The sequence below is a fragment of the Carex rostrata genome, chromosome 25 (genome assembly GCF_964058835.1).
Source record: "Carex rostrata chromosome 25, lpCarRost1.2, whole genome shotgun sequence".
NCBI lineage: Eukaryota > Viridiplantae > Streptophyta > Magnoliopsida > Poales > Cyperaceae > Carex > Carex rostrata.
The window spans coordinates 1,194,494-1,266,582 of NC_135942.1; the positions used below are offsets into that span (position 1 = coordinate 1,194,494).

A 72,089-nucleotide genomic window follows, 5' to 3' on the forward strand; every position below is an offset into this window, starting at 1 on the left:
TCAAGTTGATTTCGGAATTTTATTTTTTTATGAAAGTTTCTCAAAAAAAAAAAAAAAAAAAAAATCAAGAACTATATATCCATCTAACTACCCCTAACCAAATAATTGATGTCTCCAAAAAACATTCCCAAAAAATATCTCCAGACGTACCACTAGTTTAGTTTTAACTAATTAAAGTATGAAACTAACACTTCACATTGATTAAAGCAGCACACCTCACATTGACCAAGTAAGCTAGTAATTAAACTTCCCGGAAATTGTCAAAACTGAACCATCAAGAATCAAACCTCACTAAAACTAATGCTCCAGTTCTTAAGCTTGTATCCCTTGCAATAATGCAGGGATAGAGTCTCAGCCGAACTAGAAGAAATTCAGACCTATTTAAAATATAAATGGTTCACTTTAAAATTCGTGCAAACTTATAATGAACAATTCAGATCTAAATCTAACATAATCAAGTATACATGAATTAATCTGAATTAATTCCCAGTCTTACTGCTCTAAATCGACCCATTGCCTAGAATCAAGATTCAAGAATCTACCACTATCCGTGAGAATAAAAAATGACTATTACAGATAGTAAATCAATATAAATTATTATTCTCGATAGTATCACTATTATTGACAAAAATATCCACAAAAATACTAACAGTACAAAATCACTTTTGATTTTGATGGATAATTAAACATATTTTGAATTTTGTCGTATTGAATGCACAATAACTAAATGATAAAGAAGATATTAATAAATTATTTTTTCTTAGTTTATATTACTTATTATGGTGGTTTTTATTGATATTAAATGCATGCACAACTTACAATTGGATATATATATATATTTTTTTTTTTAAAAGGCAAAATGCATGCACAACTTACAATTGGATATATTGATTTTTCCTTTAGTAAAAAAAATATATAATGAACAATTAATATTTATATTTCAGAATTAAGACTAGGCACACGCCTACTTCATAATTTAGTTAGAACAAGAATTACAGTAATTGAAAAGAAAAATAACATGTTTGAAATATTGTTAGTGAAGGTAGCAATTTTGTTCAAAGAAAATATTGAATTACTGTGGTTTTGAGTCGGTTTGACATAGCATCAAGACACATGTTAAAAAAAAACAATGTGTCAACTGATGCCTTTACCTTGAGAATATAATAACAATGAAACAAAGATGACTTCTTTTTGTTTTCTCTTTTTTCTAACAAATAGTAAACAGTTGCCCTTGAATGTTCATCAATTTAACTAAATCACATACTTATTAGTATATTAACTAGCATAGCATTCATGTATTTGCAATTCTGTTTCCTATTTGAATCCAAATTAAAGACTGACATATATATGTAACTCCAATAGTAAGTTTCATGATTAAAAAGACCTGTTATATCATTTTCTTACTATGCAAGCAACTCCTAAGTAGGTGTGGCAACGAGCTGGGTTCAGCTTGAACTCGTGTAAGTCACGAGCGAGTTAACTTTAGAGGTCTGAGTTTAAATCTCAACTTGAAATAAACTGGACCGAGCTGGCTAGCTGGGTTTGGCTGGATCTTGTTTTTAAAAAGAAAATAAGTTCTAAAAACTTTTTGGACCTAGTTAAATCGAGCTGGACAATATAAAATGCACACAAATTCACAAATTGATGTCTAGCCGAGCTAACTCACGAGCTAGCGAGCAAGCTAGGTCTCAGATTGAACTCGTTAATTCTGGACCAAACTAGTGACGAGCTAGCTCGTTAGCAACTCAGTCCAGTAAAAAATGAACTATTAGCGAGCGAGTCAGGTGCGAGTTACGATCGAATTATGAGTTACGAGCTTTTTTTTTGCCACCCCTACTCCTAAGGGATGCGAGCTTTCCGACAATTTTATAATTATTTACTTAATTAATTGCTTTGAAACTTCAATTTTAGAAAATGTTCATTGAGTGAGGCTATATACGGTGATATGCATATTACAAATAAGTCCGAGCTATGGACTTGTATATCTATTTTTAGAGGACAAATAATTTATTTGAATTGTTCAACATGATATAAAAAATATATTTGCATGCAAAAAAAGTCTATACGATGGTGAGAGAATATAAATGAGACTATATATAGTGATATACATATTACAAATTAAGAAGTCTGTATGATGGTCTCATATGAAAATATACAATTCAATAGTACAAACAGTTAATCCGAACTGCTTAATATAATATTTATATGAAAATGTACTTCTATATTAAATTTTACATTTTTTTTATAATTTGTTTACCGTTTGTATTTCCATTGACTGTTTAAACTTTTAAAAATAAAAATATATATTCATATACATGAGTCAATATGAAATATATATTATCATATGCATGTATAGCGTCATGTTTATTTTATATTCTAGTATCATTTATTTATTTATTCTAAAATAGCAAGCCGTTGAATTTTATATTACCACCTCATAGGATGAATTTATTTAGCAACTGGATTCTGATGTCAGATTCCTAATTACTTGATGCCGCTAAAACCAAAAGGAAACTCAATTGGGTAGTCAATCTGCTAAATTATGACTAAACGATAATAATTAATACACACCTAGTGGGTTTGATATTGGACTTCTTCAGGGTATATATAGTGGATCAACAATTAACTGCTGCGTATTAGAGAGAGGTAGGTTAGTTCATTGTTTATATGAAATTAAGTCTTTCAAATTACCTAATAGTTCAGGTCCATGATCATACCCCATATTTGGTTGTGGCCTAAAGCTAAGGAGGCCTAAATTGGTTATTCCAACTTAGACCGGTCTAAATTATTCATGTTTGATTGAGGCCTAAAGTTAAATCATAGCTTAAACTATTTCTTGTTTGATTAGAACTTAGAATTGGTGGAGGACTAAAGTTTTGAAAGCCTAAATTAGTTAATTATTTACAATAAGATACTAATTATATAATATTAATATATTAATAATAACTGTAATATATTATATATTATTATACAATTTATTTAATATATTAATAATATAAAATACTAATTATATAATTATAAATTAATAATAATTATTAATAAAAAGATACTAATTATATAATTTTATTTAAATAATTATTTAATGTATTAACAATAGAAAATATTAATTATATAATTATATATTAATAATAAGATACTAATTATATAATATTAATACATTAATAACAACTATAATATATTGTAATATTATTTTAATAATTATTTAATATATTAACAATATAACATATTAATTACATAATTACATATTAATAATAATTATGAATAAGAAAATATTAATTATATAATTATATATTAATAATAAGATACTAATTATATAATATTAATATATTATTATAATAATTATTTAATATATTACTAATATAACATATTAATTATATAGTTATATATCGTTAATAAGATACTAATTACACAATATTAATATATTAATAATAACTATAATATATTACAATATTATATAATAATTATTTAATATATTACGAATATAACATAATAATTATATAATTATTTATTAATAATAATTATTATTAATAATAATTATTATTAATAATAATTATTAATAAAAGAATATTAATTATATAATATTATTATAGTAATTATTTAATATATTAACAATATAAGATATTAATTATACAATTTTATACTAATAATAATTATTAATAATAATATATTAATTATATACAAATAAAATATTATTATAATCATTCAAGTTAGGCCACGAGATGGAATAAAAATTAAACCACCATGTGAGGTGGTTTAATTTAGGCCGGCCTAAAGATCGGCTTATGTCATCTTAGTCCGGCTCAATTAAGGCACGTTTGGTGGAATAACGAGACCTAAACTCCTTATTCCACCCTTTAGGCCACCAAACTTTGATGGCACGATCCAAAAAAAAATAAATATAAAAAGAGTGAGTCTATGGTACTATGCATATTACGATTTGGCACCGTGCTACGGCTCTATATTTGAGTTTTCAAATCCTAACGGTCGATCCGAACCGTTCATCTTGTTCTCCATATTAATATGTGTTTGGAGACCAAATTTTACATTTTTTGAAATTTTTTTTACTATTTTTTAAAAATTTATTGAAAATCACTGTTTCTGGATGGTCCAGAATTTTCAGATCAAGTGATTTTCTAAATATCTAAAAAAATAGTAAAAAAATTTCAAAAAATGTAAAATTTGGTCTCCAAACACATATTAATATGGAGAACAAGATGAACGGTTCGGATCGACCGTTAGGATTTGAAAACTCGAATATAGAGCTGTAGCACGGTGTCAAATCGTAATATGCATAGTACCATAGACTCACTCATATAAAAATATTACAACCCTCTTAAATTATTTACATCTTCATTCATTTTCCTCTTAGCATATACCCCATTTAACATTCCAAAACTTTCAAAAGGGAAAAAAAAAAAGAGAGGAAATATTCAGGGGAGATGTTAATGCTCCGTTATTATTCAAAAAAATTCACTTGCGCCCCTATGAAATATCAAAATTGATGAGAAACTATCTTTTATAACCGTATAGGACGTTGATTGTCGTAATTATCCATGTTGCACGCTTAGTTTTCTAATTATTTACCAGGATTAGTTTGAGTTTATTTGAGTTTGATCTGGATTGGTTTTGGTTTAATTTTTATTTGTTTAAACTTGGGTTCAATTTGATTTAATTTGATTGAATTTAATTTAGTTTTGATCTAATTTGATTTGGGTTTAATTTAATTTAATTTAATTAGATTTGATTAGATTTAATTTGGGTTTGAATTTTTTATTTAATTTGATTTGGGTTTAATGTAATTTGATTTGATTTGGATATCTTTGGTTAGGTTTGAACCTTTCATGGGTTTTGGTATTTCTTGAGATATCCCATATATTCAAATAATTTAATTCTCACAAATAAAATTCCCGAGATTCGCTGAAGAAGGCCCAACTAGTAACCTTAGAAAATGGGCCGGCTCCCTCCATCAGGCCCATTAAGGAGTCGCCAATCCGAATCGTTATTTGGTTGCCTTTCTTTCGTTTCGTACTGAACCTTCTTGCCTCGACCCAATTCCCAAGTCTCCAACTGACCCAAACGAAAGAGGGAAAAAGAGAGAGGGGATGGTGGATGACATATTCGCGGGCTTGCCTCCGCCATCGGCGCCGGAGCGCCGGAGGTCAGATTCCCCTGCTCCGGTGTCAGGTCCAGCACCTCCTCCAGCTCCGCCACTGAAGAGCGCTCTCAAGCGGAGCAAACCCTCCTCTCAGCCCCCTCCCCCCGACTCGATCAAAGAAGGTCCAGAACCTCCCCCTGCTCCGGCTCCTAAGAGTGCTCTCAAGCGAAGCAAACCCTCTTTTGCGGATCCACCTTCGGATGCGAATGAAGAAGGTTTTGTTACCTCCCTTTTCTTTTATTCACAATTGGTTGTGCAAATATGCTACTAAGGTCCAGTAACACACCTTGCGGTATCCTCGGTTTTTATAGTTATTATGATTTTGACCAAAGAATGAACATAATAATCTTCTAAAACAATAGTTCAAATGGAAGTTGAATCAGTAGTTATGTTGTGTCATCTGAACTGTCCAATTTCACACTGTTACTGGACCTAACCACTTATTACTTTAGTGACATACTCTCTACTGATTACCTCAAGTAGAGGTACTTGGCCATATTCAATAAGCTATCTACTGATTACCTCAAGTAAATTAAAGCACCTTGTATGCAAATAGAGCTTCATGGGAGCCGTATTTCTCATTTAATCCAGTATTAGTTGTTAATTATGCAATTACACCTGTAAAATAAATTAAACAAGGTTAAACTTGATTACTGACAATAGTTGACTTCATATCAAAGTTAACCCCAAGACTAACATCTGATTTAGCAATAACCTAACGGCAATCCCACATGACAAATCTACAATTTTGATTTTTATGTCCTTTGATGGTTATTTTCTTCGTTCACCTTTAAAAATCTATATTCTTTATTGTTTCTATCTCTGCACCATAACACTTTTTTAAAAAATTTATAAGATTCAAACTCATTCGTGTTGGTTGAACATTTTTATTCTGTCAATCAGCATCTGGTAAGCGACTCAGATTCAGAACAAGTGTTGATGCTTCTCAGACTCAAGTTATAGAGGCAATGCAGAAAATTGCTTCTCACATAAAGAACCCATCAAAGTTCAGTAAAGCATCCAAGCTGGCATTGCAACTGATCCAAGCGGGTAGCGTCAAGGAAGGGACGAGTGATCAATTTTATACTTTGTTAGAGGCAGCCATGCATTCTCTTTCAATCTGTAACGAGCCCTCAGTTCGTGCTGATTATCATGAACTTTTCACTGCAGCTCAGGAAGGTGCTGAGGTACGTTTTCAAGTGTTTTTTACTTCATTTTTTATTTTTTGTACTATCATCTGAATATTTTTTATTTGAGCATTCAACTGGGCACATCTAGGGGCAAAATTTCTATCTTGGTGCAACAATTTTTACAGTTGATTGCAATTGTCCAATTTCAAATATATGATATACATGAAACAAAATAGGAAAGCTTAAATAATCTGGCCCCAGTATAAAAAGTCTATGTTTACTATAAAATGTATCTGTTAGGACCAATAATGATATTTGTCTTGTGTCAAACCATAGGTTTGGTGTTTGTTGGACTGTTCATTTTCATTCTTTTCTTCTTTTAATTTTTGTTTAGACTGTTCGGATTATTGGTGAATCAGTCTGGTTACTGGTGTGACACCCCTCAGGCCAGATAATTATATTAGGTTAGTATGTAATGGGGACAGAGAGCATCCACATATTTATATTTGCAAAACTTAGGATCAGTAACTTGGAAGGATGCCTAATTTTATCTAATGAAACAAGCTGTGAATCTCCTTGACTACCAACAAACCAAGCTTTTGCTGTATTAATACTGGTACACATAATAATTATCTTGCAGAAAATTATTTGTAAATTGCTATATCCTTCTCCTGGCATCCATTGAGTTAACCACTTTCTTGCTTCCTTTTGTATTTCAGCATTTTAACAAGAAACAAAAGAATCAATTGGTCATTTGGACGTTGCATGCTGTTGTAGCAAATGATCTCCATACTGATGACAGCTTTGTGGTAGGTGCAAATTTATTTGAGACTTTTCTTTTCTTATGATTTCATATTGAAGTTGCTGTTGTTGGAATTAATATATTTGTAAAAGATTTAAAATGAATGATATGCAAAAGTCAATCGGTGGTTGTCAGTACCGACTGTGGAATGAGTCAATTGGTGGTTGTTGGTATGAATCGAAATTGGATTCTCAACTTTCAATCAAAGTAAAAGTAACATACAGGTAAGTGGAATACAAAAATAAGTTTTACCGTTAAATTTGTAGAGATTCTTAATTGGTTCCTTTCACAGGCCTGATCATTGACACTGTGCAAAGGCTAAAGCTACTTTGAGGTACTAAAAACAATTTCTGTGGTCATAAACTCCATATAACATTGCCAAAAAATTGATGATGGTCAATACTCACGAAAATAATGTCAAAACTAACTTAAGGACCTCTTGTGTATTTGTACATGTTTGTGTTTGTTTTGGTTATTTCACATCTACATTTCAACATAAAAGGATGTTATGCACCAGCATGCCAAGTCTTGTGCCGAAAGATCAATTTGATGTTTTGTTTTCTATGGTTTCTGTTCATACCTATATGGAACCAAAAAATATATGAACCCATTTAACGGTGATTTACTTCTCACAGTTCTCAAAGACGGTAACCAAGATTAAAGAAGCTATATCAAACCTCCCTCTAGCAACGGCAGATGATGACAAGGAAGAAGCCGAATTACTCACAGCAGCTGAAAGCCCTGCAAGTGGGACCGGGACAGAGACTAAAGAAGAAGATAATGCTTTAGCTGATCCATTTGGATTGGACGATTTGTTTGCTAATGAATCAAAGAAACACGAGAAATCACGAGCGAAAGAGATTTCCTATCTGAATAAAAAGGAAGAAGAAGATGAGTCGAAGCGGTTTTTGATATTACAAAGAGAAGCATTACTGAAATGCCTCGAAATTGCTGCCAAGCGATACAGGATACCGTGGTTAGTTTTTCATGATTTCTTTTTACAAAGTTGCCATACTTTTATATACTGTTATGATCCGTATCAAATTTAGGTTTCATTAAATTCGCAAGCTGTGCTACGTATGTTAGTTTTGCTTGCTTGAACATTGGAACTAGGGGTGTTCATCGGTTCAGTTCGGTTTAAAACCAAAATTTTATTCGGTTTTCAAATACAACCGGTTCAACCAAAATAAACTCATCCCGAATTAAAATCGAACCAAACAAACTGAACTAAATTTCAGTTGAACCGAAATAAGAAGATCAATAAAAATCATAATTAATTTTTAATAGTCTCAAAAGAATTACACTCCTTTTTTTCAGTCAGTTCGGTCTAAACTGGTTTTTAAAGAATTCTAAACCGAACCAAACCAAACAATTAAACCGGTTTTAGAAAAATGAGCCAAACCGATCCATTTAACTGGAAAAATCAAACCGTTTAATCCGAACTCTCTTGGTTCAGTTTAAAACCAATTAAACTGGACCTGATGAACACCTATAATTGGAATTAGGCAGAACAACTATTTAGTAACGCTCGGTAAAACTTGTTCATGTCAGGACACAAACTTCAATCGACATACTAGTGAAGCATGCATTTGACAACGTGCAGAGGTTCACAAGGCTGCAAAGGGAGGCGATAGGAAAGCTGTGGGGGTCAATAAAGGAGCAGCAGATAAGGAGGCGGCAGGGTAAATCAGTGACTGGGAAGCTGGATGTGAATGCCTTTGAGGATCTCCAGGAGAAGTATGCCCACCAGAAGATCAGCATCCGCCGTGCTGTCGGTGGAGGTGGGGACCGCCGCTGCCAAACGTGGCTCGGTTGAGATTTTGTCGCCTTTTTTTTTTATCTTCGTTTAATTAGTTAATATCATTTTGGGGGCTGCTGTATGGATAAATCTAAATCTCAACTGACTATTTGCTACAATGCTTGTAAAATGAAAACATTTTGGGAATGTTTGATTGGAGTAAGAATAGGCTATTTTTAGAACAAGGTTATTCGGAATAGCTTGTGTTTTGTTTGAATGGGGTTAAATAGTTAGAATAATGAATTTAACTCCTTTGTCTTATTAGAAAAGCATGTTCTTACAAAAAGTTGATTTTAGCTATTCTAATAAGACAAATGGCAAAAGAGCTAGTCTAGCTATTTTTGTTTATGTATCAATTGTTAATCCTATTTTAGGATTTATTACTTGTATTAATCACATCTCTCTTGATGGATCTCGCAGATGAACACAGTAATTTCATGTTTGCAAATACTTTTGACGAGAGTCAAGAGGGGAAAATTCACAGTTCTAGTGTTCTAAACTGTTGCTTCACCACATGTTAATTTAAAAGAGCAAAAAAAAAAAAAAAAATCAAAGGTTAATTCAAGTATCTTGAAAATAGTCCGAGCAATCATTGGCGCATTTGTGAGTAAATTCAATTGACTTCACTAAATTTTCAAAAATACCTTTAAATTATACAAGCTCTCAACTTCATTCGAAAAGTTATTAAAAAGTTTCTCTTAGTCGACACTACTTAAAAATCCAAACCCATTTGAATCGTCCAATTTGATAAGAACAGTCTAGAATTGAAATATTTTAAATATTTTGTGTTCAAAGGATGGAGGAGCCACACCCGGATTTGTGGGGAATTGGGGACACGAGATTTCGGGATTATTTGTATACATGTACTCAGTAGTAAGTGTGCTACTACTCTCTAAACAGATTAGGTTAAATAACTTTTTAAAAAAAGTTGTTGCCAATGTGGCATACCCTGGCAGGCGAGAAAATAAATAAAGAAATCGGAAGCCCATGAATAATGCATGGCTACATGATATATACAGCCATACACTAAGATGGCGTTGATGTCAATTAAACTTAACAGATTAGGTTTGAGTATTAAATTATCTGAAGCAAGAGAGTTATGTACTAAAAGACAAAAGATGTTGCACGAATTGGCCGAAACTACTACTTTAAAATAATGGAATTTAGAGACTATAGAGGAAGACTTAAAGTAGTTGGTGTTCATTGGGATCCAGCTTTTTAACATGAAACTTCTAAATTTTATATACGTGTCATTTTAATAAATAAATAATATCCACCTATAAACTTTCATTTTTTTAATTTAAATATTTTTTTCAAAATATTAAATAAATATATTAAAAGTTGGGTGTACACACAGTACACTGAACAATTATGTATACTGTATACATATAATGCAACAGTTTCAACAATGCAATAATTTTCGTTCCATTTTTTTCAAAAAAAGTTGCAACAACAATGAAGTCCAATTTAAAATATAAAAAAATTGCATGATTTTTGTAATTGCTTGTTCTTATGTGCTATATATATAATATAATAAGAGAAAAATCACCGTCGCTTGTACACTGTACACTGAACAATTATGTATACATATCATGCAACAGTTTCAACAATGCAATAATTAATTTTCGTTCCAATTTTTTCAAAAACAGTTGCAACAACAATGAAGTCCAATTTAAAATATAAAAAAAATTGCATTATTTTCGTAATGGCTTATTCTTATGTGCTATATATATATATAATATAATAAGAGAAAAATCACCGTCAACAATTAAGCGACGGGAACCTAAACTATACCCAACAAATAAATAATTAAAGCAGCAGCATAACAAAACGAGCTACCTCTTAGTGCGGCGTTCGGCGCATAATTCATACTTTATAGTTTATACATTGTCATAACTCATAACTCACTCATTCAATCTATCTCCATATATTTTATAGCTATCTGTTGAAGCGCCTTATTATTCAAATCACATACCATCAAAATATATTTCAACCATGGCTCCCAATTATTCAACTCTCCATCAATACCCTTGTTCCCTTCAAACCATACACTCTCCCTTCATTGTCCCCTCATTTCAAATATATATATACAATATACCTATTCTCTTTTGACACGACCAGTTCAAACCTGTATGAGCAAAACCATGGCAACCGGGACAGGTTCACCATGCGGTGCATGCAAATTCCTGCGTAGGCGGTGCGTATCAGACTGTGTTTTTGCACCGTACTTCAGTTGTGATCAAGGTGCGGCACGGTTCGCGGCAATCCATAAGGTGTTTGGTGCGAGTAACGTGTCGAAGCTTTTGATGCACCTGCCGGTGGCCGACAGGTGCGAGGCTGTGGTCACAATTGCATATGAGGCTCAGGCCAGGATCAAGGACCCGGTATACGGGTGCGTCGCCCAGATCTTCGCTCTGCAACAGCAGGTGTGCGTGTGTGTGCGTGTGTGTGTTGTTAGATTTAATTTTCTCTAATTGTGCCAGTTTAGGATATGAACTGCAATCCACCGGGCATGGATACATACAAAATATTAGTAGAAATTATCATGCTAGTATTTAGAATTTCAGGTATAAGCCATTCATATTACAAATTAAAACAAAATGATATTAACTAATACTTCAAATTGTTCAATACATCACATTTATACATTTGATGTAAATGTAATATGTCATGTAATTATGCACACATGCAATCTACTATAATGTTAAATAATATTAGAAACAATCAATCGTTGTTGCTTTTTTTATTAAAGACAATGATATTAGAAAATGAATCTTAAATAAGTGAACCTTTTTAAATAAGTGAACCTTGGTCTACTTGTCTAAAACATTCCATAATCATAGTAATATCAAAGTAATATGCTGAGCTTTAATTTATTCGTTTGTTTGTACTAGGTGGCAATCCTCCAAGCACAAGTCATGCAAACGAAGGCACAAATAGCATATGGCCTTTTGGAAGTGCAATCGTCTCAAAGAAATCAGAATATCAGTGAAAAGACAGTACCAGTAGGTTGCACCAAGAGACCTCATTATTCTACGGATTATTACACGAATGAAGGAGCTCTGGTGCAAGAAACTGGATTGAAAGATGAAATTCTATCAAATCAATTAGTACAATGTAACAAGAGATTTGCTGGTCACAATGAGATTGGAGATCTTCAGTCCTTGGCATTTACCATGATGAACAGCTCTTAATCTTAGAAATTAAGTACTTGCTAAGTGTAGTTCAATATTTGATTTAGGTGGTGGGGCTCTATATATATATATAGTAGAGATGTTAAGGGATTGAAAAATCGGATGATTATAAGTTAATTGTAGTTCAAGCCTATATCCAACTTTTATGAGGTGGGTTTATTAGATATCTTATCAAAAAATTTAAGATTTTTTTATTAATTAATTAGATAGGACGTATATTAAATTTGGAATAATTAGAAAACTGCTTAATTTTTAATCAAATAATTTAACATTTTAAATGTGGTTAATTAATAACTTCTTTGATGAATGATCAAATAAATTTAGTTTATATTTATTTGAGAACCGGCTTTGATCTTGTGATAAAGAGCGATGCTATTTGTGTGGGAGACTCGAGTTTTAAACTCAAATGGAGGGAGTCATTTGTGTACGAAAAGAGAATTTGAAATACTAGATCTCCATCTTTCTTTATAAAAAGAAAAATTTATATTGATTTAAATTTCATGCATTCCTCTTTTGTTGCAATTACATAGCACATTTATTTATACTACTTCTAAAAATATTCTAAATCTATATAAGAATCTACTTTTTTTTTTCTTTGAGAAAAGAAGAGTCCTCCTTTTAAAAAAAAAAAAGGAAAAAAAGAGAAGTAGAGAGAGAAAGAGAGGAGGATCCACCTGGGCAGTCTCAGGTTTTCAAAAAAAAAAAGAGAGAGAGAGGAGGGTCCTTATTTTCTTCAAGAGAAATGGATTTCGTTCCTATACACCTCATACAAAATATCTTAATACTTCTTACTTTCATTTTTTTTCATTTTTTAGATATTTCTTAAGAACACTCTAGACTACTTTCTCTAGATATTTTTAGACTCCAAGATATTTTCCTATAACACTCTAAAACATAGATATTTTATAAAATTCTAAACTAAGTTTATGCTTTTAACATCTTTAAATAATGAATACTATAGTATAAATTTTTAGTTTAGACAATATTTATAAAAATATCAAATAAATGTATTATAAAAAATTGTATGCCCGCTAGAGTTATCATAAGTAAATTAATTCCTCAACGGTAAATTAGTTTAATGTCTGACTCAGGTGCTAACTGATAATTAAGTACATGATAAGGTTGTAAACAGAAGAAAAATAAATAAATCAAATTTTACAGGTGCATGCTGTGCTAAAAAAACCTTGATTTTATTTTATTTTTTACACAAAATTTTGTAGATGACTACACTATTGAACTCGCCGCGTCACAAAATAATGCAATGGAAAAATAATTAATCATCCCCATTCCCCCAATATGATATTTTTTTTTCTCTTTTTAGCAAAAGAAAATTGTCTTTAAAGAGCTTTACATGTGTATTAATTAGATCAGCTTAAATAAATAAACAATCACTCTTAATTAGTCTTAGTAGCGGATTTTGAAGGAACTCCGCGGACTAACATTGGGATGTGGCCTATGCAACGCTACCAAATTAGATCATACGCGGTTTCGTTGTAGGTTATGACTTTATCATACATAGCTTATTAATTAATTAATTTGTAGGTTAGATATCTTTAATTACAATACATGCGATAAATTATAAATTATTAACTGTAGTCCCCCCCTGATCAACTAATTAGGCCATTTTCTTAAGTTTTGTAACATTATTAATTCCTTCTAAATCCCACTATTTATTTTTAATTTCTCTAGCGTGACTGTGATTCCAATCCGACCGGAATTCATGTCTCCTGAGATATCTCAAAATTTGAGTTGATTTTGGAAAATTCCGGACTTCATCAAAGCAACAAATTTGGCGCATATTTTGAGATATATTGAGAAGTTCAGTTATCACTCTTCACAAAAATTATTAAATTTCTTGTATCAATTGCTTCAGCAATATAACTGGATAAATATATTGACAAAGTAGTTCTTACTTCATGCAGTGCAAAAGTCATATGCAATATTGATTTGACTATATTATTGCTATGCATGAAACAAAAACTGTTCTGTTAATATCTTTACTCGTACAACTTTGCTTTTTTACTGGGTCCCCTGCTAAATGAAAAGAGAAAGTACTGGGTGTTAAAAAAAAATATAGCAATTTAATCATTAATTTTAAACTCAAAAGCTTAATTAATGTGGCCCCGCAAAAATGAACCTTTCTTAATAATAACATAACTGATCATAGAACAAACAAAAATTTAATGAAAAACACAATTTAAGAAAGAAAAAGGATATAAAAGCATAGTTAAAGAAATCAAAAGTTCAAAACCAATTACTACAACTTTTTCTATCACCCCAAGAAAGAAATGGAGAAATCCAGTGACAAAGCTCAAGTCATGGATTGATAAGATCAAGTTCACATCAAATTAAGATTGTACAGATACATTTAAAAATGAGATTTTTTTATAAACCATAAATAGAAAAACAATTTTTAGGGAACCGGCATGATTGTTTTTTTTTTTTGAAAAACCACAAAGACCGAGTGGAGCATTCGGTCTCCACTTTTTTTTTTTCTCCAGACCGAATGCTCCACTCGGTCTCACTCTTTTTTCAACTTTTTTCAACTTTTCCGTGCGGCAAACGGCGTGGCATATGTTTTATGTATATGTATAGAGAGTGACTTGAAATTTCAAAATTCAAAAAGTCGATCCGAACCGTTCATCTTGTTTTCCATATTAATATGTGCTTGGAGATCAAATTTTACATTTTTCTGAATTTTTTTACTATTTATTAAGCCACTTTGAAAATTGTTGATCCAATGGTGGCTGCTAATTTTACTGTTTTGTTAAGCCACCGTTGGATCAACAATTTTCGAAGTGACTTAATAAATAGTAAAAAAATTCAGAAAAATGTAAAATTTGGTCTCCAAGCACATATTAATATGGAAAACAAGATGAACGGTTCGGATCGACTTTTTGGATTTTAAAATTTCAAGTCACTCTCTATACATATACATAAAAGGATTATTCGGATCTTATGTGGCCGAATCTGTGAAAAATTGAAAAAAATGGTGAGGAGAAAAAAAAAGAGTGGAGACCGAATGCTCCACTCGGTCTTTGTGGTTTTTCAAAAAAAAAAAAAAATCATACTGGTTCCCTAAAAATTGTTTTTCTATTTATGGTTTATAAAAAAATTCCTTTAAAAATTACACAAACATCAACAACAAAATTATATAATTTAAGTGCGGTTGATTGACCCGCCGCTTTCATCTAAATTAATTGAGTTTTGAGAAGGATTATGTGCTCTAATTAATTACATTTCTAAAACAACATTTTGAATTCCTTTTACATACAAGATCAAAAGGATAAACAAGTGAGTATGCTAAATTATAGCAATTATGGTAGTATTTCAAATTTTCAATTAATTTTGTGTTGACTGTTGGTCATGGATATTCAATAACAACAACAAAAAGAATCAACACACAAGTCATGTCATAATATTAAATCTAATATTTTCTCTACTAAAATGAGAATTTAAGATGTTAAATCAACATTAATTATCAAATGGTTACTACGATAAATTGAGCATCACCCCTCAAAATTAACCAAAACAATTAAGTGCAAATATATTAACTAAAAACGTTTGTAAAATAGTCATAGCCACAATTAAATATGAGCTCAGTTATAAAACTTCAAACCGAGAGGAATTTTTTTTTTTTCTTGTGCTAAATTAGAGCAAAATTCTGCTATGTTAGCAGCATGACGTCTATCAATTTTGTATACAAACTGGTGCTAAATTTCTATAACACTATTTAAATCATCCCTAAAATTCACATATTTTAAATTTAGTCTATTTAGGATGCTCAGTTTTCAACACCTTGGTTTTGTCAAAGGGAATGAACGTTAGGGATGAAGATCAACAAACAAATTATATTAGCTAATATAATTTTGAAACATGATATAGTTTAATAGCTAATAATATAATTTCAAAAACCCAGTTCCTTCCAAATTATATTAGCTATTTATTTCTTTAGGATTGCTATTTAGTTAGGATTTTAATTATATTAGCTAATTATTATATGAATCATGATATATTTTTCCTCAACAAAATCATTTGCTCCTTCACAAACCCTGCACATATGCGCGTGGACTCAATCCTTAATAAAGAGATGCGCCAATAAAGCTCCTGTAAAGTATCATGTTCGTCATAAGTAGAGAAATAAATTATTTACTTTTGAAAATCAACTAGTTAGAAGATTGAACATTTTTCTTATATTAATTACTTACTTTTGTTTTTTTAATGAAGAGTAAAATAAGAACTTTATAAATTTAAAATAAATTTTAATAAAAAAATTATAAATTAAACTAATTTGTTCATTTTTGAAATTTAGAAGGGATAAATACGATATTATAAATTTCAGAGGAAGGAATACTTAATTTCAAGATTTTTAAAAATTATACCTGAAATTCCCCCTTTTTTTCTCCTGGTCTTAGTGTCCAAACCAAACAAAGCAAGTGGTTTGCTAGCTACTAAATTCAAGGCAGCAATGGATAAGGTTCACCTGTTTAGTTGGGTCAACCATTTTTAATTTAAAACTAAACTCGTGTTTGCTTGATCCAACCAACTGGACCAATGATAATAAAATAGGTTAGGATGGGTTGTACGGTGGAATTCATGGATCACATTGCTCAAGTGCCAAAATTAGTTGGAGCTCAGTGGGAGGGATAATGATTTTGATCTACTTGTATATAATACAAAAGGCGTTTTCATTATGTTATATAATACAAAAGGCGTTTTCATTATGTTTCATTATTAAGACTGTGCTTCAAAAACAGTCGTGTGATGAAAAGAGAGGCAATAGTTCACATCTTCCACCTTTCAAATTGAAGTGAATAAATTCACTAAGTTTATATACACAACTTTTCTCCGCAAACCTTTCAAAAAAATTGGTTTCAAAGCAAGTAATCAACATCGATCAGATACAATCATGCTCTCGCTCCCTCCTTCCTCTCTTCATTTTCTTTAGTGAATACATGTAATTATGTAAAAGGTGGCAGTTTCGAAACTTAGAGACAAAAATATCTTCAATCTTTACTTAAATTTGATCTTCAATCTTTACTTAAATTTTCTTTAATGAAGATATTGTGGAACAAAGTCTGAAGTTGGTTTTTGTTTACTAAATTTATTAAATTAATTACAATTTATCAACGAAAAGGAAAAATAATAATCCATTAAAAAATACAAACACACTTTGCATTAGGGGTGTCAACGAGCTGGCTCGGTCCGAGCTAGGCTCTAGCTCAACTTGTTAATTATGGACCAAGCTACAGTTGAGTGAGCTGGACCTAGGGCATTCGAGCTAAAACCTCAGCTTGAACTCGTGACAAACCAGCCTGAGCTAACTTGCGAGCTGACGAGCTGGCTGGCTAGGTCTGGCTAGATCTTAAAATTCTGGTCAAACCGGTCCAAATCTGTAATACTCGAAGCTCCTTTAAAATTCGTATTGTTTGTAACGAACTGACCGGATTCAAACTAAAAAATGAGGTAGTAATCGTCTGATTTGATACTGTAATTTAAGATAAAGAAAAAATTGTGGAAGGAATGACATTTTTATAGCCTTGTAGCAATACAAAATGATGCCTACGGGCTGTAGTAAAGCAAAAAAGAAAAATACAAGTTGTATTGAATTCAAGGGACAAGTGTTTATTTGCAGCCGATGTGAAGTCGTCATATATTTTGGAATTTGGTGACATGAGCAATTTTATCCAATTGGGCCAAAATCCACACTTAGCCCAAATATATCTAAAGCAGCCTAATTGGGGCTTTTCTATAATTTAAATAGTTCGTCTTCTGTAAATAGGCCCAAAAGGTTTCTTCTTTTTGTAGCGACCTCAGTTTGAAAACAACTAACATAGAACTGCTAATTCATGGTTTATTTTTTTTTTTTTTTTTTAGGAAAAGAATAAACAAACCATGAATTTAATTTCCATATTTTGCTAATCTTGAATTTAAGAAAAAAATGAAATATTCCTCAAATTAACCATCAAATTCATAAGGAAATTAACAAACTTGCATGTGTACAACATGCATTAAAATATACCTCCAAATAATTAGCATAAAGCCATCTAACCCTTCCACTTAACCTAATTAAAAAAGAAAATGAAAAAGCAAAATCATTATGCTCACCAAACCAACCCCACCATTAACGGCTTTCTATTCTCTTCTCCTACCCCCATCCCAATCCAATCATAACTAATATCCAAAGTCCAACCAAACCCTACTACATAAAAATACATTATAACATGCAATTATTCAACCCTCTCCTCCTTTCTTAGATCTATTTCCATTTCTTAATCACAGTTCCAAGATCCATTCCTCCCTCAATTAAGACATGGCATCAAATTCATCAACCAAAACCAAAATCATTGATGAATTTCAAGTATCCCCGCCAACCGGCTCTGTACCGGACTCGTCGTCTATACCGCTCTCCTTCTTCGACGTGGCATGGCTCTTCACGGGACCGGTCGAACGGCTTTTCTTCTTCTCTCTCCCGATCTCGACCGTCGATTTCAAGTTGACTCACATTCCTGCCTTACAATCATCTCTTTCTGAAACCCTCCGACAATTCTACCCGTTAGCAGGCCGGGTCCGTCCCTGCCCCGAAATGACACCCGACAACCAATTTGAATTCTACTTCTGTGCAAATGATACTATTCCGTTCTCTCTGGCCGAGAGTTCATCAGACTTTGACGAGCTTACAGGAAATGAAATGAAAGATTTCACCGGACTGTACTCGCTGGTGCCGCAACTTCCCCGTGCAAATGATGGAACAATCCCACTTACCGCAATTCAAGTAACCGTTTTTCCAGGAAAAGGAATTTGCATTGGAGTTGCTATGCACCATGTTGCCTGTGATGATTCTAGCTTCATGCATTTTGTCAAGTCATGGGCCTCCTCTTGCCGGGTTGAACCCGTTAAAGCGAGCGGATTACCTCCTCCGTTATTTGACCGGGCAATAATATCCGACCCGAATCAGCTCTACTCGAAGACACTATCTGAAATGAAGGAAATACTGTCAAAAGGGCCGCCTCCAGCATCAGAGTCTCCTTCTCCTCTCAACCAATCTCGACCGTTGATTTCTACATTTGTGTTAACACGTGAGCAGATTGATGCACTGAAAGAAGGTCTAATTGCCAAATCAGATGGCCCACCATTGCATTGTTCATCTTTTACAGTTGCATGTGCATACGCATGGGTTTGCCTCATAAAATCCCAGGAAACCATTACTGACAATAGTATCACAGAGAAAAGTGCACATTTGTTATTCTCTGTGGACTGTAGGTCCCGTCTACAACCACTGATCCCAACAGGGTATTTTGGTAATTGTCTGCGGCCATGCTTTGTGGAGGCCAACTTGCAGGAACTGCATTTGCAGGGAGGTGTGTTTACAGCAGCTATGGCAATTGGAAAAGCAATAAAAGGGCTAGATGAAGGTGTGCTACAAGGGGCTGAAGGATGGTTTAGAAAAATTTTGTCACTTGTACCAAACCGACCAATGTCGGTTGGTGGTTCGCCTCGATATAGGGTTTATGATGTGGATTTCGGGTGGGGCCGGCCCATGAAAGTGGAGTTACCGTCAATCGGGCATACGCCGGGCACAGTTTCACTTGCTGAGAGCCGGGATGGAAAGGGCGGAATCGAGATTGGTGTAGTTTTACCGGAAAATGAGATGCAGCAATTTGAATTATGCTTCTCTAACGGTATATTATATGTATAAAAAGATTTTTGTATGTAGGTTGAAGGCTATAAGTCCTAAGTGATTATTAATTCTTTATTCTGAAGAACTTTGGTATAGGCGATTTAATTGGGAACGGTGTAAGTTTCATAAATGAAACAAGTCAATAATAGCAAAAATCTTCAATTTTATATGATTGAATATTATAGTTATTGGTTTGCAATTATAAATTGCATACTTTGTAACAAAAGTGCAGAACAATAAAAGTAAATTTAGGTTTTCTATTTTAGCAAATTGCATGAACAACTTACTGAAAAATCAATCTGATCACATTTTGAAGTTAGTTGGAAAGAGATTTCCCCAAATTACGCATTACTTGGTGGAAGGTAGCTTTCAACTTTTATCAATCCCTGTTTCTCTATATTGGAGAAATGGCTGTCATGATGTAATACAATGATAAAGCCATGCTGCTGTTACAAAAGGCATCAATTGAAGTATACCTAACTTAGTCATTAGTGAGGTTGAAGTTTTACTTACTTTGAAGTAAATGAAAAACATATAAAAGGCAAGTATTTATTCATTTAATAAAAAAAATTACAACATCAGAGAAAAAAAATAAAGGCAAAAGGAATACAATCCAAAGACCTTTCAAAATACAGAGAGAAGCCCCAAAAGGAAGAGCTAATGAAGACATCCCCTGTACAGAACAATCAAAATTTCTAATCTGAATAATGGAGAAGAAGTCGGAACATGAACAAAGACTTTAGTTGTGGATAAATGTTTGTTATCAATCAATTAAAAAAATTTCCAAAAGAGTGAGACTATGGTAATTTGTATATTATGGATGGACCTGTTATGGATTCATATTTTATTTATAAAGTTCTTTGATCCAAATTATTAAATATGATATTCATATAAAAATATATTTAGATATCAAATTTTATATTTAGAAAAAAAAATTGTTATTTTTTAGATAATTAGAAAATCACTTGATCTAAATATACTGAACCATCCAAAAGCAAAAACACTGATTTTCTACCTATCTAAAAAAAAATACAAAAATCAGAAAATATTTAAATTTTGATCTCCAAATACATTTTATATATAGATCACATTTAACAGCTTGCATCCACTATTTAAACTTTTCAATAAAAATTTGAATGTGTAGTAACGATCAAATCCTTAATATCAATGTTTTAAATAGCAATTATCACGTTATAGTGAAAAGGCTAAAAAAAAAAAGCTATTACGAATAGCATAGCTATAGCGAAAACTATCATACACAGTGTTTTTTGTTTAAAATTTATATTTTATATTTCTACTAATTATCAATATTATATTAAGTCTCATAGATCAATAAGTAACACAAAATTAATTAAAAAATTAGAATATTCATATTGAACCAGTACAAAATTCAAATTATTATTCATAATATTTCTAATAATATAATAAACTATCTATCTTTTTCCATTCAAAATAGCCTAAGCATCATGCTATAAGTTGTATATTCTTTTCTATTAAAAAAATATAGACATCATGGAATAACCTATCTATCTTTTTTTTTTTTTTATTTAAAGGTCAAATTAATCTGGACCTTGAAAAAAATTGATTTTTAAAATTAATTTTCAGTTTGGGCCTTTAAATAAAAGCCTATGTAGCATAGTGTACGCTATAATGCATAATGTGTAGCACATATAACAGACCTCTATTAACGCTATAGCGGTTTTAGCTAAAATAGCGCACTTTTATCTCATAACATAGCTCGAAAACGGTATAGCGTTCTATTTAGAATAATGCTTAATATGCATATAACCACGACCTCACTCTTTTACAAAATATTTGATTTTTTAAAAAATGGAATTGATGCGGTTTTGGCGATTAAGTAGGAGCATAAAGCATTATGCAGATATTTAATTTAAAATGTGATGGATACAATTTCTGGAAGGAAAAAAAGTCAAAAGTTTACTTCTTTCAATCATTCCTACGATATAAAACAAAAAGTGAACTGAATTAGTATCTCAAATAGTAGTTATACAATGTAAAGAAAAACTAATGAACATATCATCTCTCTCTCAAAATAAAAATAAAAAGGAAAACTGAATTAGTGATCTCAAAGCAGTTGATTGAACATATAATATTTTAATCGTGAACGAGAATGCCATATAATGAAGTCAATCAATGGAAATTGGCATCTCCGTTTATTGTGATTTGTGAGTTCCTTTTTGTTAAATAAAATGTTCCATTACAACATTAGTTTTTGCTGGGCCTAGAGCCCAACCCAAAGAAATAAATAAGCTTTAAACAATAGGCCGAAGCAATTTATCCGAACATGATTTTTGGGCCCTGAGATCATGGCCCTCATTTGGCACACAAAAGTCATACAACCCGGACGGACCTGATTGGGCGAATAGTCGTAATACATTGACAGCGTTTATTTCACTTCGTGCAGCGAACATGTCATCTATTTTTCATTTTTACTCTATTGTAAGTGCTCTGCATGAAGATAATATAGTGCTGTAAATACCTATCTATAGGGTTTAAGAATTAATAAGACTCGTGTAATCATGCGCTACATGAGTCCTAACCGACCGCCTTTCATTTTCCTGTAGTAACTTAAATTTTGTATTTGTATCCGAATCGTCAGATCTGCTTTGGCACTCGGGCCGGACGGTCTGGATTATGATCGGACGGTCCAAATATAAATAAAACATTTGTGCTACTTTAGGTAAATGAAACCCCCGTACTAGTGTCCTCTTAGACCGTTTGTAGTGTTCAGCGAAGTATCTCTCTGTAGGGTTTATGCTCAAAGCCCTTTCCCCTCTTTCGCCATGAGAAGAGCATCAGGTTTCCTCTCTGCGATCCTCAAATCCAGGATATTTCCCAAAACCCTCCTCAAACCCCCCGGTCCCCAAGTCCCATCTCTTCCCCACTTCCCAAAATGCCCCTCTCGTTCTCTCCATTCCGATCCGAGCCCCCTCCCTCCAGTTCTCTCTCCCCGACAGAGAAAACTCAAGGAGAAATCCAACATTGAAGAGAGATTCGAGAACGCCACATCAACCGAAGAGATTATATCTTCTTTCAAGGAACTTGAGACAACACTCGACCCGTTGGACAAAATGCTCGGCCTCGCTTGCCTCAAGGTAGGTCAACACCTTGACTCAATCGGATACGAAAACCATGAGCAAGTTCTGGATTTTGCTATGAGAGCTCTTAAAATCCTTCAGATTGGTGAAAAGAACTCGATTTCAGTTGCCATGGCACTTCACCTTGTTGGGTCTGCTTGCTACAACCTGAACCGGTTCAATGATAGCTTGGGATTTTTTACCCGGGCAAATCGTATAATTTCTACACTGGAAAGGGATGGAAATGAAAGTTTTGACATTAGGCCAGTTAGCCACGCGGTGAATCTCCAGTTAGCCAATACAAAAACTGCCATGGGAAGGCGAGAAGAGGCATTAATCAACCTAAGGAAATGTTTAGAGATCAAGGAATCAATGTATGAACCAAATAGTCGTGAATTGGGTATAGGTTACCGGGATTTGGCTGAGGCTTATGCTGCTGTGTTAAATTTCAAGGAGGCCCTGCCTCTATGTTTAAAGGCACTAGAGATTCATCAGGGGAAATTGGGTCAAAATTCGGTCGAGGTGGCGCATGACCGGAGGTTACTAGGTGTGATTTACACCGGCTTAGAGAAACACGATAAAGCACTAGAAGAGAACAAACAATCACAAAAGGTGTTAAAAAGGTGGGGCATGGACTCGGACCTCCTCACTGCAGAAATCGATGCTGCTAATATTCAGATCTCTCTAGGGAAGTATGAGGCGGCAATTCAAACCCTAAGAAGCGTTGTGGATAAGACTGAGGAGGGTAGTGAGACCCGTGCCATGGTGTATATCTCCTTGGCCAAGGCCTTGTCCAGCGAAGGAAATGCCACTACCGAATCAAAGAGATGTCTAGAAGCCGCTCAAAAAATTCTCGAGGAGAAGGAGCATGAGTCACCGGAGAGTGTGTCTGATGCCTATGTAGAAATAGCATCTATATATGAAGACTCAAATGAGTTTGATAAGGCTATAAATATACTGAAGAGGAGTCTTGAAATAATTGAAACATTGCCAGGTCAGCAACACCTCGAGTGCAATGTCTCGGCCAAGGTCGGATGGTTGCTGCTACTGACAGGTAATTTAATCTAATTATAGGACATACTGTGCCTAATTCAGTTTTAGTTTTGTAAATTACCATGATTTTAGTTTATATCTGATAGCGTTTTCCAATTATTTATACACATATTCAAGTGCTGATTTCATTAGGTGCAGGACTTGGTGTACTCAATCAATCTTGTATTTCTTCTAAGTTCTAAACTTCAGTGACTAAAATAGATTAGGACTTACAGAACAGTTGTGACACATTTTATATGGTATTGTGCATAAAAATTACTTTTTTACTTTTTTTGGGCATCAAACTTACAATTACTTTCCAACTTGTTTTAGTTAACAATTAACCATTATATTTTCCTGTTATCCCCAGTTTGGTATTTTTATAAATGGAGCCTGGTTAGTTTACCAGTCTAAGTAAACCATATATTTTTAAGTTGCAAAATTAAAATCGCATTCTGATATTGGAATTGTTATTGTAAGTTATAACAAACAATTAGTAACAGTGTATGTTTATTAACTTCTTCAAATTTTATGGCTCCTTGTACCAATATGCATATTTCAAATTTTTTGTATACCAGGCAAGGTGTCAGAGGCGGTAGGAAACCTGGAGAGTGCAGTAGAGAGAATGAAGGAGAGTAAACCATATAGTTTTAGGTTGCTAAAATTAAAATCGCATTCTGATGTTCGGATTGATATTGGAACGAACAATTAATAACAGTGTATGTTTTTATGAACTTTGTCAATTTTTAAGGTTCCTGGAGCTAATATGTATATTTTTAAATTTTGTATATCAGGTAAGGTGTCAGAGGCGGTAGGATACCTGGAGAGTGCGGTAGAGAGAATGAAGGAGAGTTTCGGGCCGAAGCACTTTGGGGTGGGGTACATCTACAACAATCTGGGTGCAGCTTACATGGAGCTCGAACGTCCCCAGACTGCCGCACAGATGTTCGCACAGGCCAAGGATGTAATGGAGGTCTCCCTTGGGCCCCACCATGCTGATACTATTGGGGCCTGTCAGAGTCTTGCCAATGCCTATAGTGCCATGGAAAGGTATTCTATTTTTTTTTTTTTTTTCTTTTTTTCCCATCTCTAATGCCATCATTTGATATAGATTACCATATTTGAGTTTCTACAAGTACCATGGTAAGGCACTTGTTTCAAAACCAAACCAAATTATATGATGAAAAATTTAATTGCTGGGTCAAATCTAATAGGTTCCAGAGACTTAATTTGTGCACAGAAGGGTAATATTTACTTGGAAATCAAGCTCCAAATTTAATCTTTACAGGCTGCTGTGCAATGGGCTGTAGCAAGATGGTATTTTGCCATGTAAAAGGAAAATAGTTGTACATTTTGTTCTTGCTTATTTATTGTGTAGAAATTAATATTTGATTATGTGAAATCTGTGTATGTTTTCCTCTGAATTGTCCGGTTTTATCTTTCTACATTTCATATTAGCATTGCTATACTTCCCGCTGTGTTTTCAGCATTTGAAAGTCTAGAAACCACTTTCTTGCTGCATCATTTTTGTGGGTTATGGAAGGAGAGGCAACTGTATAAACTGGTTTGATAATATTAGAAGACATGATAACATTGGTTGTTAAACTTTTATATTGATTATGTTTTTCTAATTTTGGACATGATAACCTAGTATTTCTTGTTTCTTAACAACAACTATTGCCATTGGCGTAAGTATTTTATTTAGTGTGTTTAACTCAGTTTTAATTTTTTTTTCATTATGCAGCTATCCACTTGCAATAAGTTTTCAGAAGCAAGTGATTGATGCATGGTCGAGCCATGGACCTGGTGCACTAGAGGAGCTTCAAGAAGCAAATCGGCTTTACAAACAGCTAAGGGAAAAGGCCTCCCGTGCTCTTTCTAGCACTGCTGCTCCACAATTTCATGATTATGATGACAATGATGATGATGACAATGATGATGATGATGATGATGATGATGATGATGATGCATCAAAAATCAAAGTAGAAAAGATTGCTGATGACATATTGAAGCTCCTTGAAAATGAAAGTAGAAAAGATTGCTGATGACATATTGTCTACTTTGTTCCAGTTGACCTTTTCATTTTTGTCCTTTTTCTTGTTAATTTTGACACTATAGGTACCTTAATATATGTTTGAAAATGAAGAGCTTTATCATTGTTCCCCTAGGCTACTATAATAATTATAAAAAGTTACGTAGTACTAAATTTTTCTCCCTCTCTCTCAAACTTAATCGGAGCATGTATTGCCATAAAATAAGGTTTTGTTCTTTAGTCTGATGTGTTATTTCTTTTCATCGTTTGTTGTTCCTTGCATTATTTTACACCAGTAAAGAAGAAATAACTGTTTTGTACCAGCACCAACTCTCACATCTAAAAAATAATAAAAATTATTCGAAAACTTTGTTCAATTGCAGGGAATTATATAGAGCCGGCTCAAAATATTAGTTTTTTTTTGTTTTTGAAGAAAATAAATATTTCATACAAAATGGAAAAGATGATGAAATTATTTTAATGCTATTGAAGGAACCGTCTCAAATGTGCGAGTTTTCTGAGATTTCGCGAAGACATTATAATATATTTGATGAAACTTTTTAGTGTTTCTTAGTTCTCAATCGAATTGGTCAAAATTTTATAAAACCACAAAAAATATGCAATTTTTTAGCGAATTCTCAAAATAAATGCATAATTGATGCGGTTCTTTTCATACTATTAAAAAAATCGTTATCTTTCTGATTTTTAAAAAAATTCAATCTATTTTTAAAATAAAAAAAGCTGTAAAAAATTACCACAATATCTGGTTCAATAATAATGTGAAATTTTGCTGTTTTGCTTTAGTACTAACTTGGCTTCAATTTAACGCCAGAGACCCTATATGCTCGCTTAATTCATGTAGCCGAACGACCCATAATAGAAGGATCCGGATCTGCTGAAAATCCAAAGGAAATTTTAGGGTCCCTGTAATTCCAAACTCTCCCTATCTCTCTCCTCTCTCTTCTTTCTCTCTCATCAAAGAGTTAATGAGAGCAAAAGAGGAGAGAGATAGGGAGAGTTTGGAATTGCAAGTCCTTGAAATATTTTTTGGAATTTCAGCGGATCTGAATTCATAATAGAACTACATATAGGTTATGTACTTGTGTGGTCTTACTAAAAGCGACCCGTTAAGAGATCGTACTCCCAAGTACGGATTAATGTACCGTTTGAGTTTTAATACAGAGTATTTAATCATAATCTAAATCAATCCGGTTCAATTCCATAATGCACGTGCTTTTAAAAAAATCGTTTTAATATATAACGAATGGACCAGATTTTCTTTTTTAAGGAAAAATGAAAAATTCTCACCGATTTAATTGAGAAATCAGAGTTATTCACATAAGTCGGTACCGAAATGGTACCATTTTCCTATGAAATAGTTTTTACATCTACTTCACTACTTCTTGTACCCAAAAGTAGTAGTAAAGATCAGAAACAACATATCGTCAATAAATTAAACTAGATATTCAATAACTTTTCAAATCAAATCTTCATTCCATTGATCTTGCTCACTTGTTGTACCCAAAAGGAGGAGGGGGGGAGGGGGCCTCTGCCGCTCCTATCTCTTCCCCTTGTTGTTCCTCCTCTATTCCTGTACCATTCTGAATTGGCATCTGGAAATCAGTTGTATCAAGAGGTAAAACTAAAAAAAAATTATAAAGAGAATTATCATTATTTGTTTAATTTGCACCAGAAACTAGTTAAAGAAATTATTTTGAAAGCAACAACTTTAATATTAAACCTGTCAGTTTTGTTAAAACAGAGAAATTATCTCTAACCACATTGTCTAAAGAACAACAGCCTTAATAAGTTCGATAAGCATCATATCATTTTAAGGGAATGGATGCAAATTTATCTAAATTAAAACCATAAGTCATCAATTTAAACACAATTAAACTGAAAGTTGTTAAAACGTGCAATCCAATAACAAATTTGGGATATAAAAAAGCAACGAAGAGATATTCAGTTGACTCGGGGAGACCACATAATGGGCAAGCTGCATCGCTCATCCATCCCCTCTTAGCTAAGTTTAGGTTAGTTAGCACTTTATTTTTCCTAATCAGCAAAAGAAAAAAAAAATTTGACGAGAATTTTGATTTTCCATATTGTGATATAATCATATAATTGTAATTATGCATCCCCAAAGCCTCCCCCAAAGTCCATCCAAGTATAAAGGGGCCTAACTGAAAATTTTCCATTAGTAGTCCATTTCCAAATTAAGGTTTAGAACGGTTTAGTGTAAAATTTACAAACTTGGATTGTACACGAATGGACCAGATTCAAACTTAACAAATAGAGGTACCTACCTCAAGTAATATGAATTCCAGTAATAATTATGGAAAGAATTTGAAGCGTCTGGTAGTGCCGCTACTGCGACTAGGTCAGTTTCGCCGATTTTTTTTATTTATATCCAAAAAATAAATTGAATTTTAAAAATTAACCGAACCGGCCATCAATTTTTAAAACTACCCAAACCGGTTCACGGTTAACCGGACCAAATTTCCGGTTAACCATTAACCGGACCCTTTGAAATAGTCCGGTTAACCGTTAACCGGAAATTTGGTTTGGGTCCGGTTAACGGTTAACCGGATTGCTTGGTTCAGTTAGCCGTTTAGCGGAAAGAACGGTTCGGTTAACCGTGAACCGGACAAACAATTTTTTTTTTTTTTTTTTAACGCGTGGGGGTCATGCACTGGGGTGTCGACACGTGGCAGAGGCACTGTAGACCCGTGGCTTATGCTGCTGAAATGTCCGAATTTTTAGTTGAGTTTTGCCATTTGGTGCGGGAAGAAGAGAAGAGAAGAGAAGAGGAGGCCAGAGAGAGTAATCAGGTTTTTTTTTTTTTTTTAATATTAAAATAGTTTATGATATTAATTAGAATAGTTTAGAATATTGATTAGATTGTTTAGAATCATGGAATATTGTTTGGATTGATTAGATTGTTTAGAATCATGGAATATTGTTTGGATTGTTTAGATTGTTTAGAATTATTTGGAATATTGTTTATATTCTTGAGATTGTTTAGAATTATTTGGAATATTGTTTAGATTGTTTGAAATTATTTCAAATATTGTTTAAGATTATTTGGAATATATTTCAAATATTTATTTGAAAAATTATTTGAAATATTATTTGAAAATAACAAAAATGCATGTCTCTGTACCGAAAAATGAAATTGAAACTATTCTAATAATTATTTGGAATATTTATTTGGAATATTGTTTGGAATATTGAAAGATTGTTTAGAATTTGTTTGGAATATTATTTGGAATATTGTTTTGTTTATTTTGAAATGGTTTAGTTCCGTTTAGAAAAATTTAAAATAGTAGCCCGAATAATTTAGAAACTTTCAAAATAGTATAGAATAATTTAGAAAAGTTCCAAAATAGTTTAGAGTAATTTGTAAAATACCAAAATGGTGAAAAATAATTTAGAAAGTTCCAAAATAGAGTAATTTGTAAAATTCCAAAATGGTGAAAAATAATTTAGAAAGTTCAAAATAGTTTAGAATAATTTAGAAAAGTTCCAAAATGATTTAGAGTAATTTGTAAAATTCCAAAATGGTGAAAAATAATTTAGAAAGTTCAAAATAGTTTAGAATAATTTAGAAAAGTTCCAAAATGATTTAGAGTAATTTGTAAAATTCCAAAATGGTGAAAAATAATTTAAAAACCTCCAAAATAGTGTAGAATATTTCGCTTTTTACAAGTCATCAGCCACAGTCCATACCTCAGGGCTCAGGCGACATGTTAAGAATTAAAGACACACCTGTACCGTACATTAGGCGCCTCAGACGTCATTGTTTGACTTGTGTTTAGATTTTGCAGTCTAAAACCCTAACAGCCTTTCTAATTTGTCCTTTTAAATCTTACGGAATTACCGGGTTTTGTGATTTTCATTTTGTCTACAATATATGGAAGGATTCTATTTTTATTTTATTTTATTAATACATCATTTTTAACATCCAGTTAAAACTATTTAATTAACGAGTAGGGATAAAATACTCCATTATTTTCATATCTCAATCATGTCTTTATATTCATATTTTTATTTTCAAAGTTGAAACAATTGATTCAAATGCTGAACATAATTTCCGTATTAAAGTGTGCTTAGACTTTAGAGACCCAAGTTTTTATTTTATTTTTTATATTTTTTATATATTATATTTCTTAGATTTTACAAATCATTGTTTTTGGATGATTCAGAATCTCTTGATTTTGTACCCTAGTAAAAACTTTCTGATAGTTGATTACATAGATTAGTTGAACGTCTAACTTTTTTTAGATGGTTGATTTCATAGATTTTGCGAATTCTATCGACAAAAGAATATCATACATATAAAAATATAACTAATTGCTATTGCCTATTAGTAATTAAGAATTTAAACAAAACGTAACTCGATCAATAATAATAATAATAAAGTTTTAAATAAAAGTGTAAAATTTAATTATTTATGCCATAACATTCAATAAAATCCAACCCAACAAAATTTGACTAACAACAAGAAAACTTAATTTATTAGGCATTAATAAATAAACAAATTTGTTGAAAGCAACATAATAGATAAACAAATACGATGCATAAGCATAAATTTTAAAAAAATATATATATAATGTTTATTTAAAATATAATTCAAACCTCTTTAAAAAAATAAGAGAATATAAAAATTCAATTGTGTTATGTAGTTGTATTGGATTTTAACCGTTATATTTTTTTAAATTTAGAAACAATATGTGTTTACCATTTTAATAAAATTCAATATGTATCTAATTAAATATAATTTAAATTTACCGTTTTTCATATTGATCAGTTGATCGGATCGTGTGGACTATTTAAATTAAATTAGTTGTTTGTACATTCCTATCCAGCATCGATTCAGAACAAAAACATATTCTAAATGAATATTTATGACCTAGAATCTTGACAAGGTTTGCTAAAGATTACAGGTCAATAGATCTATTAAATTTTAGTCTTGAGACCAACAAATTCCAGCAAACACGAGAGAAAATAAAAGAAGTGTCTCTTTCTTCTAATCGCAGGTAGACAATGTAATATTGCCACTGACGAATGGGACCCAAAAATAAGACGCTGACGTAACAAGAAATCCGAGGGACAGAAGTTGACTAGGAGCGGGCCCATACACGGGATAGAAGATTAGAAGTTGGCGCATTGGTAGGAATCAAGCCGTGCGCGGTGCATAGAACTGAGGGTACACCATGCCACATGGTTCAGTCCGCCTCACCTCATGAACGCGGTTGATCTACTGGTTCAATTATAAAGTGAGTCTAACTAAGTTCATTATTTTATTTTAATTCAGCAGTGGGCCTCCTATGTTCTTGATGGGCCGGACTCTATACAGGAGCCTTTTAATTAATGCGATCAAAATTTGTGCTGCGGGTCAAAAAATTTATTAAACTTGTACCCGTTATACAGAAGGCTTGAAAATTCAGAAATAAAAAAGGACAAATATCAAAAGAGCCGCCTATGGAGATGACTCGAGGAGCCAAGGGTGTAAACGGAGCGGATAATGCTGATACCTATATCCGTTTTTTAATCAGCGGATACTGATACGGATAATAGTAAACGGATATTAAAATTTAAAATCAAATATGTCTTAAACGGATATGAATACGGAGCGAATAATCTACAAATACATATTTAAATACGGATACAAAACTAATAATTGTCGAATAATTGAATTATATACTTTAAGATACAAACTAGTGTCTTGCTATTGTCTTCAAACAATGGCTAAAACCAATTTAACAAAGACTAAAAACATACTACATTTACAGGTTACAATTTTGAACGAAAAACAATGGAGAGTGAAGAAATGGAGATAAAAATGAAAAGAAATAGCGTTATTGAAGCACCATTACCAGCGAAAAAGATATTAAATTGAAAATCATATCGTATTATTATTTATCCCACAACCAAGACTGAAATTAATACCAGGGTGTTCTTAAGCTCACCAAAGTGTTTGGTGAGCTTAACTCCAAAATATATTATATTTGTTTCTAACGGAAGATCTAAACTGTTGAAATCCATCTACTTCACAAGTGATGAATTTACATGCAAAGATTTTAATTTTTCGAATTATTTTAGTATAAAGTCAAGCAGTCAAAATTAGATGATTTATAAATTAATTTTAGTGCATTCATTTTTTTTAACATTTTTTGACCACTTGACTTCATACAAAATTAATTCAAAATTTTAAAAGCTTTACATGTAAATTAATCACTCATGAAGTAAATAGGTTTCAACGATTTGGATTTATTGTTTGAAGCTAATCTAATGGAGTTAAGCTCACCATACACCTTGGTGAGCTTGAAAACACCCTAGTTCTACTCGCATAATTATATGACAACTTCTATCCGGAACAGTAAAGGCGGAGTAGGTTGGGAGCAATTTCAGATACAGATATGGATACTCACCTTCATGAAATTATCTATATTTGTATCCATCATTATTTCACCATATACAAAATATATCCGTATTTGTATCTACAATTATCCGTATTCATTTAATTCAAATTCGAAAAATGCCTGACAGAGCAAATTATCCGTATCTGTTTACACCCCACATTGTGACTAAATTAGGAAGGCAAAACCAGAGAGCAATATATAATGTGTTTATAAATATTTTCTTCCATTTTTAACCAAGATTGCTTTTTATATATTAACAAGAAGTACCCAGCTTTAACAATTATGCCAATTTTTAATTTTAACAAGGATAAATTTGACAATTAAAAAAAAAATGCAAGTTCCGTACCCAAGTGCTATTCATTCGTCTAATCAAAAGGATTAAATATTCTGACAATAATAGAAAAGGTACATATAGACATGTAGTGTGCATACAGACTGAATAGCTCAACACACCACACGAACCAAAATATCTCTCTTTTAAAAATAAAATAAAATACTACAAACAAAAACTAATATGAGAAAATAATTTAAAAAAAATAACAAGAAGATAAACTCTATTTTTTTCTCTGTAATGAGAAGAATCAAATAACTCAAGAAGAAGAGGTGTTCACTATCCTATGCAAATCCATTGGAAGTGTTACTTTGGGCCCTGTTCTGCTACTGCCTGCAAATGGTGTTGCATGAAAGTGGGGATTTTGCTGTAAAACCTTTTGCACCTCCTTGATTAGCCACCTATCAGCCGAGAAATCCACTGAAGATGACCTCCTAATAGGCATCACAGCAAGCTGTTTCTCTCTCCTCCGTTTTATGCTCTCATCATTCCTGCAACTCCACTTTCCTGAACTCATTTTACCTTCGGTTGCCAGAGCACTGTTAGAGTTCACGACATCATCTTCTCCGACATTGATCACAACTTCAGTATTAATTTCTGGTAAAACCTGGCCCATTTCCTGATTTCCATCAGCTGAGGCAGGGTCTACTGTGATAGGTGATCTACACAAGGGGCAATTCGCATTTTTTCGCAACCATGTATCGATGCATTCCACATGAAAAAAATGCAAACAATTTGGTAAAACCCTAATCTTCTCATCATCATGAAATTCAGTTATGCACACGGCGCAGACATGGAAAACCCCCGGCTCCTTTAGTCTTCGATACGCAACAGTTGGTATCGATTTTATCATCGATTCGTCTAGGCCGTGCGGTTCGTCAGGTTCCGAGAGGTGCAGGGGCGGCTGAGACTGTGGGTCCCACTCGAACGGCGACGGGACTCCGACTATCGTTGCCAATTTAAACAACACTTAATGACAAAATGTAGTAGCTTCCGATATGATTTCCACTAATTATGGAAAGAACTTGAGGTAGCTCAAGTAATATGAATTCCATTTATTATGGTAAGAACTTGAAGCGTCTGGTAACGCCGCTACCGCGACTAGGTCACATTCTTGGTGAATGCATAGATTGCTTCCACGCGTTTTTTTTCTTTGATTTTTCGCTTTTTACTAGTCATCAGCCACAGTCCATGAATCCATATCCTCTGCGTTAACTCAAAAAGGAATCTTTTGAGTTAATCAATCCTAACCGTCTGATTTTAATCGGAGCCAATCCGGTCCCTGCTTATGATATATGTGGTCCTTTAATATTTGTGCAGATTTAGTCTACACGAATCTTAAATCAGATTGGATGGTCAATATTTATTAACTCAAAAGATTCCCTTTTGAGTTAATGCAGAGGATACGAATTCACAGTCCATACTCTAGGTGACATGTTAAGAATTAAAGACACACCTGTACCGTACATTAGACGCCCCAGACGTCATTGTTTGACTTGTGTTTAGACTTTGCAGTCTAAACCCTAAAAAGCTTTCTAATTTTTTCTTTTTAATCTTACTGAATTACCGGGTTTTGAGACTTTCATTTTGTCTACAATATATGAAAGGATTCTATTGTATTTTATTTTTATTAATACCTCAGTTTTAGCATCTGGTTAAAACTATTTAATTAACGAGTAGGGATAAAAAAAACTCCATTATTTTTTGTCCCAAGTATGCCTTTATATTCTTATTTTTGTTTTCAAAATTCAAATCATCGATCCGGACGGCTAAATATGATCTTCGTATTAAAATGTGTTTAGAGATCAAATTTTATAATTTTCAGAAAAAATTTACTAATTTTTAGATAGAGTACAAAATCAGAAGATTATGGACCAATGAGTAGGGTCAAAATTCCAATCATGCTTCTACGTTCCTGCATCTTTATCTTCATTTTCAAACTTGTTTGACATGATTTTTGTATTAAAATGTGTTTAGAGACCCAATTTTATATATTTTTTTAAACAAAATTACTAATCTTTTAGATAAGTACAAAATCACTATTTTTGAATGGTTCATAATCTTCTAATTTTGTACCGATCTAAAAATTGGTAAAACTTTCCGAAAAATTCAAAATTTGGTCTCTAAGTACATTTTATCATGGAGATCTTGTTAAACAGTTTGGATCAATTATTTAATTTATAAAAATAAAGATAAGGATGTGGGACATAATTAAATTACGAAAACAATGAAATATCGTAACCCAACTCTTATTTGATTTTGTTGTATAGGGATTGCTCCAGGCCTCCAGCCATCCAATATTAGAAATGCATACGACTCAAGTTTATCAGATTTTGTCTACATTTTTAACTTAATTGATAGTTGTTGAGATATAACATGTTTAATATAATTAATCATCACAACTTAAAATTCGTTGAACGTGTAACTTCTTTAGATTGTTGATTAATTACATAGATTTTGCGTATTTTACTGACAAAAATGTATCATATAAAAAATATGACTAATTGATAAAAGTACTTAAAAATTTATATAAAACAATAACCCAATAAGTAAATAATATAAATAAATTTTTATTAAAAATCTAAAAATAATAATATTTATGCCATAACTTTCTTTAAAATTAGTTGCGGAGTCATAGCCAACTAAGGGCAAGCAATCGCCTACCTCTAGAATTTGAAAAAAATATTATCAGATTTGTACCAATTATATTTGAATTTAGAATATGCCTGGCCATGGATTTGGATTTTGCGTACCCTGATACTCTCAGCTCTCGGTAAATTAGCTGAGTGGCAACAAATTTATCAGAGTTTTTCATCAATCTGTTTTGAAAATAGAACAAAAGAAAAAGATGAAGAAGGGTTTAAAAGTGGGACCATGATGAACATGTTAGTTTCAAAAGAATGAGTCAAATTATTTTACAAATATATAGTTTGAATTTTAATGAAAAGTATTTAATTATTTTATGATCTTCAACGTTTAAAAATGAGTCAAACTTCATGTTGCGTTTGGATGGAGCAAGAATAACATTATTTTTTTGAACTATTCGATGTTTGGATGGAGCAAGAATAACACTAACCCAATATTCTTTATTTGTCTTATATGAGTTAGCTCACTATTCTACTAATTCAATTAAAAAATGAGTTAGCTACTATTCTCAAACTTAATATTAGCTCTATTCCAGCTCAAAATTAAAGTAAAATATAGCTCTATCAGCTTACAACCTAATATTTCTATCCATGAAGCCCTTGATTCATAGGGTGAGGTGATACACTTATCAGGGGTACTTGTTGCTGAATGGAAGACCAATCTTCTTACTTTTCTGTTCACTCTTTATATGAATTCTTAGTTTTTAGAGGAGTTGCCAATGATAAATATGCCATATGGTGAAAACTACCTATTTCTCCCAAAATAAGGGTCTTTATGTGGTTACTGTCCAATAGGCAAATATTGACCAAGCAACATTTAGTTAAAAAAGGTTGGATTGGTTCTAATCAATGTCACTTTTGTGGATTAGTAGAAACAGTGGAGCATTTGTTTGTTAAATGTGTTTTTGTTAAAACTATATGATTTTGGATGAGGAAATTTCAAGTTGTTTTTATGACTTAGTCCAAATTTGATGATATATTATCTTTTGTCCAAACTCTACCTGCTAAACAAAAAACTACTGCTCTGATAGTGATTAGTGCAATTTGTTGGTCTGTGTGGAAGCATCGTAATGACATTTGTTTTATTGAAATTAACCCGAAAACTAATAGGTCACTCATATTTCTTATACTTTAATACTGGTCAGGAAACATCAACGCAGAAGTTGTGCAAGCAATAGTGACATGGACTCCTGCTGAGGTTGAAGAAATTTCGTTGAGAGAATGGGCTGGAGCTCCTGAGATTGTGGTACTTACTGGGGACAACTCTGAGTCTGTGTAGTTGATACTATGCTTCTATCTAGTTTTTATATGCCATGTCATGTTTTGTAATAAGTATATCCAAAGCAAGCAGTTATGCTTCTTATGAACCTTGCTATGTTTTTGTTGAGAGAATTTAGGGTAGAGTTATAGTGGCTATCTGACCAAACGATGCATTATGCTGAGGTCGTTCATCTAGTCTACATTTCGGGTAGTTGGGGGGTGCACTTTGATGATGATGGATATGTAATTATGACTATCCTTTTGCTAATGCAAATGGACATATATGCCTCTTTTACAAAAAAAAAAAAAACTTTAATGGTTTATATTAAATTTTTTGACTACACTGTATATAATTGAACCCAACAAAATTTATCTAACAGCGGGAACTTCACTTGTTAGGCACTAATAAATAAACAAATTTGTATAAAAGCAACATAAAAGATAAACATATACGATGCAAAATCATAGATGTTTATAATGTCGATACAAAATATAATTTGCACCTCTTTTAAAAAAGAAGAAATACAAATTCAATTGTGTTGTGTAGTTGGATCAAGGTTATAAATAGCGTTTATTGCGTCATAGCGGGAAGTCTATACAAAAAGCTATAACGAAAGCTATGCTACATAGCGTTTTTTTTTATAAAAATATATCATATATTTGTACAAAATATCAATATTATTTAAGTCTCATAGAACAATAAATAACATCAAATTGATTAAAAAATTATAATATTCATATTGAACCAATACAAAGTTCAAATTGCGACTCAAAATATTCATAGTAATACTAATATTATAAACTATCGATCTTTTTTTATTCAAAATATATTCAGCATCATGACATAATCTATCATTTTTCTATTTAAATTTTAAAATAACCTAGACATCATGGCATAATTAACTATCTTAATCTATTCAAAATATTCAAACTACCATATAGTAAGTATCATTTTGTTACTTTAAGAAATATCTTAATATATTCAATCTGAGTCTTTATTTAAATCTCATATAAATTGAAAAGAAAAAAAAAACTCATGTTGCATAGCGCGTTGTAGCTTCCTTATTTGATTTCGTTTGATGGATCTCTCATTTAATAATTAATAGTTTAATATAAAGCGTCAATTGAAAAAAAAAATCACGATTAAAATCCAATCTGAGCCTTTATTTAAACCCCATATAAATTGAAAAGAAAAGAAAAGAAAAACAGCTCATGTTGCATAGCGCACGCTATTTGCGGTACACGCTATGCGCTATAGCGGACCACTATTACCGCTATAGCGTCCGTAGCTCAAATAGCACGTTTTGATGCCATAACTTAGCGTTTAGGGTCCAAAAACGCTATAGCGCGTTATTTAGAACACTGAGTTGGATTGGATTTGAACTGTTATATATTTTTTTTAATTCATAAACAATGTATGTTTACCATGTTAATTAAATGCAATCTGTATCTAATTAAATATAATTTGAATTCACCTTTTCATGTTAAGTTGATCGGATCCAGTGGAATATTTAAATCAGACTGTACATTCCTATCCAGCATTGATTCAGAGCCAAAAAATTCTAAATGAATATTTCTGACCTAGACTTTTGGCAAGGTTTGCTGAAAGAATACAATTCCCTTGATTAGTATGAAAGTACAATACGTGTAATAAATTTTTTCCCTTTTTAAGGAGATTTTAGAAATTATTTGGAGTGCAGAGGTCACGGTCAATGGATCTATTAAATATTAGTCTTGACTCTTGAGACCAACAAATTGCAGCAAACACGAGAGAAAATGTCTCATTCTTCTCATCCTGTGGCGACTGGCGACAATGTAGTATTGCACTGATGAATGGGACCCAAAATTAAGGCGGTGACGTAACAAGAAATCCGAGGGATGGAGTTGACTAGGAGCGGGCCCATTGACGGGGATAGAAGTTGGCGCATTGGCAAAATCAAGCCGTGCGCGATGCAGAGAGCGGAGCGTAGACCATACCACATGGCTCAGTCCGCCTGGCACTCATGAACGCGCTTGATCTACTTGTTCAATTATGAGGTGAGTCTAACTAAGCTCATTATTTTATTTTAATTCAATAGTGGGCCTCATGTTTCTTGTTGGGCCGGACTCTATACAGGAGCATTTTAATTAATGCCATCACAATTTGTGCTGCGGGTCATAAAACTTATTAAATATCTACCCGCTATACAGAAGTCTGTAAAATTCACCAGCAAAAACAAAAAAGGATAAATATCAAAAGAGCCGCCTATGGAGATGTGACTGAATTAGTAAATCCGGAGAGCAATATATTGTGAGTTTATACAGATTTTCTTCCATTTTTAACCAAGATTGCTTTGTATATATTAACAAGAAGATCTTTTACTTGTAGTACCCAGCTTTAACAATTATGCCCAGTGTTATCAGAATCGGACCGGACCAGTTGGTTCGACCGGAAAAAACCGGAACCGGACTCCTATCCGGTTCGAATCTTCTAATGAATCGTCCAAGTTACTGAACCGTTCAAATCTGGTTCAACCAGTCGGTTTTTATTAAAGAATTGTTGAATCAAACTGACAAAAACCCCGGTTCAAAACAGATTCGTTTCTCAAATGTCCGTCTCCTTTCTCAAATCTCATTCTTCTTCGATTTGTTGCTTTTGTTCAGTAGTAACGACTTCAATCTCCTCTAGCAGTATTTGTTTGGAATCTCCTACTTGAACCTCCTCTCTGTTGTGGCTCTCTCCTTTCAGACTTGAACTACTCTCAAGACTCTGGTTCAAATCTCGTTTCCAAGATGGAAGTCTTGAGAATAGATTCATGCATCATCATCAAGTACTTGAAATAATTTTATGGAAGTTTTGAGTTAGTTTTTTTTAATAGATCCAAGCAAATAAGGTGTTTGATGAAATGCCTCAACTAAAGATCATTTTTAATCATCATTGATTTGTGGTTAGAGAGCACAATTGCCGTAAAACCAAGGTGAATTAGGCTCAACACAAACATGGTGATTTCTTACCAGAACCTGACTGAGATAGATAGTCGCATGAGGAGAACAGGAATAGATGAGATTCCTTATGATTTAGAACTTTTTTTGGATATGTTATAATTTTAATAAACTACAGGGAGTTTTTAGAAAAAATGAGGGGCAACATACCACTAGTACGGGAGGCCCTCGTTTTATAGGCGCTATTTCACTTCTTGTTTGAGTTTTTGGTTTTGGTTGTTTTTGTCTTTTTATGATGTTTTTTGTTTTTTGGTTTTACTAGTTGTTTAAGGTTTCTCCTTTGACTGATTTTGTTTTCATGCATCAGGATATTTTATTAGGATTTTTTTACCAGTAAATGACGCTCCAACACAAACATAGTTTAAGCTTTTTATGATCTTAGGCTTTTAGGTCATGTTCGGCAACAAGGCTTTAGCCTCCTTAGAGTGGCTTTAGCTTTCTTAGTTGCTTAAGCTAGCCGAACAACAATTTCTTAGACAAGCTTAGAACATCTTTCTTAAGCTTCTTTAGAGCAAATTCTTAAGCCAAAAAAATCATAGACTTAGGAAAAAGTGCCTCCTTAGAGTCTTTCTTTAGCATCTTTATACACTTAAGCTTTATTACTCTAAGCCTTTGTTAGCCGAACATCTCCTCCTTAGTACAGCTTAAACTCTTAACCTGCAACACTCTAATATTCGTTACCGAACATGACCTTAGTGTTTTATGGTATTTACTTTCAATGTATTGAGGCTTTCTTACTAGTACTTTTACAATACTAGGTTTTCATTTATGTTTTCTGTTAAACTAGACTTGTAATCTTCTGTTCCATTTAAATGACAAGTTCCATACGGGCTTTTTTTAAAAAAAAAAAAAAAACTGTGTAGGTTTCATGCTGTTTCACTTTGTATTTTTATTGGAAAAGTAATTTTTTTTCAACTGTGCAAGTTCTAAGCTGTTTCACTTGGTATTTTTATTAGTGGGGAAAAGTAATTTTTCATTAGCAAATTGCACTGGTGGTTTTATTACACACGGAAACAATAGTCAAAATTATCAGGGGTTGTTTGCCTCTGAAAAACACAACAATGGTCATGTCTTATGAAAAAACCAGCAGTTGAACCGGTTGATCCACCGGTTCGACCAATGAACTATTGACCCAGAGCTTTACCGGATCGATGTCCGGTCTGGTTCTGATAACATTGATTATGCCAATTTTAACAAGGAAATTTGACAATTAAAAAAAAAATGCAAGTTCCGTGCCCAACTGCTATTCGTCAAATAAAAAACGATTAAATATTCTGACAAGAATAGAAAAGGTACAAGTAGACATGTTTTTTTTTAGTAAAGTACAATTAGACATGAAGTGTGCATACAGACTGAAGAAACCGAATCTCCTGCCCCCGGTGCAGGAAATTTCTGTCTTTAGAGTCACTGCGGGGTAGAATCAGTTACCGTTAAAGAATTTAATTACTGTTACTATTTTTAAATTTGAGCCCACCCGCAGTGACTCTGGGAGCAGGAATTACCTGCCCCAGAGGGGGCAGACGATTCGGTTCCCAGACTGAATAGCTGAACCCACCACACGAACACGACCAAAATATATCTCACTTATAAAAAATAAAATAAAATACTGCGAACAAAAATTAATATGAGAAAAAAAATTAAAAAAATAACAAGAAGATAAGCTCTATTTTTCTCTGTAATGAGAAGAATCAAATAACTCAAGAAGAAGGGGTATTCACTATCCATTGCAAATCCATTGGAAGTGTTACTTTGGGCCCTGTTCTGCTACTGCCTGCAAATGGTGTTGCATGAAAGTGGGGATTTTGCTGTAAAACCTTTTGCACCTCCTTGGTTAGCCACCTATCAGCCGAGGAATCCACTGAAAATGACCTCCTTATAGGCATCCCAGCAAGCTGTCTCTCTCTCCTCGGTTCTATGCTATCATCATCCCTGCAACTCCACTTCCCTGAACTCATTTTACCTCCGGTTGCCGGAGCACTGTTAGAGTCCGCGACATCATCTTCTCCGACATTGATCACAACTTCAGTATTAAGTTCTGGTAAAACCTGGTCCATTTCCTGATTTCCATCAGTTGAGGCAGGGTCTACTGTGATAGGTGATCTACACAAGGGGCAATTCGCATTTTTTCGCAACCATGTATCGATGCATTCCACATGAAAAAAGTGCAAACAATTTGGTAAAACCCTAATCTTCTCATCATCATGAAATTCAGTTATGCACACGGCGCAAACATGGAAAACCCCTGGCTCCTTTGGTCTTCGATACGCAACAGTCGGTATTGATTTTATCATCAATTCGTCTAGGCCGTGTGGCTCGTCAGGTTCCGAAAGGTGCAGGGGCAGCTGAGACTGACTGTGGGTTCCACTCGAATGGCGACGGGACCTTCTGGTAGTCTCCGACGATCGTTGCCAATTTAAACAGCACTTAATGACAAAGATATAGTAGCTTCCGAGAAGGATCAAGGCCGCGAAAACGCCGATGATAGTTAAGAGAAGAGTTGGAAGAGTGGCAATAGACATGGTGGAATAGAGAGATGGTATGATTCTTTGAGATGGAATAATCTATTCCACAGTGTAGTAACAGCTAAACGGGGGAATTAAAAGGAGGGATAAGATTAAGAGCAGTGATAAACCTTTGGGGAGGGGAAAGGAAATAAGAGGTAGAAGAAATTGAAATTCAGATTTTCTATGGCCTTGAAAAACTTACACTTTGTCATGCGTGTTGGTACATCATCATTACAATAAGAAAGGCATGGGTCTAGGATGTCAGAGACTTGTTATATATTCTTATTCAGCGACAAGATGTGCAAAACCATTCTAGAGGATTGTCTGTTTATAGTGGGTCTGGCTTGAAATAAGGGATTCACAATTTTTGGAAAGGATTCAAGTTATGAAAATGGGATTGACTTATTAGAGCACGGATTAGACATAGTGGGAGAGAAACAGGGGAAAAGGTTAATTTGTTGCTTCTGGGTTGGACTTACCCTTACATTGCTACACTGTGTCTAAGATTCAAAAAGTTCATATCCGCTGTTGTCTCCTTGCATTTGTCATTCCAATTTCTAAGTGGGTTGTTATGAAACTTTCATAAATTCTTCCATTGAGAAAATCGGGATATCAAAATTGTTGAATTTAGTTACTAGTATGTGCAGTGAGGCTACAACATGTATGTAATGAGTGATCTATTTATAATATTTGTAAGTTACAATATTTTATAACAATTCAGTTTTTTTATTTTTAAAGTCTAAATAGTTGATCTAAACCGGTAAAAATGATATCTATTTGAAATGTACTTGGAGATCAAATTTTACGGTTTTTTTTTAATTTTTTTTACTATTTACTAAGTATTTTACAAAATTGTTATTTTTTAGTGATCCAGAATTTTATAAAATACTTAATAAATAAAAAAAATGAAAAATTTGATCTCTAAACACATTTTAATATAAAAATCATGTTGAACGATTTGGATTGACTGTTTGAACTTTTAAAATTGCAAAACTGAATTGTTGCAAGATATTGTAAGTGGATCTCTCCTCATGTAACATATCGACTCGTATTAATATAGGTATATATTTTTACTTTTAGAGTTTATATAATTGATCTAAACTATTAAATATGATATCTATATAAAAATATATTTGAAAAGTAAATTATATATATTTTTTTAATATTTCTACTATTTTTTTTAGATAGATAGAAAATTACTTAACCTAAAAAATAGTAAATAAATTCTAAAATATGTATAATTTAGTCTCCAGATATATTGTAATACGAAGATCATATTTTAAGGTTCCGATCAAACTGTTTAAATTTTAAAACTGTAAACAAATTCTCAGTCACTCTGGGATATGCAATTTAAACTGGATTCTTTTTTCTTTCCAAAAACAAAACGTTACATGTGTGGCCTTTTTAAGATGCCAATAAATCATAAACAGACGATTTTCGGATAAATAGTCAGTCTTTATTATTATTTTTATGATGAGGGTTCAAATACATTTATTTTTTGTGTCTCTATTATGTTTTCATTTTTAAAAACTTTAATAATTCAAAATCTAAAACTTAAAAGTCAACATAAAACCGTTAGATATGATCTACATCATTTTATTTTATTCAATAGCTTGTAAAAATGTACTAATGTGGATGATTTAGAGACGTTGATTTTTCAACTTATTAATTTACATAAAAATAAAATTGAAATGTGATATTTTTTGTAAACACATAGAAAACATAACATAGATTACATCCAACGATTTTATTTTGACTTTTAAATTTTAGATTTTGAGTTACTAAATTTAAAAAAAAAATAGACACAATGGAGGTAAAAAAATAGTCATTTGAAACCTCATCTATTTTTATTATTAGTAAAGTTGTGTCGGTATACTAGAATTAATTGTATGGAATAAGATCTTATGAATATCAGAATCTACAATTTTTTTTTTAATTATGAATATGAAAAGGGTACATGAACATGATACAGTGGTAACAAAATGTTAATTGTACTATAAAAATTATATAGAAACGAGATATTGCCGAATTTTCTAGAAAGAAAAAGAGATATAGTTAAATCTTCCAAAACCAGATCATTAGAATAGAAAATATATTTTTTATTATTTTAAAATTTATTTTAGATAGAGTTAGGATTCATTCAATAATAAATTTACCGGTACTTTTGATTTTTGTGTTTTCATTTAGATTGTAGAAGTTTTCTTGTAGAGATATCTCATGTGTTAATATAATTACTTTTTGTTATGAAGATCTCATAAATTATTATAAATTATATTATGAATAGATATTTTTCTCATATTTCAAGTTCACTTTTAGCCAACGTAAAAAACAACCATTCTCTTTTGAAATGAAACCCGTAGATTTCAAGTTCACTTTTAATTAGTTCATTAAATTTATTAATCATAGAAACATGTAAGACAAAGTATTTTTATTTTACAACAAAAATTATTATACCAATGGTATGATAATTGTTGGAGAGACAGAAAATAGAGATGAGGTAGCATAGTGCGAAATTTCTTTGGTTTAAGATGACATTTTTTTCTTGTGACATTTAAATGGAATTTGATTGTTTCAATGGAAATTTCAACTCACGTGGGATTTAGAAATAATTGCACTGAACACGGCGTGGAAAATTAGTTCATCAACAAGAAAATTATTTCCTATAATTTCAACGAAATCAGGTCTGCAGTGAATGATTTGAGGATTTGTTCGTCTTTCCAAAATCTATCAAGTTATTTATTCAATTATTTGAATGAAAAAAATATATTTTTTTTTATGAAAGAATGAAAAGAATTGGGATTAGCAAAACTTTGAAAATTTCAAATTGTTCGAAAATAACGGTTTTTTATCTATCTAAAATAATAGTAAAAAAATTATAAAAAAATATAAAATTTAGTCCGCAAGTATATTTTCATATGAAGATCGTGTTTAACGATTTGGATCAATGATTTGAACTTTAAAAATAGAGATACGGATAAATAGCACGGATTAATCCGTAATATGCATATTACCAAAAGCCTCAATCAAAGAGTATTATGGATTATCACCTACCTGACAATTCCAAAAGTAGCGTGTAAAATTGCAAATCACGCGCTCTAAAATCTGCGTTCTGACCCAACCATCAGGTTATAGAAGCACGTTATTTATTTTTCTTTTTTTAATAGCCCTTTGAGGAGGGATCAAGTTACAACAATTTTTGAGTTATAACAAATTATAATAAGCATTTTTTATATTTTCAAAGTCCAAATTATCGATCCAAACCGTTAGATGTGATCTCTACAATAAAATGTGCTTGAAGACCAAATTTTACATTTTTTTTTAATTTTTTTACTATTTATTAAGATAGGTACAAAATTCAATGGTATGAATTTGATTAGTTTTTGTACCCATCTTAATAAATAGTAAAAAAATTCCAAAAAATATAAAATTTGATCTCCAAACACATTTTATTGTAAAGATCACATCTAACAGTTTGGATCAACGATTTGAATTTTGAAAATATAAAAAATGATTGTTATAACTTGTTGTAAGTTGATCCCTCCTCTAGTCCTTTATTTTTTTTTGACAATACATACAAATGCTTTGTGCACCCACCTCTTTTTTCCAACATTTTCAAAAGAAAAATTTCCCAGTTTCTAAAATGAATATGTATGTATTTATTTGTTTTGTTTCAAACTGCACTGACACTGTAGACTTGTAACATAATAAACAATTTCACATTATCATTTCAAGTCCGTCAAAAGAAACAGAAGGGAATATCATACAAATAGTATTTGTATATTCAAGGTAGCGGAATTTTTTTTTTTTGAAGAAAAATGTGAGTCTAGCCCACACTTGTATTAGATAAAATAGGATCCGTTACACAAGATTGGTAACCACCAAAACAAAAGATAATTTGCTCAAAAACAGTTGAGCTTAAACTAGAATCAAAAGCTAGAAAAGAGAAGAAAAATATCAAAAAAGGAATGAAAAGTTGACAGAAACTTAGATTAAGTAAAAAGTGCTAAAATTTTATTTTCTCCCCTGCTGACTTTTGCTGGTACACTGTTACCAGTATTGTTGTTGTACCAGTACCACCACTGGTACCAGTGCTTCAATGTTCCAGTTTTGATGACAGCAGCATTGGGATGTCTCATCCGGCCTGTTACTCCTCCCGAATTGTGGTGTTACCCGTATTTGCCGTGTTTGTCCTTTGCAGTCTTGACTTCTCATAGAATTTTAACTGCCATTTGATCTCACCCAATAGTTCCTCCTTGTGTTTCTGTTTGTCAGTGAAGCAACGAGCGCATCGCTCTCTCCATATCACGAATAGCATTATTAACATTGCCGATTTTTGCCCTTGTTGTAGCTTTCCCATTTTACCCTTGTCGAAGAACCGGACTGATGGTTTTGTGTGCCACTTTGGTGCTGGCCTAAACAGCCTTAGTTCGGCATATATCCCTAATGTGTAGGGACATTCCTCAAACAGATGGCGTGTTGTTTCTACCTCCGAATGGCACATTAAGCACCTGCTGGCCAATATCCATCCTCTTTTTTGTAAATTATCATGTGTTAGGATTCTATTCTTTGCTGCAAGCTATGCAAATATCTTGATTCTTGGTGGTGCCTTGATTTCCCAAACCATAGAAATTGGTGTGCCTATCCTAGCTCCCATTTTGAGGCATCTGTATGCTGATTTAACAGTAAAGACCCCCACATCTGTCCATTTCCATTTTATTTCATCTCTAATCCCATGTCTTAAATCTACCCTCATCAGTTGGTTTTGTAGTATGTCGAACTCCCTTTGAGCCTCAATTGACAAGTTTTGTCTAAACAATTGCTCCAAGTTTTGTTGCCTTACTGCACTTTGAAGTGATATCTCCACTTGCATGGTGAATGAAAATAAATTGGGTAGTATGTACCGTAACTGCCCTTGGCCCCAGTCATGGTCCCATAGCTGAATAATTGTGCCATCTCCCGGTTTCCATTGTGTAGAGCAGTTAAAGAATTGTCGCATTTGCATTGGTAGCTGTGAGAATATAGGAGTAAGTGGAAGTCCTTCATAGATGGGTGCTGTTTGGAGCAGCAGTGGCCTCCATAACTGGTTTTCCCTTGCGAACCAGTCCCACTGCCACTTTAGCAAGAGAGCATAGTTGAAAGTTTTGAGATCCAATATTCCAAGGCCTCCTATCTGTTTCGGCTGGCACACCACTTCCCAATCGACCAAGTTGTATCCCTTTTGTTGCTCATTAGCTCCATGCCACAGGAATCTCCGTCTGATCTTGTCGATTGCATTTACCACCCATTGTGGTAACCTGAGAGCGGACATCATGTATATTGGTAATGAAGAAAGAATGGAGTTTAGTAGTACGAGACGCCCTGCTATGGAGAGGAATTTTTCCGCCCAACCTGCTAGTCTCGAATTTAGCTTGTGTATTAACGGCAGAAATGCTGTTTTTGGCAAGCGCTTGTCAGAGAGTGGAATTCCTAGGTATATGAAAGGTAGACTTGTCTTCTTACACCCCAGAATTTCGACCAACTGTTCTTGTTGCTGCTGATGCACATTTGTTGTTATTATTTTTTATTTTTGCAAATTAATTGCAAGGCCCGAAACTTCTTGGAATACCAACAATCCGATTTTAACCGCTCTTGCTTGGTTTGAATCCGGCTTGAAGAAAATAAGTGCATCATCCGCATATAGTAGGCACGGTCGCATGCTTTCGTAAGGTAGCCGAATTGCTCCCGTGTTTGTCAGTTTTTGCAGGTACCTTGCCAAGAAGTCCATGGCCACTATAAACAGTAAGGGGGAAAGCGGGTCGCCCTGCCGCACTCCCCTCTTGAGTGTTATTCTCTTTCCCAGAAGGCCGTTGATCAGTACCTGAGAAGTGCCTTGTAGGATTGAAGTGCTAACCCATGCAATCCATGCTTCAGGGAATCCAATGTGTGTCATTACCTGTTTCATGAAGCTCCAACTTACCATATCAAAGGCTTTTTTTATGTCTAATTTCAGCATTGCCAAAGGCGTGCGGTTGCTCTTGGCCGAGTGCAGGATGTGTTGGGCGTAAATAAAGCTCTCGGTTATCTGTCGGTTTCTCTGAAATCCTGTTTGTACATCACTGATGATGCGGTGCAGATGCGGTTGTAATTGGTTTGCTAGTATCTTGGAGAAGATCTTTTGAACCCCATGGAGCATGCTTATGGGTCTGAAATCTCCGACTAATTGAGCATTTTCTTTTTTTGATATTAACACTATGAATGATGAGTTTAAAGGAGATAGTGTTGTATTTTGGTTCGTCACATGCTTGAATACTGACAACAGATCAGCGGAGAGCATGTTCGCAAAAAATTTGTAAAATTCACCCGAAAACCCGTCGGGTCCCGGGCTTTTATTGTTCGGCCACTGTGCCACTGCTATTTTGACTTCATTTTCAGTTATCGGGTCTGCAAGTTCCGTCAAATTAACCCGATTTGGATATAAATTAGCCCAATAGATTTGTGGTGTTGGTGGTGCCTCAGTGCCCATCAAACTTATGAAAAAATCATGAAAGACCTTTGCCTTTGTGCCATGGTTTGTGAAAGTATCATTGTCAAGCTGTATTTGTTCTATCATATTCCTCCTTTTTGCATTTGATGCCATAGCATGAAAAAATCTGGTGCCCCTATCTCCTTGCAATTCCCATTTTACCCTTGCTCGTTGTCTCCAAATTGTCTCTTCTAGGATTGCCAATTATGTATGCCTATGCTTGATGATTGTCGCTATTATTTCTCTAGGTGTGTTGGTGCTCTTAGTTCTTTAACCTTGTCCATCCAAGCGAGAAAGTGTCTACAAGTCAGAATCTGAATTTTAACGTTACCTGTTTGTGTTTTTGCCCATTCTTTTATTTCACCTTGCAAGTTGTGTAGCTTCTGTTGCAGCTGTTGTGGGGTGACTGCAACCGGCACCGATTGCCATGTTGTGCACACTATGTCTTCAAAACTTGGAAATCTCAGCCATACATTCTCAAACCGGAAAAATTTGGATCTTCTAAAGTTCGTTTCTGCTGTGATGGTAATCGGGCAATGATCCGAGCTTGTGTTTAGTATTGCCTTTTGCACCGAGTTAGGGAAAGCAGTGTTCCAATTGGATGATATGACAAATCTGTCCAATCTCGCCATGTGTGGTTGGGACCGGTCATTGTTCCAGGTGAACCGCCGACCTGACATTGGTATGTTAAGAAGTTCCAATTCTGAGATCAAATTGGCGAAAGCAAGTGTTGATCTCCACGTGTTTGTGTTATTGCTCCGTTCGTCTGGTGTTGCCGTTGCATTGAAGTCGCCTCCAATTATCCAGGGCATGGAAGAAGGTGGCTTGGATGCCCTGATCTCATCAAAGAACAAGGTAGCGGAATTTTTTTATAAACCATAAATAGAAAAACAATTTTTAGGGAACCAGCATGATTGTTTTTTTTTTTTTTGAAAAACCACAAAGAGCGAGTGGAGCATTCGGTCTCCACTTTTTTTTTTCTCCAGACCGAATGCTCCACTCGGTCTCACTCTTTTTTCAAATTTTTTCAACTTTTCCGTGCGGCAAACGGTGTGGCATATGTTTTATGTATATGTATAGAGAGTGACTTGAAATTTCAAAATCCAAAAAGTCGATCCGAACCGTTCATCTTGTTTTCCATATTAATATGTGCTTGGAGACCAAATTTTACATTTTTCTGAAATTTTTTACTATTTATTAAGTCACTTTGAAAATTGTTGATCCAACGGTGGCTTAACAAAACAGTAAAATTAGCAGCCACCGTTGGATCAACAATTTTCAAAGTGGCTTAATAAATAGTAAAAAAATTCAGAAAAATATAAAATTTGGTCTCCAAGCACATATTAATATGGAAAACAAGATGAACGGTTCGGATCGACTTTTTGGATTTTAAAATTTCAAGTCACTCTCTATACATATACATAAAAGGATTATTCGGATCTTATGTGGCCGAATCTGTGAAAAATTGAAAAAAATGATGAGACCGAGTGGAGCATTCGGTCTGGAGAAAAAAAAAAGTGGAGACCGAATGCTCCACTCCGTCTTTGTGGTTTTTCAAAAAAAAAAAACAATCATGCTGGTTCCCTAAAAATTGTTTTTCTATTTATGGTTTATAAAATTGATCCCAAGGTAGCGTGCGTAAATAGGAACGAGGATAGTGCTAATTGGAATAGTGCAAAAAAATGTATTAATTTCGTGTTGTTCTAAATAGTATATAACTATATATATTATTACATTGTATAATTTGAAATATTGTTATTTCGAATGGCGCTAATGTATTTTTCCTATGTACAAAATGTATAGTGCTATCCCAACGTATTTCGAAGAAATAAATTTATTTAAATTAGAATGGCAACACTACTATTCATGAATTATTGTGATTCTCGTTCATACAAACATATTCATATATAGCAGCGCTATGCAAAATCCTAACATGCTTTATTTGTTAACTTTAACAATACTTGCAATGATTATTCTGATAATCTCGACAATAAATTTAAAAAAAAAATCTGAAAGGTTAATGTATAATCATGTTATTGGACATATAATATAGTCTAACAATCTAATTTCATGCAATTTTTGTATGATTTAAATATTTAATGATATATAAAAAATCGTTAATTTAGATAGTTGAATTGTAAGTCATTTATTAGTGTACGATAAGACGTAGATTAAATCTCATAATTTTTCACAGACATAATATGAGAATAATATATGTCATGTTTATTATGTTCAATTTCAAATTTAAACTTTACTTTTAAAGAGTATCAAAATATAATATTGTCATGATCCATTTTTTTGTATATTAGTTGCTTCTATAAAAATCAAGAAGATCCTATTTCATACCACAAAGGCATAAAACCTATTTTTAAAGAAGAATGCAACATGAAAAGCATCGGTCGGTGTTGAAAAATACTGCACTTAGGATATCCATAAATAATATAATGACCATTTGCACTCTGTACTTTCGTCTTTAATTTAATTGACGTCACTGAGAAGGAAAAAATCGATCCAAAATACTTACCCTATCAGACCTTTAACAAATAAAGGAACTTGAAGAAGACCATGTGTGCAAACAGCAAACACAAAAGAAATTGCTTTCAGTATGAATTGAATAGCACCGAATTTGAGAAATTGCTTTCAGTATGAATAGCACCGAATTTGAGAAATTGAGATTCATAAGTTTTTTCTAAGTAAAAATTAGCGTCCAAGTCACTCAATTTTTAATATTAAAAAACTTTTTATTCAGATTTTGATTCTACAAATTTTCACACAAAGTAAACAATGTTTTTTTAGCACTAGATTAAAAGTTGATTCTTAACTATAAGTTAAAATGGACAGTGATTAGTGATAGACAAGTCATTTTTCTACAAAATTGCACATCATTTATTTTCACATAAAATATCTAAAAAATTAGGTACCAAAATGAATAAGACATACTACCAAAAATAAAATAAAATGAGCAGTGCACGTGAATTTTGTGTTCTAGTGCAAAAATAGTCAATATCTATCTCATCTGTAAATACCAGATTCTAGAAAATGTAAAATCAAAATAGTGAAAAATGATTACATAATGGAAAACGAGTTTTAAAAGAAAAACCTCAAAGTCTAGCTGTCGACGTGTTGTTGCTTGAAGTTAAGAAAAATAATTTAAATAAAATAGTTAAGTTAAAAAAATTATTAGGATGTTAATTATCATATATTTACGCATACACGACAACAAAAAAATGAAATGCTTTTTTCACAGCCATTTTTATTAACACCCCAAAAAAAAATTTAAAAATAACCCTCTCACTAGTTTCTTTTTATTTATGCCCTGACCGCCTGGGCTTGGGGCGGCCCAAAACCCAAACAAGGCGCCCCACTCACGGGCGGCCCACCATCCCAGTGAGGCGCCCCTCATACGGGCGGTTCAAAACCCAAGTGAGGCGCCCCTCACACGGGTGCTCCACTATAGATCCGTGAACTCCAAAAAAACCCACCCGTTCCCCTCTCTGTCTCTCGTTCTCTCTACTTTCCCTGTCTTCCCTCCGCACCAGAGACGAAAAAAAGGAAAAACGCCTCCTCCTTGCTCCTCCTTGCTCCGCATCTCTCCATCTCTCTCCGTCTCTCTCCCTTGCTGCCTCCGCCGGACCCGCCTCTGCAGCCCTTTCACCGCCGGTGTGGTATCACCTCCGCCCCTTCACTGCCTCTCTCTCGAGCGGGGTCACCACTGCCGCTGCCTCGCACCTTGCTTATGCCTCGCTTCTTTCTTGCTTCTCCCTCCGCTTGAATGTGAGTTTTTTTTTTTCCGATTCGATTAGAGTTTAGGGTTGAATTGCTTGAATTGTTGAATGTGATTCGATTCGATTCGATTCGATTATAGTTCAATTGCTCGAATTGGATGCTTGAATTGCTTGAATGCTCGAATTGGTTCAATTGCTCGATTTTAGGATTATGATTTATGGTAAAATTGCTTGAATTGCTTGAATGTGATATGGTTCAATTTAGAGTTTATGGTTGTGAATTGTGAATTGCTTAAAAATTTAGGGTTTATGGTTGTGAATTGTGAATTACTTAAAAATTTAGTGTTTATGATTCAATTTAGGGTTAGAATTTATGGTTCAATCGCTTGAATTGTTTAAAAATTTAGGGTTAGGATTTATGGTTTAAAAATATGCATTTTTTTTTTTGGAAATTATTTTTGTGATGTTGAGGGTACAAAGAAAAGTTTCGGTGATGTTGAGGGTTTTTTGAAGTTAGTTGACAAAAAACATGTATATATCAATACAAATTAATTTAATGTAAAACAAATTATTTTGAAGTATATCAATATTTGTTTAAAAATGACATAATTTTTTTTTGGCAAGTAAATTGGATGTATATCAATATTTTTTTAAAACATATGCATACTTTTGTTTTTTGCAAATCTTATTTGTTTGTCGATTTTCATAATAAGTTTTATTTTAAAAAGTAAATTTGACAATAATTTTTATTAATATTAATTATATAATTAATATGTTAAATTCTTAATATATTAAATACTTATTATAATAATATTATATAATTTGTATTTTTTGATTAATAATTATTGTTAATTTATAATTATACAATTAGTATATTAGGAGATGTGAGTTCATATATAATTATATAATTAATATGTTATATTCTCAATATATTAAATAATTATTATAATAATAATATAATATACTATAGTTATTGTACAATTATTGAATATATTAATATCATATAATTAGGAGTTTATTATAATTAATTAACCATTTTATGTTATATTATAATCAATTGCTTGAATTAGGGTTTGAATTTGGTTGAAAATATTTAGAATTGTTTAAAATTGTGAATAAATTTTGATTTTCTTAAGTTGTGATTGATTAATATATATTTTTTTGTAAATGTAGTATGCCCAGAGGTAGACGGTGGGGAGTACGAGCTAAGCCTGCAGCGGGTCCGGCTGGAACGAGTCCAGATTCTGTGGATCCGACTGGAGCGGGCACATCCTCGGTGGATTCGACTGGAGAGGGCCCGTCGTCATATGAGGATACGACTGGTAGGGGATTTGAGGATCCGATTGGAGCGAGTTCGTCGTCTCAGACCGGTTTTACAGATGGTGTGCATGATCCTAACACATTTAGTCCTCTTCTATGGACCCATCATGTTAAGCACCGCGTCTTATTGGCATCTGTTGAGGTACGTGATTTTTATACTTAATGTAAATAGTACTAAAAAATGACACGATTTAATTCTGATAAATTGATAATAAATACAGGACGATGTCATGCTTACGATGAGGCACCGCAGGTCTGAGATTCCGTTCATTCCCCATGAAGAAATGCAGCGATGCCTCTTGAACCTTGGGTCGTATCAACTTGCAGTCATGCCGTAGAGCAAGATCGATCAGTCTCTAATACATGGTCTAGCGGAGAGATAGCGACCTGAGACCCATACATTTCATCTCCCGGTCGGGGAGATGACAGTTACCCTTGGTGATGTGAGCGCCTTATGGGGTTTACGTATCGATAGCGACCCCATAGGTGGCATCTCAGACCATCCAGAGCTGCAGAGGATGATACCGGAGTTGTTAGGTTGTGATCCGAAGAATCTATAGAAGAATATAAGAAGAAGAAGGGGAGGAGGAGAAGTTCAGGTATTCTGGGTACTGTATTTCTCTAAAGGCACTCCGGTCTCACTTCTTCGAGAATCAGATATTCCCTGAGACTACTGACATTGAGGCGGTCAGGAGGTACTATTACACTATTTAAAATAACTTAGTAGTTCATCAACAATCTCAATTATTTGTATTGATTATTTTATATTGCAGGTATACTAGGGCGTATGTGCTGGATTTGTGTGGTCCTATCATGTTTGAGAATTCCAGCGGTGACGCGGTTCCGATTATGTATCTCTCTCTGTTGAGGAACATGGAGAAAGAATTGATATGGAACTGGGGTGGAGCTGTCCTCGCCCACTTATACAGAGGCCTTTGTCATGCTTGTCTGGTAAGTCTGTATTAATATACGTTGTTATTGAAGGTTGGACAAGAAGCACCGAATTCTTATTTTAAGTTAAATTTTCAGGTGAAGAATAAACAGATTTTTGGACCGCTTCTTTTGCTCCAGCATTGGTCGTGGGCTCATATGCCCGTAAATTGGCCAGTTATACCATTTCCACATCCCCGGTGGGGAGATCCTGACCCAGACAGATGCCCCGCGTACGGTGCCATATGGGGGCAGTGATCACGATCATGAAGAGAAGGGCAAGGGGATTTCGTATGTCCGGGGTTAGCTTCAGATGATCCGAGATAAGAATATCGATTGGCTTCCGTATCGTGCATGGTATCAGCGTAGATGGCTGAGTCGGCTGACATTAGATCGAGAGCAGACACGACTATGGTATTATCGGGAACCGGTCATTTGTTTCTGGATAGTGGAGTATCACTACCCCGATCGGGTATCTCGACAGTTTGGCTTGGATGCTTTCATCCCGGAGTACCCGCTGATGGGTAAGGATGATACTCAAAGGTTCCATCGTTTTTCTCTTTTCTAATTAATTGTACTTGCAGTACGGCGCACACTAAGACCAAAGTCAAATGGAGCCAGCATTTCAGCTTAAGTCTCGACAGACTGGCCATTTTTTTAATACTCCAATTTTTTTTTAAATAATCTCGCATCCTATTTTTTTTCAAAAATACTCTGACCGTCAGGCCCACGGGCAGCCTAGAAAAATAGCGAACCGCCTGGTCCTCGGGCAGTCTCCTAGAGACCAAACTGCCTCCCCTCACGAGTGGTCCCCTAGAGACCAAACCCCCCCTCGAGGAGGTCCGCTAGGGATCTTAAACCCTACCCATGACTCTGTTCCTCTCTGTCTCGCTCTCTCTGTTCCTCTCTGTCTCGCTTTCCTTTCCCTCCGCACCAGAAGAACGAAAAGGAAAAAAAAAACTCGGCGCCTCCCCACCCGCCCCTGTCACCGGTGCTCCACCTGCCTTCGCCACAGCTCTGCCATCTCTCCACTCCCTCGCTCTCTCTCTACCTTGCTGGTGCTCCACCCTCACTTTCACCACCCGCGGCTCTGCGCCTCCCCCGCCCTCTACCTCGCTGCCACTCCTCTCTCTTGGGTAATTTTTTGATTCGAATCAATTGAATGTTATTAAGTTGTGTAATTGTTGAATTCGATTCGATTCGATTGAATGTGATTGAATCCGATTAAATGTGATTGTGATTGAATGCGATTAAATGTGTTTGTGATTGCGATTGCGATTATGATTGTGATGAAATTAATAATTGTAATTAAAAAAATGTTAGGGGTTTTGAACAAAAAAAAAGTTAGGATTTGTGATTGTTTTAGGATTAATGTTAGGATTGTGATTGTTTTAGGGCTTTTGAACAAAAAAATATTAGGATTAATGATTGGTTTAGGTTAAGAGTTTTTGAACCAAAAAAAATATTATTTGGTAATTGGTTATAATTAAAATTCGATTAAAATTCATGTGTTAGGGTTATTGGTTATGATATATATTTTCTAAGTGTGGTGGGATGAATGGGTGAGATTATCTTTTTTTTTTCATGTGTATTGAAATTGTTCATTTAGTAATTGTAATATTAAGTGTTAGTTGTATCATGTATTTTTGTTGTGACAATAAAAATATGTGTGTTATATTAGTTATTTCGATGTGTCAAATTCAACATATGATATGTTATATGAGGAGGGATCAAGTTACAACATTTTTTGAGTTACAACAAGTTACAACAAACATTATTTACATTTTCAAAGTCCAAATCGTCGATCCAAACCGTTAGATGTGATCTCTACAATAAAATGTGCTTGGAGACCAAATTTTACATTTTTTGGAATTTTTTTACTATTTATTAAGGTGGGTACAAAAACTAGTCAAATTCATACCATTGAATTTTGTACCCACCTTAATAAATAGTAAAAAAATTCCAAAAAATGTAAAATTTGGTCTCCAAGCACATTTTATTGTAGAGATCACATCTAACGGTTTGGATCGACGATTTGGACTTTGAAAATGTAAATAATGTTTGTTGTAACTTGTTGTAACTCAAAAAATGTTGTAACTTTATCCCTCCTCATGTTATATTAGTTGTTATACAATTAATATATTAGTTATATTAGTTAATATGTTATATTAATTATATTTGTTATATAATCAATATGTTATATTAGTCAACACATATCATGTTATATAATTAATATGTTATATTAGTTATATTAGTTGTTATATAATTAATGTTATATTATTAATATATTAAATAATTATTGTAATAATTTTATATAATATTATAGTTATTATTAATATATTAATATTATATAATTAGTATCTTATTATTATTAATTATTACTAATATATAATTATATAATTAATATGTTATATTCTTAATATATTAAATAATTAGTTACAACGTAATCATATCAAATCAAAATATTACATATCATATTATAACTAAGCAAGTTTATCTACCACTACGTCTCAATAAACTTAACAAACGACTAGTTCTTCTGGTACCAGCTGCAGGTGCGGCATTACTTGTAGAGGCTTGGCTACTAGATGATTGGCTCGCAGGAGGGGGGGGGGGTTGTGTTCTACCAGTTGCTTCAACAATAACTCTAGTATTTTTTCTTTCGTTGTGTTCGTTTATGGCATCTGAACATAACAACACAATTCAGTTATTAATATAATAAAATCATAAATTAAGAACCCGATCTGATTAGGTTTTAGGAACTGATCTTGATAATTAGTTGTGTTCGTTTATGGCATATTGATAATTAGTTGCAACACAACTCTAGCATTTTATCTTTCTAAGAACTGATCTTGATAGTATCAGAATCAGTTTTTATAAACAATTGATTCTGATAGTTCACAAATTAGGATCGGTTGACTACAAAACCCGATCTGATTAGTTTTTAGGATTGGTTTTGTTCAGAAAACCGATCCAGATAGATATTAGTATCGGTTGTTTCATATAGCCAATCATGATTTCTGTTTTTCCACTAGTGCACCTTTTATGATCTATTATGCTTGCCTTCTCAACCTAGTTTGATTTTTTGGCATCCTATATCTTATGTTGCTTCTCCTGAACATAAAAAGAGAAAAAAAATAATTAAACAAAAGACTCATCAAGCTAAATACCTGAGCAAAGACATGAAACCAAAAGCTTTACTAATACAATATCAATCACAAACGGACCTTCAATTTTCTTTGTTTTTGCTCAAAGCAGGAGTTCTTTACTTTCTCTTCAAATCCTTAATTCAATTCAATATAATGTACAATAAGAAAATAATTACAGTCTTATGCCAAAAACTTTACTAATACAAAATCAAGAACAAACAAACCTCCAATGTTCTTATTTCCTTTTGATTGCTTCTGCTCAAAGCAGGCATTTTCCTCTTTTTCTTTAAACCCTTAATAGATGGTGATTAAATCCAATAGCAGTTTAAATTAATTTTTTTAATAACATTGCAGTAGATAGTTCTCGAGCTTGTTCTAACAGACCCGATAGTTTTAGAACTTGTTCGATCACTCGCCAACCATCCCCTACTGCCGATTCTCTCCATTGGACGGTTCAGATCTTGTTATTTCGAACTGTTGGATTTATTGAATGGTACGCCCGTTATGGGAAACCCGAATCCAAAACTGTGACCCGTTATGAAGAGGTGCTGACCCTTTATGAAGAGGTGCAGACCCTTTATGAATATGTGCATTGGTTTTATATAAACCATCCATATCTCGCTCTCTAAATTAGTCAGAAAAAAACGTATGAATAGTGACTGCCAAAAATAGAGAGAAAAGAAAGAGAGCACCAAGAAGCACTCTGTTAATACTTGAAGGTCTTAGGTCGTGGAAAACGCAGGGCTTCCGGCTTCGGCTTGTGATTCCTTGCAGAACCAGTGATACTGCTACGCTTGCAAGATCCGCTTCCGCACGAAGATTAACGAAGTAATTTGTAAGTTCTATCCGTTAATTAACACGAACTTTCTCGAATAAAAAATAAGCCCTTAAAAGCCTCTCGGTAACCATCTCTCATTCTCAAATTTGATTGAAAAGAAAGCTTCAAAAAGTGCTCTAAAAAACCTCTCTCGATTGTTAGTTTGTTACTATTATAGAAATTTCATCGATATTTGTTCTGATTTCTTAGTTTTGATCGATAATGGCGGGAAAGGGTGAAGGTCTAGCCATCGGGATTGATCTCGGTACCATTTATTCGTGCGTTGGTGTGTGGCAACATGATCGGGTGGAAATCATCGCAAATGATTAAGGGAATTGTATGACTCCGTCATACGTGGCATTTACAGACACAGAGAGGCTGATCGAAGATGCAGCCAAGAATCAGGTCGCCATGAACCCTAACAACACAGTTTTCGGTAAGTTCAATTTTCAAATCACGTTTTTCTTCTACATTCCGTCTCTCTTCATAATTTGTGCTTGTATGCTATTATTAAGTGATATACATATGTAGATGTGTTATATGCTGATATGTACTATATGCATATAACCAGGGGCGGACGCATGATTTCAGTCGGGGGGGGGGGGGAGGGGGGTGCGCAAAAATCGGGTTCAAAAAATTTATCGGATTGAAACCCATTAACTAATCGGGTATTATATAAATAACAATCAACATCATAAAATATCATTTAAAAAGAAAAAAACAGTATAATTGTTTGATTAACTTTATATGGTGTTAGAGAAACCAAAACAGTCACATATATCTTTATAAAAGCTTTTTGAGCTATCAGAAAAACGAATCCTTCAGATTCTGAGAAAAGAATTTAATTTTTAGTTTGGGTCGAAAATACGGAGGACAAGTAACGCCGTACCAAAGTACCTATTTCTTCATTTCATTTTGCAGTTTCGGAAGGATTTCGTCTCTTTGCGCAGCCAGCTAAATGTTTTGGACCTTAGCCCGTTCATTTTTATAAAACAAAGCAGCGCTGAACGGTTGAAGCGAATTGGATCCGTCATTTTTCTTAAAACTGAAGCCTGTTATTCTTTTTAAACTGGACTAAAGCTTCAGATTTGGGTTAACTGGGCTTCAGATTTGTGTGTGTGGCAGCTGCTCCTCTCTGGACTTAACTGGGTCCGCCCTGCATATAACACCAAGTAACATTTCTGTAATAATCCGTGTAGGTCTCAATAATTGCACACGGGTAAATATCCGTGTGTAAATATTCAGGGATTTCTACACCCTCGCATTCTACGTGGCAGAAAATCCGTGTAGCTCGCCTGTTTATATCCGTGTACAATCACTTATTATGTAGTAGTGAACATGTTACACGTTTTGATGTAGTAGTGAACATGTTACACGTTTTGACCTTCTTAACTGTCGATGTTGGAACTTTTTTGTATGGTTCTTGGTGCTATTTGCAAACACGGTAAATAATAAATATTGATAATTAGTTGCAACTATTCATGATTTTACTAATGATTCGGCCATTTTTTAATTTAAGCCTCCATTGAGGTATTAAAAATAGACTTGGTTGAGCAACTAAACAAAAGAAAAAAAAAAAAAACAAATAATTGAGATTTGAATAGAGCTACATGGAAGAACAATATTTATCAGTACAATTACTTGGTGAGCAGACACTGACTGGAAATTACTTCTCAATATCTCCCCAAAATAGATAAAGATGCAATAAGAACTATTATCACATTTCAAATTGTTTTATTCATGGTACAACAGAAAGTAGAAATTATATATGCAAATTTATACTTAAAATTAACTACTAAAATAGATTTTCTATTTTCCAAAGAACAGAAAATAGAAAATTTACAATTTTTTATTTATATTTAAAATTCATACAGAATAAGGTCTTGCCTCCAGAATCAGATCCAATTTTCTACGTACTGTAATTCCATTAATTTCCGACATATCTAACGGCTTCCCTTTCATCCCATTAGGCAGATCCCAGTCAAAGTGGTACAATAAGCTGGCAAGAGCGAAACTGACGGTTGCCATACCGAAGCTGATTCCCGGGCAACCTCTTCTACCTGTACCAAATGGAATCAATCCAAAATGCTGGCCATTGTAATCAACATTACTTCCTAAGAATCTCTCTGGCATGAACTCATCTGCTCTCTCCCAGGTGTTTGGGTCCTGCCCGATTGCCCATGCATTGATGATGAATCGGGTCTTTGCAGGAATATGATAACCTAATAAGTTAATATCTTTAGTCGACTCCCTTTGGCCGAGTAAGGGAGCTGGAGGGTGCAATCTGAAGGACTCTTTGATAACAGCATTTAGGTATGTCATTTTTTCTATTGTTTCTTCAGTCAACCTTCCATTCGCGCCGATCACGCTTCTTATTTCATCTTGTACATTTTTCATTTCCTTTGGGTTGTTCATTAGTTCAATCATTGTCCAATTGCTGTAGACCCTGTATCTGTGCCAGCTAAAAAGATATCCTGCCAAAATTGAACCATCTCAAAATTTTAGTTGAGAATAGATTATCATGTTTCTTTTTCTTACCGTCATGACTAAAAATGGTACAATATATTTAAGGTATTACTTTAAGAGTTCAAATAAAAAAAATTCTTAAAGAATGACGATTGATACTAAAAGAATCAAGATATATCGTCTTACAATCGACAAATTCTTAATTGTGCCCATGGGGAAAATCCATGACCAACCCAGGACTAATCTATCTCATTACTTCAATTAATAGGGTATTTTGTATATGGTGCCCATGGGTTATATATATTAATTAAAATTAAGGTGTGCAAATTAAGCAAGTTAGCATCAGTAAACAAGACGAGCCTGATACTGTGAATTAATCTAACAAATGAATTATATCTCATTACTTCACTCTATTTTGATAGCAATAAGTGGTATAATATTCCTGTAAAAGAGAGAACATATACCAGAATGATAGCTTTGATATTATTCCTGCTCAGGGAGATTCCAATCTCTTCATCATTCTCTTGAACATTCAGCAAAACATCAACCAAATTGCTTCCTTCCATCCGATCGCCATCCTTGCCATCTCTGAAATCATCTCCTTTTGCTTTCATATTTTCGTCTATTGTGTTTTCAAGAAAACTGTCTAGCCCTTCAGCAGTCTTTCTCATCCGCTTCTTCGATCTTAGTAACCAATCTAACCAAGCCAAACGTGGCACATTCTCTCCTACTAGAGTCGTCCCGAGATGCGCAACAAGTTGCTTAATTAGAAGGCCGTGGATTTTATCCCACCCATCGTCTGAAAACTTATGTCCGAGTGTTGCTCTGTATAAAGTTTGAGTTAATTTAAAATTTGATTCATTATAAAGGTATTAAAACTCGGCTGTTAAAAATTTATATTGTTTAATCAAAGATTATATGTTTTTTGCAGGGTTCTAAATAGCCAGTTATAGGTGCAATTTTTTCAGATCAGAAAACTATAGCGCTATCAACTGTTTTTCTTTCATCATAATTCTAAATAGGTATACACTACTAGAATCGTAACTTATAGCAAGGGGAGCACCTGTTTGTTGCAAGGTAGAGACAGTCCTTGCAACAGAAATGACGTTTGACCAGGACTCGAACTTGTTGCAAGGGTAGTCCCATGCAACATCTATCGCATGCAAATGTATGATATGCAACCATGCAACTGTTTTATACCTCTCCTTGCAACTACATTTTGAATGTAAGATATTATAATTTATTGGAGGTCCATGCAACAGCTCAAAATCATTGCCTTGCAACTAAACCACATGGAAGATACTGTATGGGAGGGAATTAAATTGGAGAGGATGCGCAAAGAGACAGAGAGGAGAAGCTGCGAACTTTCCAGAGAAGGAACACGGGAAAATAAAAGATGAAAAAGCCGGAGTTGACAAGTGGGACCCAGTTGCCATAGAGACATATTTAATATATAATATTGATGATCATTAAATGGAGGTATCCATTGTAATCATGACAGCACATTTTTTTATCGGACGGCTCAGATTTATATATGTGAAAATTAATTAATGTATGCATTGCAAATAATATGAAAAAACTTAAAAAAAAAATCAATTTTTTTACAATTATAACTTGTATTTTAGAAAAATAATTTAGTAAAGTATTCACAGTTAAATTTGTAAATTATATATTTTTTTCATTTATATATTGAAGATAATTAAATGAATGACAACAAAATGAAAATTTATTGTAAAATAAGTTAAGTTGAGTGGCCTTTTATAAGGTCAAATTGTTAAAGTCAGAATAAAATTAAAAGTTAACAAAATAAATTTTATGATTTGCATTTGTATTTCGATAAAACATATACAACAAATAATATAAAAACAATTAAAAAAAATTCAATTTTTTAACGGTTTATATGACCAATAAATCATAGTTATAATTATATGAATTTCAACATGTGTCGATAGAAGTGAAAATATTTAGTCAATTAATATTAAAATTCTACTTTAATTTAAAAAATATTTTGCTATAGAAATTATATTAATGAAATTTATGCAATGATTAGTGTTATAATTAACATGTTTATTGTTTAATTAAATGATTTTGACACATTTAAATTATATAGCATTACATGCATGTTGCATATATGGCTCACATCTTCTATTCACAAACATAAGACATAAACTCTTGTTTCGTGAGTTAATGAAGATGCATAGAAATATGTGATCCGTTGGTCAATCGGAATCGTTTACATTAAGGAGCACTGCATTTATTGTTTTGCACCCAAGTTTGATGAAATTTTGTTTTTATTTACCCATCCATCCAGTTAATCAAAAAAGGAAGCATTGTATGGCCATAAACACTTCGTGTTGGATCGAAACTCATACATAATAAAACGTTCAATCTTTTATGTTGGTTATGGTCAATGCTCTCCCTTGATCATTTTAAAACAGATTTGGAATGATTTCACCGTAGATCGACCGTTGATTTCCTGCATGAAAATGAACGGTCCAGAAATATTTTTTAAATTTGAAGGTGCATATAATGATGAAAGTCTATAAAAAATGTCATGTATAAGTATTATTTGATCATATAAGTTGTAAAAAAAATATAAAAAAAATTTTGAATTTTTTTTTATATGTACTGCTGTACATACATTAGATGATTAGTATATATCAAAATTCTTTGCCGTCTGATATGTGAAGAATGGTCTTGATTTATTCATCTTGAATAACTGTGAGTAAAGAGGATCAATACTCTAAGGTTATATAATATTGCTGTTTATATCCGGCGGTAGATAATGCATAGGATCCTTTGATTGGTGCGTAAAGATGATCCCATCATCCGATCTAAACACAAATATTATGTTACCTCAGGGTAGATGAATTTCATATTTACATCTAACTTTTCATTTCTCCCTTCTCGCTGTACGTAGCCGCCAAACTTTTCATTTTAGATCTAGGTTTTTCATTTCTCCCTTCTCGCGAAATCCTACTCGACCACCGACGACCATCGACGCTCGACCACCTCCTCGACTAGTACCGATCACCGACGCTCAACCATCGATGCTCGACCACCTCCTCGACCAGTACCGATCACCGATGCTCGACCCCCTCCTCGACCAGTACCGATCCGCAAAATCCTCGACCAGTACCGATCCACGAAAAAATCGGCGACCATCGACACTCGACCAGCACCGATCACGTCCTCTCTTCTCCTCTCCGATCGACCACCTCCTCTCCGTTCTCTTCTGCCTACTGGTGCGTGGTTCCTCTGCTCCTCTCTCACTGATTGAACTCTCCTTCCTCAGCTGTGCCTGTGCGCCCCTCAAAGCCTGACCTCTTCTCCGCTCAAACCTGGTAAGATCTCTCTCTCTAAGTGTGTAATTTTTGTAGATTCTGATTGATTGGGTATCTGATAAAACTGGTACTAACTACTAACCCCTTTATTGTAGATTCTCTGGTGTTTGCTGTTTAAATGAGAACATTTACTTTGGTCTTCTCATGTAGCTGCAAAATAGCAAACTTGGAGTAACAAAGGTTTAAAAAGGATGATGCATTCTCACCATACCAATCATAATTAGATGAAATGGTCAAGTAAATCTAGTAACACCATACCAATCTCAAATTTATTTTCAATTTGGTTGTTGCTGTTGACAGACTCATAATTAGATGGATTATTGAATTACCTTAAAATGACCTCATTTTGTTTTTGACATCCATTTGTACCTTAGATGAAAGGGTTTAGTAAATCAAGTAGTAGTGGTTCATGATCCATTTTCCTTAGATGAAAGGGTTAAGTAAATCAAGTAGTAACACCATACCAATCTCAAATTTATTTTCAATTTGGTTGTTGCGGTTGAGAGACTTGTATTTTTTTGTAGTTTGTTGTATATGAATATCAAGTAGTAAGTGAAATCCGATATATATTACCTTTAAGAGCATCAAGTTAAATGTTCATAGTTTTCTTTTTTATATTTTATAATATTTCTTTTAGATTGGGCAACAGCAGCCATGGCTAAGGAAGCATTAGAAGGACACTTCATCTAAGCTTCATCTGACCTACTCTGGTCATACTGATCTTACTGTTAAGGTATCACATAGCAAACAAAAATATATATTAATTTTTTATGTTTTTAGAAGGATCAGATCTGATGTCATTTCTTAAAACAATATTTTTCATTTTGATTGGTTTTAGGAGTTGTGTTCATTTCTTAAAAAAAATTGTGTTTAAATTTTTCAAGAATGAGCTTCTGGTTCGTCTATTTAAATTTGCATGCACAATCTGTGTTTGCTACTGGATCGGGCACTTATGAATAGTGTGTTTCAATGTTTTCCTTTATATTTTCATGTACAATTTTATTATGCTTTATCTTAATTCACTTCACCCTTTGTCCCTTGTAGCATGTATGTGGATGCCTCTAAATCAAATTCTGAATTTGAAGATGTAAGTTGAAATCCCCCTGTAATTTTCTCTCATCTGTTTAAATTTTTTGTAAATGCAACTAGTTTAGTTCATGAAATTGTGAAATGAATTTTATTTAATGGACAGATAAAATTGAAATTCTGTTTTTTTATTTTTTTTATATTACTGGGGAATAGGAGAAGCTGCTACAAGTGAATATGAAGATAAATATGTTGCAGGTGGCTGTGAAGGCGCATCAGGAAAAGGTAAAATAGAAATCTTAGCCTTAGTCTTAATTTAGTGTGTGTGAAATTTGTTGAGACCACTTTAGTCTTATTTGAGGATTACTTGTCCTAATTAGAGATAAACTTTCCTATATTGTATTTTTCCATTTATAAATTAGGTGGGTAGTTGTTACTATTGAGGTTAGTAAATTTAATAGAAGTTTTCAGATGTAATGGTTGTTAAAATTCATATTTGTTATGTTCAAAGTTTCAGATGAAAACTGAAGTGAAGTACAAGAGCAATAAAGTGCTTTTGTTGCTGTGAATTTGACTGTGGAAATTAACTCAACATCAATGCATGAAAATATGAAAATATAGAAGTTACAAGTACTTGCAGTATAATACTGTTGTTTTACTTCTTTTTAAATTTTGGTTCAATGTAAGATGACTATACTATGTTGGTCAATGATTATTAGTTGTTTTATATTTATGTTTCTATGTGTTTTATGTGAATGTTGATGAATGGGAAACTGGGAATTGTAAAAAATTACTGGGCTGGTACCAGATTGGTACAGAGAGGGAGGATTGTAGAATTGGAGCATGCTAATTTCCAGCTATTTCCTGTTATTATATACGTTGGTATGTCCATACAAATAATATGAACTGCATTCAAAACATGTCAATAATCACCCATGCAACAAGCTAATAATCTTCCCATGCTCATAGTCAGGTGAGACCCATATTCTCTTGCCTTGCATATAGTCAGGTGGGACCCACGGGTATTAGCCTTGCATATAGTCCAGTAGGACCCACGATTGTTAACCTTGCATATAGTCAGGTGGGACCCATGCTGCCTCCCCTTGCAAATACTAAAAACGGGGTCAACTCTGAAAGTAGTTGCATGCGCCCTTGTTGCAAGGGTATAGGCTTGCAACAAGTCTATTGCAAGGGAGTCCTTGCAACTACTTAGCAGTTGTGAGGGAAGTTGTTACAAGGGCATAGTTGCAAGGGTAAACGCATGCAACAAGTGTTTTCGGGCTTGTTGCAAGGATATCGTCTTGCAACAAGCTATTTTTCAAAGCATGCAATAAGTTAGGATTCTAGTAGTGATAGCTGCCCAATAATTTTTTCGGATTTTAAAAGCAATTAATGACGCAATAATTGCTATTTAGAACCTTGATCTTTTGAAGCGATCCAAATTTTCTGCACATGCTATTTAATATAACATATCTACATTTGTTTTTTATTTGAAGAATATTTTTTTTTAAAATATTAAATATATGTACTGTAGAAAATGAATTTACGCTAGAATTATCTTTTTGGATTATTGAGAAAGTGCAGTCTACCTTGAAATTATGTCATAGGTAAGTTTAACGAGCATTTGACTCAAGTTAACAACAGAGCCACATCCGCTGCCATTAGAAGAAATCAATCGAATTTTGTCAATCAGCAACGACACTTCCTGTTGGCGTATAAACCCAAACGATTTAACTCTTTTGTTGCTGAGAGGATGCAACACACATATACGACGTGCCTGGCGCCAATATTCCCCGTAAGGCGAAAATACAACATCACTAGGGCCATACATCAGAATATCCGACCCAGCCAAGTGTGGCCGGCTCGAAAGTGCCATGTCATGGAAACGAATAGACTTTTCAACGGCATCAGCAGAGGAGAGAACAACAGTGGGCACGCTGCCGAGATGAAGATACATAATGGGGCCATAACGAGAGGAGAGATTGTGCAAGGAGCGGTGCGGGAAGTTGCCAATGCGGTGTAGTTGCCCGAGCAGAGGTAACTGTGGTGGGGATGGGGGGAGGCTGTGATTCGGGTTTGAAGGTCTTGTTTGAGTGTAGATGAGGAGAAGTATGGGGATGGCTAGAACGAGAAGGTAAGGAGTGATTGACAGAGAAGAAAGGTCATGGAGATCCTGGGACAATGCAGAAAACAGGGTAGTCATAGCTTCTTAGGTATTTTGGATTCTGAGATTTTGGTACGAATTTATAGTGCAAGTGTCCCTCCACTCTCATTCTTCATTATCCTCTCAATTTTATTTGTTCAATCTCGTTCACATTTTTTATTCAATCTCGTTCACATTTTTTATGATCTATAAAGAATTTTGCGAAATTAAAACCACGAACATCTTTTATGCAATTTTATCTTTCAAATAAAATCTATGATGACATACTCTCGAGGTCGTCGTCACACAAGCATTTATATCTCGTCATTTAAATATTTATAACTAGTATTTTTCACATATGACACTGCTGATATTTAAAAGTATTAATATCAAGTATTACAAGTATTTATACCTATGCACTGAAGTATTTATACCTATGTGGTCAACTATTTTTGTTAGAAAAAAGGTTGACGCAGGGATGATTGGAGAAGGTTGATGCAGAGATGCAGGGTCAACGATTGGAGATAAATACTTACAAGCTATGTTGCATGAATACGGGTACGGCGATACAACAATTTTAAAAAATTTAGGATATAATACGTTTATTATATATATTATTTTTATTAATTTATATATTGTATTTAGATAATTATAACTTAAATTAAATTTGTTCAGAAAATAAAGACTTCATATAAGTATATTAAATAATATACTTATTAGAACATAACACATGTGATAGTTTGGTGTATTGGTTAAAGATTTTGAATCTCATTTGAGAGGTCCAAGGTTCGAATCCCACTGCCAGCACAAAGAAAGGGTTATTTTATTTGGTTCACAGGCGCAGTCCACATGAACGGGCGTGTGTCCACGGGCACGGGCGCGGCTCGTGGTACACAGGCGCGTATCCAGCCATGTCCCGGGCCGTATCGGCATCGTACGTTTATCGGAGGCGTGTCGGTGTCGGATATGTGTCGGACACAGGTACGGTATAATACAAAATCAAAATGTCATGATCTTTTGCATGTACATAGAAAAAATATTATAGATCATATATGTTTTATTGTATGCAAAATGCTTACGGATTTTTTTTTCTGGATGATGATAAAAAAATTCAAGTTGTATAATTTTTAGAATAAAGATTTTTATCCCCTAATCTATTTCCCCCATTCATCCCCCAGTCAATAACTACTTGTGGGGACCATTAACTAACTGCACTTCATTAATTACTTAGGGGACCACCTAATATTTGATAGATTTTATAACTGACGCGTGCAATTCTGAATACCTATGCACGCAAGTGTTAATATATAATACATCAAGTATTCATACCTAAGATATTAAGTACTTCGAAAAACAATCTGGACACATTGCATACACATCTTTTACACGTTTTTAGAGTTGGATTTTTTTTTCCGTTCAATCTCTTCAATATTTCTGACGATATGTGAGAAAATTTGCAAATCTAAAATCATGGACGTCTTCTACGTAATTTCCTCTTTCAAATGAGATCCATGATAACGTACTTTCGGGTTGTCCGTCGTGCAAATATTCATATCTTGTCATGCAAGTATTCATATATTGTCGAGCAAGTATTCATACATCGTCGTTCAAGTATTCATATCTTGTAATGCATGTGTATATAATTCATGTCTGAAGTGTTTGTACCTAACATATTTTATCAATTTTTTTCTATATGATACAAGATGACGTTTGAAAAATATTAATATTAAGTAGGGCAAGTATTTATACATCGTCATGCAAGTATTCATACCTTGTCATGCAAATGTTAATAGTTTATGTATCAAGCGTTTTATCTAAAATGAATACTTACATGACAAGGTATTCACGACGATGTATGAATACTTGCATTACTAGGTATAAATACTTTTACGACGAGGTATGAATACTTTCACGAAAATATGTTATCATGGATCTCATTTGAAAGAAAAAATTATGTAGAAGATGTCTATGGTTTTTGATTTGCAAATTTCCTCGCAGATCGTCAAAAATATTGATGAGATTGAACGGAGAAAAAAAAACCAACTCTAAAAACGTGTAAAAGATGTGTGTGTGATGTCCATTTTTTTTTCGAACTACTTAGTATCGTAGGTATGAATACTTGATATATTATATGGCTGTGGCTAAATTGCTGCTGGCAGCAGTTCTGCCCAAGTGCTGCCGGTGCTATATTTAGCCGTGTGATATCCAAACAACAAATCCAAACCGTTAGATGTTTAATCTATATTATAATCTACTTGGAGACCAAATTTTACATTTTTTGGAATTTTTTTACTATTTATTAAGCTGGTTTGAAAACCGCTGATTTCAATGCTGCAAAAAATTACTGAAATTAGCGGTTTTCAAACCAGCTTAATAAATAGTAAAAAAATTCCAAAAAATATAAAATTTGGTCTCCAAGTAGATTATAATATAAATTAAACATCTAATGGTTTGGATTTGTTTTTTGGATATCACAAAATAAATAAAACCAGGCAGCATCTCCGGTTTCCGAACCATTGATGAGGAGTTGAGGACCATCAATACCGACGGTTCATTATGCAGTAAACCGATGATACATACAGTACACATCTATTGTACGTTATGCAATGAACCGTCGCTGTTGGAACTTCTTATCTAAGTTTTCGATGATTGAACCGTCGCTGCTGGATTCTTGTATCAACATTTTATACTGACTGAACCGATGGCGTTCTCACTTTTTATCTACGTTTTGACCTTCTTTACCAGGGCTGCTAACCAGCCGAGTTAGCTCGAGTTATGGACAACTTGAATTCAATTCGGAAGATAGTGAGTTGACTCGGGTTGAGAATATTGAGCGAGCTGACTCACTGAGTCGAATTCAACTTGCAAGTAACTCGAGTTGACTCGCGACTCGTGAGTCAACTCGTTTAAGGTGTTGAAATGTTGAACATTTGAATTGCTGATTTTTGTTATGTAATAATATGATAAGCAAATATTAAATTAACAAACAATTCACAACAAAATGATCAAATGAAATGAGTTAGTCAACTTGGGTCAATCACATCTAGTCAGAAAAATAAAATGGGCCAAAAATTATGAAGGAAATCATTAATCAAACGAGTCACGAGTTGTAACGGGCGAGTTGAGTCCAACTCGAACTCAACTCATTTAACTCACGAGTTACTCAACTCAAATCAAACTAATTCGATTTTTAAATGAACGAGTTATTAGCGAGTTCGTTACAAGCTGAGTTCTAGTGGCTCACGAGTCGCAAGCTTTTTATACAGCTCTATTATTTACCGTCTGTGTTGGATTTTTGTATCGACCTTTAGGACAGAATGAACCGTTGGTGTTGGCACTTTTTGTATCGGCGCTTGGTGTTATTTGCAAACACAGTAAATATTGATAATTATTTGCAACTATTCACTTTACTAATGATTCAGCTTTTTTTAATTTAAGCCACCATTGAGCTATTAAAAATAGACTCGGTTGAACAATTAAACACAAAAAACAAGTAATTTAGATTGAATAGAACTACCTTGATGCTGGCATGGAAAAAGATTTATCAGTACAGTTACTTCTTGAGCAAACACTAACTAGAAATTTGAAATTTGGATTAAAAGAATAAGAAAATAATTCTCAAGTATCTCCCCAAAATAAACAAAAATGCAATATGAAGTCTATATTATCACATTTCAAATGGTATTATTCATGGTAGAAATGTGTTAGAAATATATTTTGAAAACACAAAATTTATTTAAATAATTATTTATGTTAATATTAACGTTTTAATTTTATGAATTATGGAGCTAATTGTGAAATAATTTCTTAATCCAGTTACTACACAAAAGCTTACTATCTACTGCCACTGAAAATCAAATCATATATATATATATGGTAGATAGCAAGTTTTTCGGGTCTTTGATGCAATTTATAAATCTTGTCATTTACTTAATTTGCTCCAGCTTACGCAAGCAAGGAAATCAAATTTCCGTTTGAGTTTCTGTATGTGCATGATTGCCATTTATTCAATGGACCGTTTCATTTCCATTTATATTTCCTATTCAATTTCTTTTAATAACGAATGAAACGGTAATATATTGAATATAATTTTTAATAGTCATGAATGCATAAATTGATTGATATCTATAGTTTTGCCTATAAATAACACATACCATTTGGAGAACAATTATCCAATAATCGATATACTCTCTTCTTCCTGTTAGCGCCATATTTCATAAATTCAATTTCTATTCTCCCACAAATAAATATTTTCTTTATAGAAAACATATTATTTTGCTATCATTGTTGAAAGAAGCTACATCAACATTTACCACGGTTGCGCCCGCAGGCAGAGGAATACCGGCGTAACTTGGGGCAATCTTAACCGATTATTCCTGCGCTTAGGACGGAAAGTTGCCTTAGGTCCGCATTTTGCAGCTCCGGGTAATAAAGTTTTAATTATATTCTTGATTATATTTTTAATATAATTGTTATTTATTTTATTGATCAAAATTCAGATTTAAAATTAGTTGGTATATTTTTCCAACAAAATGATATATGCAACTTTACAGCATTTTCTATTTACCAAAGTGGTAAACATAGAAAATTTACAACTT

General features: G+C 33.4%; 6 protein-coding genes and 1 pseudogene across 7 annotated transcripts; 4 read left to right on the forward strand and 3 right to left on the reverse strand.

Annotated features, from left to right (window-relative positions):
• The first annotated feature begins 5,023 nt into the window (after positions 1-5,023).
• Positions 5,024-9,027, forward strand: LOC144576316 (nucleolar/coiled-body phosphoprotein). The gene is made up of 5 exons (XM_078326650.1): positions 5,024-5,370; positions 6,059-6,342; positions 7,005-7,094; positions 7,723-8,063; positions 8,639-9,027. The coding sequence occupies exons 1-5, from the start codon at positions 5,103-5,105 to the stop codon at positions 8,901-8,903; spliced, it is 1,248 nt and encodes a 415-aa protein (XP_078182776.1). The 5' UTR covers positions 5,024-5,102; the 3' UTR covers positions 8,904-9,027.
• A 1,948-nt stretch (positions 9,028-10,975) lies between these two features.
• On the forward strand, positions 10,976-12,231 carry LOC144543753 (LOB domain-containing protein 16-like). The gene is made up of 2 exons (XM_078292148.1): positions 10,976-11,311; positions 11,780-12,231. The coding sequence occupies exons 1-2, from the start codon at positions 11,018-11,020 to the stop codon at positions 12,077-12,079; spliced, it is 594 nt and encodes a 197-aa protein (XP_078148274.1). The 5' UTR covers positions 10,976-11,017; the 3' UTR covers positions 12,080-12,231.
• A 5,992-nt stretch (positions 12,232-18,223) lies between these two features.
• On the forward strand, positions 18,224-19,935 carry LOC144543977 (malonyl-coenzyme A:anthocyanin 3-O-glucoside-6''-O-malonyltransferase-like). Its single transcript, XM_078292422.1, has one exon. The coding sequence runs from the start codon at positions 18,393-18,395 to the stop codon at positions 19,776-19,778; it is 1,386 nt and encodes a 461-aa protein (XP_078148548.1). The 5' UTR covers positions 18,224-18,392; the 3' UTR covers positions 19,779-19,935.
• A 2,560-nt stretch (positions 19,936-22,495) lies between these two features.
• Positions 22,496-26,162, forward strand: LOC144543814 (protein KINESIN LIGHT CHAIN-RELATED 2-like). The gene is made up of 3 exons (XM_078292224.1): positions 22,496-23,912; positions 24,685-24,940; positions 25,635-26,162. The coding sequence occupies exons 1-3, from the start codon at positions 22,565-22,567 to the stop codon at positions 25,933-25,935; spliced, it is 1,905 nt and encodes a 634-aa protein (XP_078148350.1). The 5' UTR covers positions 22,496-22,564; the 3' UTR covers positions 25,936-26,162.
• A 6,515-nt stretch (positions 26,163-32,677) lies between these two features.
• Positions 32,678-33,774, reverse strand: LOC144543673 (RING-H2 finger protein ATL16-like). Its single transcript, XM_078292026.1, has one exon. It carries the CDS (start codon positions 33,529-33,531, stop codon positions 32,938-32,940), a length of 594 nt encoding a protein of 197 aa, XP_078148152.1. The 5' UTR covers positions 33,532-33,774; the 3' UTR covers positions 32,678-32,937.
• A 7,488-nt stretch (positions 33,775-41,262) lies between these two features.
• LOC144543904 (RING-H2 finger protein ATL16-like) lies at positions 41,263-42,084 on the reverse strand. Its single transcript, XM_078292353.1, has one exon. The coding sequence runs from the start codon at positions 42,082-42,084 to the stop codon at positions 41,263-41,265; it is 822 nt and encodes a 273-aa protein (XP_078148479.1).
• An 18,128-nt stretch (positions 42,085-60,212) lies between these two features.
• Positions 60,213-67,591, reverse strand: LOC144543609 (cytochrome P450 71A1-like; annotated as a pseudogene). The gene is made up of 3 exons (XR_013508020.1): positions 66,938-67,591; positions 61,443-61,803; positions 60,213-60,986 (listed from the first exon to the last, which is right to left on the reverse strand). The product of XR_013508020.1 is annotated as a cytochrome P450 71A1-like (transcript).
• Between the last annotated feature and the right edge of the window lie 4,498 nt (positions 67,592-72,089).

Coding starts and splice junctions, on each gene's coding strand:
- LOC144576316 (XM_078326650.1), top strand. CDS start 5,103: ATGGTGGATGACATATTCGCGGGCTTGCCTCCGCCATCGGCGCCGGAG. Junction 7,095..7,722: donor ATACTGATGACAGCTTTGTG/GTAGGTGCAAAT, acceptor TACTTCTCACAG/TTCTCAAAGACGGTAACCAA. Junction 8,064..8,638: donor AAGCGATACAGGATACCGTG/GTTAGTTTTTCA, acceptor TGTTCATGTCAG/GACACAAACTTCAATCGACA.
- LOC144543753 (XM_078292148.1), top strand. CDS start 11,018: ATGAGCAAAACCATGGCAACCGGGACAGGTTCACCATGCGGTGCATGC. Junction 11,312..11,779: donor TCTTCGCTCTGCAACAGCAG/GTGTGCGTGTGT, acceptor TGTTTGTACTAG/GTGGCAATCCTCCAAGCACA.
- LOC144543977 (XM_078292422.1), top strand. CDS start 18,393: ATGGCATCAAATTCATCAACCAAAACCAAAATCATTGATGAATTTCAA.
- LOC144543814 (XM_078292224.1), top strand. CDS start 22,565: ATGAGAAGAGCATCAGGTTTCCTCTCTGCGATCCTCAAATCCAGGATA. Junction 23,913..24,684: donor ATGGTTGCTGCTACTGACAG/GTAATTTAATCT, acceptor TTTGTATATCAG/GTAAGGTGTCAGAGGCGGTA. Junction 24,941..25,634: donor GCCTATAGTGCCATGGAAAG/GTATTCTATTTT, acceptor TTCATTATGCAG/CTATCCACTTGCAATAAGTT.
- LOC144543673 (XM_078292026.1), bottom strand. CDS start 33,531: ATGATAAAATCGATACCAACTGTTGCGTATCGAAGACTAAAGGAGCCG.
- LOC144543904 (XM_078292353.1), bottom strand. CDS start 42,084: ATGTCTATTGCCACTCTTCCAACTCTTCTCTTAACTATCATCGGCGTT.